Source organism: Primulina tabacum, chromosome 15 (genome assembly GCF_025594145.1).
Source record: "Primulina tabacum isolate GXHZ01 chromosome 15, ASM2559414v2, whole genome shotgun sequence".
Taxonomy (NCBI): Eukaryota; Viridiplantae; Streptophyta; class Magnoliopsida; order Lamiales; family Gesneriaceae; genus Primulina; species Primulina tabacum.
Genome location: NC_134564.1, coordinates 7,616,655 through 7,688,743, shown reverse-complemented (window position 1 = coordinate 7,688,743; position 72,089 = coordinate 7,616,655). Strand labels below are relative to the sequence as shown.

Below are 72,089 nucleotides of genomic sequence, written 5' to 3'. Positions count from 1 at the left end.
AGAAAAACTAAATCAATTTAGTACACCTCTAAAAGAATTTTATCTGACCATTTAAGGATCATTTCATGCTAAGTTGGTATCATTGTGTATTACACATGTATAGCAGTTTGTAGATTGTCAACTAATGAGTTGGTATACTAGGATTTTCAGTTTGACAATATTTAAGACCAAACTGAATCGCGATCTTGCAAACTACTTGTATCATCAAAGTCTTATAGTGTGAACCTTCATAAAGGAAGAAGCGGTGACGTAAGAGCTTCAGTTCTCCGAACATCCAGAAACATATATGTCATCTTTACACTCAACTTACCACTTCCTATTTATTCTATGATCTGTTCAAATCTGTCAATCTAGTTTCTTTCTGCACTTACATACTAGCAAACTGACATAGACACTCGAGAATAATCAATTTAGTTGTCAACCCATCTAAACTAATCGAAGAAACTTACATATTGTGTTTAAGTGTTTACTCAACCCCCTTTTAAACACTTAACCGATTCTACAAGTGGTATCAGAGCAAGTTTTATTCTCGATTCTAAAATTTCCAATTACAATGATTTCATTCAGTAAAATTCTCATGTTCTCTAAGAAAGACTTTGATGACTGGAAAATAAGAATGCTGGCTCATTTAGCTACTCAAGACGATGACATATGGTTTGTCATTACAGAAGAACTGATAAAGATACTAAAATCTAATACAACTATAGCCATCTCCGAAGTTGCTCCCCAAATGCTTGAAAAACCAAGGATAGAACCAAATGAGGGTAAAAAGAAGGCGAATCTTAACTATGTGGCAAAATATATACTTTATAAAACTCTTGACAAAAACACATTCAGAAAGAAACAACATGTGAAAAACTGTCAAGGAAATTTGGAAAAAGCTGATTCAGCTCTGTGAAGGAAATGAGAAAATTAAAGAAAAAAAGCTCTCCGTGGCCATAAAGAAATTTGACAATATTAAAATGAAGCCTGGAGAATCTATGTCTGATTTTGATGAAAGGGATAGCGGGATTATAATATAACTCGGTGTACTTGGAAAGTATACAACAATCGATAAATAATTCTCAAAGTAATGAGAGCACTGCCAAAAGAATGAGACGTCAAGACAGTAGCTATGCGTGAATCAATAGATCTGAACAATTTGGAGCTACAAGACCTATTTGCAGACTTAAAAGCCTATGAATTTGAACTGCAAATAATGTAAGATGGTTGGTCTACATCTCAATTGACTAAAGCTCTAACTGCCGTAAAAATGGAATCATCAGTTGCAAAATAAAAATCGGCTGAACAGTTAAGTAGTTATTCTATGTCGCTATTCGTAAAGAAGTTCGGGAAATTTCTAAGAAAGAATCAAGGAAATTTTCAAAATTCCAATCAAAGAACTTATCAAAAAAGAAAGTGTCAACTGATGACTCCAATGCATGTTTCAACTGTGGCGAAACTGGACACTTTATGGCAGATTGTCCTAAACCAAAGAAAGATGACAGAAGATCATCTGACAAGGGCAAGAGATGTTTTGACAAAAGAAAATCCAAATATGAAAAGAAATTTTTAAAAATACATGATCAAAAGGCGATGTTAGATGAAGAAAGCAAAACAAAATGGGCTGAATCGGATTCTGGATCATCTGAATCAAAAGACTCAAGCACCTTTAGTGATGATGAAAAAGTAAAGTGCTTAATGGCAAATGATGTTGAGCTAGAATCTATTAGTAAACATGTATTTAACTTCAGCTCAACTGACTTTTTACGAGAAGACCTCTTCGATACACTTTATAATATGATAAATGACTACCAAAAACTTTATTTGTCATTCGATGAAATTAAAGCCAAGCGAAATGAACTGCCAAACAACACGACTGAATCTGACTGGGAACAGTTTAGTGAAATATTGAGTCTAAAGGTAGAGATTACTAAACTGAATATGGAGAATGAAAAGTTACAGGATGAGAACCAGAAGGTTAAAACTGATAATTTGAAGCTAACTTGACTAGTTTCATCTTGGAATAAGTCTTCAGTTACTTTAGCTGAAATGCAAGAGTTGCATAAACATGTTGGAGACAAAATTGGTCTCGGTTTCAGCAACAATCAAAGCATTTTTAAAACCAGTACTCAACCAAAATTGAACGTATGCAAAGTGAAATATATTCAATTTGTGAGATCCAGTATGATATATGAACATCAAGAACCTATCCATCAAGTTGAAAAGCCTATTGAGGATATGAACAAAAATAGAAAATTTGGCATTGGTTACGTACCTAAGAGTTCCAGTGTAAGCTTAATTGGAAGCCCTTTCAAACCAGTTCAACCAAACATAACTTAATGGAAGATAAAACTAAAAATTATTTTAATTGAAAACCTGTTCAGAAACGATATAGGCTGACCAATGAAGTCAGAAAAGGTAAACAACATGTGGACTCCACTGAATGCTAAACACATAACACACATATTCACTCAACCTATTTGAAGCACTACCAGTGGAAGAATAGTTAAGTTGATCCAAGTTTGGTTTCAAAAAAGACTAATCCCATCTGAACCCAAATAGGTATGGGTACCAAATTTTATTTATTTATTTATGATCGCAGGGCACCAAATATAACTTAATTAGTACATGGTAACATTATCATATAAGATATGTTACTTATACAAAATCTAAAATATAATTTAATTAGTATAAGTCAGTTATGTGACCATGATTATTCAGTTGAGTTTATAAGCATAATTTTACTGTCTGAAATACTTATGGATATATTATAATCACAGGTGACATATGTGGTAATACATACAAAGTCAGTTGTATGATTATTCAGTTGAGTTTATAAGCATAATTTTACTGTCTGAAATACTTATGGATATATTATAATGACAAGTGACATATGTGGTAATACATACAAAGTCAGTGGAACAGTACTGAGCCGAATGAATTAGTATGATTTCTAGCATCCAACTCTTCAAGGAACTGGCTATAGCACAAAAGGTTAAATCATTTAAATTTCAAAGCCATTGAAAATCTGAGTAAAAATGATGTGGTCAAAGGTCTGCCCGCGTGTCAATTTGGAAAGCAATTTAGGTCATCTTTTAAAAATAAATAGTGTAACTCATTAACCCAAAGCTTAAAACTGTTGCATTTGGACTTATTCGGTCATATCCCAGTCATAAATTTAGGAGGAATGAAATATATTCTAGTTATTGTTGATCACTTCTCAAGATTCACCTGCAGTCATTTTTTAAAATCAAAAGACCAAACTGCTACTCAACTGAGAAAAACCTTCAAAAAAATTTTAAATGAAAAATCAAAAGGATTTGACAAAATCAGGTATGATAGAGGAACTAAATTTTTTAATCAAACTTTGTCTGCTTTTTTAGAAAATTATGGAATCAAGCATGAATTCTCAGCAGCTAGAACACCTCAGCAAAATAAAGTTGTTGAGAGAAGGAATAAGACCCTTAAAGATGCTGCTAGAACAATGCTTGTCGATTATGGAATTTCTCAAAGATTTTAGGCCAAAATAGTGAACACAACATGCCATACTCAAAATAGATCAACGATTAACAAGAAACAGAGCAAGACTCTATATGAGATATGGCATGCCAAGCAACCCATATTATCTTATCTAAAAATTTTTGGCTGCTAATGTTTCATTCATAACAACGGTAAAAATCATCTCACGTCTTTTGATGGTAAGTCAAATGAGAGTATATTCTTGGTTATTCATCAGTTCATAAATCCTACCATATATTTAACAAACGCACTTTAAATGTTGAAGAATCTGTGCATATTGTATTTGATGAAACAATGTCAACTGAACAGCCAACTGATACAACGAAGCAGACCAGTCGATTTGAAGAAATCAATCTGGAAGATGAAAGTGAGGAAGACACGCCTACTATCAAATGAACATTTCAATATCCAAAACTTGGGATATTTGGCGAACAAATTAGACTAACTGACTCTCCAGTGAACTAGCTTGTTGACCTACAAAGAGATGATGAGATCCAAACTGACGCAAATTAGACTGATGTCAACACAACTGAACACCACCCAATTGAGGTCAACACAAATGATTCAGTTCCACAAAACTCTACGAAGGAACCCTATTATAGGTTGAACAAGAATTATCCTCCCAATTCGGAAACAGGTAGTCCATTTGTCCCAATAAGAATCAATCAGTTTCTACATGCTGCATTTATTTCTAATATTGAACCAAAAAAAGATTGATGAGGCACTAACAGACAATATCTGGATTGATGCTATGCAAGAAGAGCACAGTCAGTTTACCATAAGTCTTTTCTAGAACTTAGTTTCAAGACCTTCTTATCAAACAGTTATAGGTACAAATGGGTATACTGGAACAAACTCAAGGAAGATGGAATTGTGGTAAGAAATGAAACAAGACTGGTGGCTCAGGAATTCATGCAGGAAAAAGGGATTGATTATGATGAAACATATGCACCAGTGGCCAGACTGGAATCCATTCGAATGTTTCTTGCATGTGTCTCTTAATATAATTTCAAAGTATATCAAATGGATATGAAGAGTGCATATTGAATGGACAATTGCAAGAAGAGGTCAACGTGGAACAACTACCATGTTTATCAATTGTTTATTTCAAAATCATGTTTATCATTTAAACAAAGTTATATATGGTTTAAAATAGGCTCCAAGAACTTGGTATAAAATTTTGTCTAGATTTTTAACAGAACATGATTTCGTTATAGGCACTGTAGATAGGACACTATTTAAATTTACAAAAAGATAGCACACCTTATTAGTCCAAATCTATGTGGATGATATCATCTTTAGATCAACTAACCCCAAACTATGTGAAATGTTTGCTACACTAATGCAGAACAAATTTGAGATGAGTATGATGAGTGAACTGACATTCTTTCTCGGACTGCAAGTGAAACAATTAGAAAATGATATTTACATCAGTCAAACTAAGTTCACATAGGAACTGCTTAAGAAATTTGGTATGGAAACATGCTCTACAGCATCAACTCCAATGAGTTCATCAATCAAACTGGACAAATATAAAGGGGGGATATCAGTTGAGGTAACCATGTATCGGAGTTTCATAGGTTTCTTATTGTACATAACTGCCAGTCGACCTGATATTGTCTTTGTCGTTTGTATGTGTGCTCGATTTCAGTCTGATCCTAAAAATTTTCATTATTCAGCTGCCAAACGTATTATTAAATATCTTAAAGGCACAAAAAAAGTGGGGATATGGTAGGCTAAAAATTCATCTTTCAATTTAGTGGAATATTCAGATGAAGATTATGCATGATGCAAGCTTTATAGAAAAAGTACTAGTGAATCATGTTAATTTCTAGGAGATAGACTGATCTCATTGTTTAACAAGAAGCAAAATTCCACTGCAACATCTACAACTGAAGGAGAATGCTTAGCAGCAGACAGTTGTTGTGCTCAACTGCTCGGAATTCAACAACAATTGCTGAGACTATTGAATCACAACACAAGAATATCCAATCTTATGTGATAATACAAGCAACATAGCGATCACCTATAATCCAATTTTACATTCTAAGACCAAACATATAGATGTCAGACATCATTTCATCAGATATCATGCATTGAAAAATGACACAAGGCTGAAATATTTATCGACTGAACAACAAGCAACATATATTTTCATCAAACCTCTCCCTGAGACTAAGTTTTCTTTCTTCATAAATGTCTTAGGACTCATTGATTTATCATAATGTCATAATTAGGGAGAATTTAGGTTTCTGAATGTCGACTGATAAGACAGATGTCAGCTGAATGTCAGTTTAGTTTACCAAATAAACTGAGGCAATGTGGTCTCGGAATAACTGATCTTACATTTTGTCGAATTAATTCTTAATTTAGTTTAGTTCCTTATAAATATTTGTTGACTTTTGACCAATTTATTTCAAAATTCACTTTTTCAACGTGTCAAAATAAATTTGAAAATTTGTTGAACATATACTCAGTTTACACCTGTTACAATCTTTACATTCGGTATTGTATTCTACAAATTGTTTTAAATCCTTCTGCAATTAATCACAATCTTTCTTCTCAAAATTCTCAGCAACTTTCAAAAGTATCTTCAAATGACAACAATCTCAATACCTGCTTACATCATGAATGCACTTACAATGGATTTCGACTTATCTACGCCATGGGAGATGCCTCTTTCACAAAAGTTTTCAAAGCACTCAAATTGTCAGGGCTAAAATCATTCCTCTGTCAGTCTCTGAACATCTATGTTTCTGAGCTTCTCAAAATCTTTGAAAAAAGAATCGTAACCTCTAAAGGGGAGCTTACGTTCATTGTTAGCGGCAATGAAATTATAATCGATGAGGGTTTCTTCGAGAAGTTCTTTCAATTTCCATAATATTGTTTAACCAATTTCTATTCAATTTTCTATTCAATTGAGGCTACTGACAATGAAGAGATTCCAACCCTCTTTTCTGTCTCTGGGAAAGCCATCAAGCCCTCTGCTCCCAAGAAGGAAATTAAGCTAGAATATCAGATTTTATGCGACATAGTGGCCAAGTCGCTGTTGGTCAAGACTGGATCCTTTGCTACAATTATTTTAGAGAAATTCAAGTTATGACTGTCATTATCAAAAGAATTAAAGTCAATTGATCTTCTGTTTTCTTCACCGTACTAAAGGCAACGGTTCAGTTCACCAAGAAATCTTTTGGGTTATCTATCAGTCTCACTCTTGAAGAAACTGGTGTGATCCTAAGTGAATCCCAGACACTTCACAAAACAAGACTACTGAATGCCTCTTCTCTATTCACTCTCAGGTCCAAGGATCACACTGCCAAACTGGTTGAAATGAAGAAAGAAGTGAAACCATCATCCAAACCAGATGTTTTCCCCAAGCCCAAGAGGAAATTGATCATACCTCAGAGTGAGATGGATCGGTTCGGGCACCTTTGAAGGTGCTTCAAACACAATATTTTCAATGATTTGCAATAGCTCGTGTTCTAAGAATGCACACATCGATGAATTAAATCGAGTTTGGTTACAAACCAAGCGGAAAATACTCGAAGTAATCCTTCGATAAGAAAACTGATCGGTTTTATATCTAATACAACTGAATAAATAAAAATTACATGGGATCAGTTCTGGCTTATACCATTTCAGTTATGGATAGAACTGTTGTAGAAGCCGTAAATCAGTAGACGTATAAGCCATGCATAATTCTAGATTTTTAAAATTTAGTTGACTTCATTGCATGATTATTTTAAATGCATTTGTTTGAAGTTAATTATTTATTATTTCAGTTCAGTAGTTTGATTTTTAGCATTTCAGTTATTTCATTGAGGCCGGACTGGAGTGGGAGTTTTGAGATAGAATTTAAGATTTGAGAAATATTTCCAGAAGTTAATTTAGCTAGCAAGTAAGTTCATTTAAGTTAAAAAGAATGTGTGAGGATTTAATTTAAGTTGCTTGAGGTGATTAAAAAATAAGCCCATTTAAGTTGCTTAAGGGGTTAGCTCACTAAATTAATTAAAGGATTAGTAAGGATTTTAAGGATTATTAGTTGACTAGATAATCAACATCTCCCCTACCTTTTTTTTTTTTAAAATTTCGGCCCCCCTTAGATTTTTGATCAACTCATTTGCCAACTCACCATTGACCAATTCTTTGCCATCTTTTAGCATGCTAATAATTCCAATTATCTATCAACCTCCATTTATAATTAATTAGCATGATCCTAGTCTAGATTAGGATGGAAATAATCGGCCACTACACCTAGCAAGCACCAACAAATCATTTGATATCAAACTAGAATTCAAAATTCAAATGAGAAGACTTAGTCTTGATATGATCCTATTATAGTGCACCCTTCTCCTCACCTTCATAACCATCATTTCTCCCCTCTCCTTTTCGAAATTTAGAGTGTATTCAGATTAGAAAATCGTGAGCCATAGCTAGGGAGAAAGGCAAGAAAAAAATCGAGAGCCAAGAAAGGTAGAGAAGCAAGCAACTCCGTCTCCTCCGCGCCGTCTCGTCTCTTCTTTTCGTTTCTATTTCAAACGATAACCAAGGCATGTCTAGATCCTTTCAAAACCTCAATCAAGTCCTATTATCATATTTTTAACGTTACATGATCATCATTTTATAGCATAACCGAAATATATCAAGAATTTTCAGAAAAATACAAAGTGCAGATTTCGGCCCCTTCATGATGCTCTTCACGGTTGTGCTTGTTTGTGTATATTCAGGTGGATGGTTCGACTCCAGGCTCCCAAGGCGACATCTATACACGTAATAGGATGCATTAGGATCAGATTTGTCCGTTCGTTCAAGCCCCTGGTTGCTGGAAATTCAGAAATGGACAGCAACCTCTCATTTGGTCCATTATGAGTTTCGAAATTCAGTTTTGATGGCAAGGAAGAAGGATCTGATCTTGGCTGCCCCAAGGGCCTATAGCCATGGTTAGATCACTCCCCTAGCATGTCTAAGACGTGACTAAGTCGCCATTTTGGTGGCTTGGTCCATGGCTCATCGGTTTTAATAAAAACATCACAACAGCCCCATGTCCCTTCGGCCCCTTCAAATTTCAGCATATGCATTTCGGTTTTGGGTTGCTTGGTATGGATCTTGGTTGGCCTATGGCCCATAGCCATGGTTCATACCATGGTGTTAGATGTCTAGATCGTGCCATGGTCAATCAAATGGCCATTGGAACGACGCAAGCCATCGATCAAAGCAAAACACTACACACGCATGCACGTTGGTTCTCGGTTGGAGTTTCGGTTGAGTTATGGTGTGACGCGGATTGTGGCTGGCCTAGGGCCCTTAGCCATGGTTAAAATCACTCCTTGGGATGTTTGTAAGAGTCTCTGGTCGGTGGTTCACGCCTCCAATGGCCGGTAGTCTCGAAAACAACACAAGTTACGCAATGGTACAGTTGCTGGGATTTTACAGCAAGTTGCTGTGTCGGTTTGGTGGCTCGTTCGAGTTCTCGGTTGGCTTTTAGCCTATGGCCTTGGACTGGACATTGACCCTTTGAGTTGGGAAGGTCGTGTTTTTGACCGTTTGTGATTCGAATCATTTTTGAGGTCGTACGAGAATTTACGGTGTGATGTGCCAAATTGACTCTCGAAAGAGCGTTTCGTGTTTTGGCCTCCATTCCACCTAGATTTCGACCCTATCATTTTAGGAGCATTATTTTATGATTTTTTAGCGTATTTTAATCATGACTATACGTCGGTTCAGTGTCGGTTCAGGTTGGCTCGGAGTCATGATTAAATACGAAGTCATTAGGCATCATAGTCGCATCTTTTGAACGTAAATTGCGTAGTTGGTCATGTTTAAGCTATTGCATATTTTTCATAGCACAGTTAGGTTGCAGCGAGCCTGGGAACGATCCAATCCAATCCAATTGGTAACATATACAGGAATTTCATTATGCCAGTTAATTATTTTACGTGCATTAAATAGAAAATGATTATTTTTGAGATTTATGCGATATGGCTTGTGGTTCATTCACTATGTGGGAGTATTATTTTATACGGTTGCCAGTGACCGCTCAATTCATTTTGGTACCACCCGATCGCCAGTGACCGGCCAGCTCAGTTCAGTTTCAGACTCCCCGGTAGCCAGTTACCGATCAGTTCAGCTTAGTGCAGTGGCCACAGGCGTAAAACATAATCTCAACAGAAAATTTTACCAGTATTTCAGTACAGGCTCCAAGGAGCAAACTATTTTTTACAGTGATTAGCAGTTCAGTTATGCACGTATTATAATTGCTCAGTACAGATTATTTTCAGTATGCCTCAGGACAGGATATGTTAACTCATGCATATTTTAATTCAGATTTTTACTCGTTACGATGCGATTTATGCATGCTGAGTCTTTAGGCTCACTAGACTTGATTGTTGTAGGTACTGATGAGGCCAAGGCCGAGGGCGGGGACCAGTGAGCCAGCTTGGGTCGGCAGTAGTGGCACCCGAGGACCTCAGTTTCAGCACTTGCCACTTTTTATGCTCAGACATTTTATCAGCTGTTGAATATTTTTAAATTGTTATTTTCGGCAAACTTTATTTTCTTCCGCTGCTATATTTTAAACATTGAACTTGAGTTATCAGTTGATTTTATGAAGGAGGCACTCCATTTATTTTTAAAAAGAAAATTTTTAATTTTCCGCAAATTTTCAAAGCAAGGAGTTTTAGGGCCTTTGCAACTGTACTGATATCAGCTGAACTTATCAAATCAGTTAAGAACAAAAACAAACAGTTAAACAGAAATAACACAAGATATGTTTATGGATATTCGGAGGCTTCAACTGCTCCTACGTCACCCCTTCTGCCACCTCGGGTAGGTTCCACTAGAAGACTTTGATTTATTCAAATATTTGTACAAACTCAGCTTAGGATTTACCCTACTGCCTAACTGAACTCTTAGTCTAGACTGAAGGTAGCACCTTCCAGCCAACATTTATTTAACGTCTATGTGTTAAAGACTACATACACAAGTTTTACGTCTTTGTGCAAGACTTACTCAACTGATTCTATAAGCTCTACTCTATGATATATGTGAGTGATTGTGTGTGTGTGTGTGAGAACTAAAATAACACGAAAGTGTTCTCACACACTGAGGGATTTTGGCTTCTAATTTAAGCTGATAAACACCTTTGAAGTGTTCCCTCAAATCTGGGCTGAATGCTTCTGATAAGCTGATAAAATTTTTCAGCGTGGCCTTTCTTTTTCTCTATGTGTATTGTTATCTGTTATATTTTTGTTGATGGTTTGGGTCTTGTATTTATAGAGGCAATGTGATCATGCATCAAGACTCATCAAATATGTCTGTTGCAGCTTTGAATCCGTTCCTCGAAATGTGTGTCTTGTACTGTCTGACTCTTTTTGAAACGTCTTGACCTTAAGTATGGCTGCGACGTTTATAATTTGTCCTTTGATTTGTACACTTGTACTGAGCTGGAATCCGCTTGGATAAGCTTGTCTTGATCTGCAACTAATTGGTTTTAACTGATGCTCTGAACTGATCATCTAAACTGATCTTCAGTTGGGCTTGTGAAATCAGTTGACTCGTCAGTTGAATTGATTTCACTCTTTCAGTTGAACTGATCAACTGGACTCTTCATCAGTTGAACTCTTCATCAGGTGGCCGGACTTCTGAAATTCTCCTGCCGAACCACCTATCAGCTGGACAATCAGTTGAACTATTTGTTGACATTTCAGTTCGACTGGTTCAGTTTGTGCGGTCAGTTTGCAATTTTGACAGCTCGTAACTAATTTCAGCTCTACGCACTTAGGTACATTTATCAGTAACAAAATAAAAAGTTTTTTTAACATCAAAATCAATATTGCGAACATGAAATATTCCAACAGATACTATAACAATCATGTGCCATTAGGATGAACCAACATAGGTATTGGCCCATACACATGCACCACTACTGGTCATGGGTTGTTAGGATGGTCCAGCATGAGCCCTAGCGCATGCCCATGTACTGTCACTAATAGAATATCTCACCCCTGGAAAGTGGTTTCTCGCCTACCCCAACACTTGAACCCAGGACCTCCAGGCTTAAGTACATAGATTCATAAAGTGTTGGTACCAGTTGGGTTAGTAGTGGTGTATGAGTATGGGCCGATGACCATTTTGGTTCAGCCTCAACTAATACCAACACTTTAAGAATCAAGGTACTTAAATCTGGAGGTCCTATGTTCAAGTTTTGGGGGAGGCGAAAGAAACCAGTTTCCAGGGGTGAGATATTCTATGAGTGATGGTACATGGCATGGGCTATGACTCATGCTGGACCATTCTAACGACCCATGACCAGTAATGGTGTATAGATATAGGCCGAGACTCATGTTGGTTCAGCCTAATGGCCCATGATTGTTACAGCTACAGACATCATACCTCCTCCAGTAATAAAAAAAAGTCAGAACCACAAAGACCAAACCGATTTCTTCAACCGGTAACCTGGTATCAGCAAATTTCGAAAATTATATGCCACTGAAGAGCTTGACTGACTCTCAGACCACTTCTGCTTACCCAAATGACAAAGGAGCCTCTAGTCCGCCCAAAGAAACTGAAACTGGTTGGATTGGTTGCTTCTCTTCAAACAGTTGCTCCACCCACCATTCTACCAGCAACTAGACCCAAAGGAGTGGTTATTCGAGATCCCATAGAATGTATAAGATCTGGGTTAGCTTCTTCTTACACATCCAAAAAATCTAAAGGGAAAGGGAAAGGGAAAAGATAAAAGGAAAGGGAAAATGGAAGAAGTTGAGCAGTTGCTGCCTCAATCTGATGTTCAAACTCAGATCGATCTCTTAATATATGAGGTAAATGTATATGATAAGAGCAAAACCGAATTCTACGATGAATGGTATCAGTTTTGGACAGTCACTCCTGCCAGGAAACTGAAGAATAAAGAAACACTAAAGAAATTCGTTGCTCTTGAGAAAATGGTGATGAAGGTTGTGAAAGGTTGTATCAATCTTTCATGCAATGGAAAGGCAAGACTACTTCTTCAACCTCTTGCGCATTAAGAAACTGACTATGATTTGTGAGGAACTGAAGAAGAATTACGATCCTACTTGCCCGACCGCTCACGATGATAAGGTCATCTTCACTCAGTTGGATGTAGATTTGATCTCTCTTCAAATGCAAGTCAAATTCTAGGAAATGAACCAAAATCTGTTCATTCATGTTGGCACAAAGAGCAGCAAATTTTCAAAGAAATCATCAGAATTGGCGACGGACCAACCACCAGCAGCACAAGGCTCCTCGGCCCCTTCATCCAGCTCCACTGACAAAGCTCGTATCTCAGCTGAAGTCTCAATTTAACTCTTTTTGGTTGCGCCAGTGTCAACTGACTCAGTAATGGAAGCCCCACTGATTAATGCTGACCAAATCATTCAGATCGTGACTGACATGATCACGCTCACTAAGTCAACTGATGAAGATAAAACAACATTCAAAGAAGCAGTTTTTAAAGAATCAGCTCCCTCTACTAGTGTCGTGATTTCCAAGACATTCTTTGTGGTTGAATCTCTGCTTCCTCATCTTGCTCCAATATCTTCAGTTGACAAAAGAATCATCCATTACAGTAGTTCTTTTCGCTTCTATAGAGCCAGACTGAACCTGCTCAACTGGTTGAATCATTGGACAATGTTGAACCAAGCAACCAGTTGATCTTATTCTCTGCACACAAAGAACACATTCATTATGAATCACCACATATGGAAATAGGAGAAGAATTTCAAATGGATGGACATCCTTACGAATCACACTCGTATATCCTCTCTTCTTTCTCAAGTCAAGATTGGACAAATACTGACTGATACTGACATTGCAAATCTGAAAGACAAAGTAGTCAAGGATCTTAAGAATTTATCCAAATGTGTCTATTCTCTGTTCACTCAGCTGGACTCTATGAGAAAGAACTGCGCATCCACTTCTCAACTATCTAGCTCTCATGATGCACTTCTCAACCTATCCTCCAAAATCGATTCAATTCACACCCAATTTTCCTCTAAAATCGACAATATATCAACCTAGATGGCTTCAATTGTGTATATTCTACGACGGTATGTAGCTACTCCTGGTGTTGACAAAAAAGGGGAAGAAGAAACAAAAAGGTCTGGTGAACGGTCTGGATCAGTATCTGAGAATAGGAACATAAATGTAGAACAAGAGTGAATTTTGTATATCAGTTTCGAATAATAAACTTTTAGCAGTTGCTTCTCAATTTCAGTTGTCTACATTGGAGTTTTGCATTGTTTTGTCAAACACCAAAAATTGAGAAATTGTTGGATCAAGAATTTGACATATTTTGGTGGTTAATAATTTATATTAAGATAAAACTGATTTAAAAAACTGATATCATTCTAAACTGAATAAATAAGTCTAAATGATTTCAGTTTATCAAACATCAGAATCAGTCAATGTCAGAACACTAAATTGATGTCCACATCAAGCAGTCTGAACAAACTGATTGCAACATTGTACGAGTCAAGACTGATCGTAACAGTGTATGAACTGTCAGAAAAACATTGACATGGATTAAAAACAACCAAACAGACACTTTTGATTGAATGGATCTATTTTTGAAAGTATAAATATAGGAAAAAATGAATTCAAGAAGGGTACGGTTTTTTTCACTATCAAGATTAAGTCTTCAAAATCCTTGATATACATGAGAAAAACTAAATCAATTTAGTACACCTCTAAAAGAATTTTATCTGACCATTTAAGGATCATTTCATGCTAAGTTGGTATCATTGTGTTTTACACATGTATAGCAGTTTGTAGATTGTCAACTAATGAGTTGGTATACTAGGATTTTCAGTTTGACAATATTTAAGACCAAACTGAATCGCGATCTTGCAAACTACTTGTATCATCAAAGTCTTATAGTGTGAACCTTCATAAAGGAAGAAGCGGTGACGTAAGAGCTTCAGTTCTCCGAACATCCAGAAACATATATGTCATCTTTACACTCAACTTACCACTTCCTATTTATTCTATGATCTGTTCAAATCTGTCAATCTAGTTTCTTTCTGTAGAACCCGTAAGTCAGTAGACGTATAAGCCATGCATAATTCTAGATTTTTAAATTTAATTGACTTCATTGCATGATTATTTTAAATGCATTTGTTTGAAGTTAATTATTTCATTATTTCAGTTCAGTAGATTGATTTTTAGCATTTCAGTATTTTCAGTGAGGCCGGACCGGAGTTGGAGTTTTGAGATAGAATTTAAGATTTGAGAAATATTTCCAGAAGTTAATTTAGCTAGCAAGTAAGTTCATTTAAGTTAAAAAGAAGTTTAAGGAATTATTTAAGTTAGTTGAGGATTTTAATTTAATTATTTGAGGTGATTAAGAAATGAACTCATTTAAGTTATTAAATTAATGGGTTAGCTCACTAAATTAATTAAAGGATTAGTAAGGCTTTCAAGGATTATTAGTTGACTAGATAACAATATTTCCCCTTCATTTTATTGCAATTTTCGGCCCCCATAGTTGCTAGACAATTTAATTGCCAACTCATCAACCTTTTGACCATTTCTTTGCATGTAAGTTGTAGGATAATTCTAGGATTTTTGGGAGCACAATTTAATTAATTAATGGACATATCCTAGACTAGAAAATAAGCAAAATTTCGGCCACCACCTCCTAGAAGCATCCACCAACTCATTTGATATCAATTCAAAATTCAAATTCAAAAGGGGAGTGGACTTGGTCTTGATATGATCCTATTTTTGTGCACCCTTCTCCTCACCTTCATAACCATCACTCCCCCCTCCACCTCCACCAAAAATAAGACCCCTTTTCAGTAGAAAAAAACGTGGATAGCAGCTAGGGAGAAAGGGAGAAAAATCGAGAGCCAAGAAAGGTAGAGAAGCAAGCCACTCCGTCTCCTCCGCGCCGTCTCGTCTCTTCTTTTCGTTTTCTTTCGAAACGAAACCAGGCATGTCTAGATTTCTTTCAAACCTCAATCAAGTCATATTATCATTTATTTTTCAGTACATGATCATGTTTTAGCAAGCAAAAACCGAGATACATGTCAAAATATTTTGGAACACACATGCAGAATTTCGGCCCTTCCCTTGACAAGCTTCACGTTTTTCTGAGTTTTGATGGTTTCAGGTATTGGATCGACTCCAGGCTCCCAAGGCGGCTTGTATACATGTAGTAGGATGCATTAGGACCATGTTGGTCCATTCAAACCAGCCCCATGCTTGCTGGAAATTCAGAATGACAGCAAGTTCCCCATAAGTGCAGAAATGTGATTCGAAATTTCAGTTTTGTGTCAAGGGTTGTGGATCTGATCTTGGCTGCCCCAAGGGCCTTTAGCCATGGTTGGATCACTTCCCTAGCATGTCTAAGACGTGACTAAGTTGCCCTTTTGGTGGCTTGGTCCATGGCTCATCGGTTTTTAAATAATCAACAAGAACAGCCCCTTTCCCCATTCGGCCCTTCCATTTTTCAGCATATGGTTCGTTTCTTTTGTGGCTTGGTGTGGATCTTGGTTGGCCTATGGCCCTTAGCCACGGTTCATATCATGCTCCTAGATGTCTAGATCGTGCCATGGTCAATCAAATGGCCACTGGAACGACGCAAGACATCGATCATAGCATAAACACTACACACGCATGCACGTTGCTCTCGGTTGGACCCTTCGGTTAAGATTTGGTGTGATGCGGATTGTGGCTGGCCTAGGGCCCTTAGCCATGGTTCAAATCATTCCTTGGGATGTTGGTAAGAGTCTCTGGTCGGTGGTTCACGCCCCAATGGCCGGTAGCCTCGAAAACGACACAAGGAAAAACAAGTGCGCAGCTGCTGTATTTTTGACAGCAAGTATGCTGCTGTTCAGAAGCGTCGTTTGAGTTCTTGGTTGGCTTTTAGCCCATGGCCTTGGACTGGACAGTGCCTCATTGAGTTGGGAAGGTCATGTTTTTGACCGTTTGTCATTTGGATCATTTTTGAGGTCGTACGAGAATTTACGGTGCAATGTGCCAAATTGACTCTCGAAAGAGCGTTTCGTGTTTTGGCCTCCATTCCACCTAGATTTCGACCCTATCATTTTAGGAACATTATTTTATGATTTTTCAGCGTATTTTAATCATGACTATATGTCGGTTCAGTGTCGGTTCAGGTTGGCTCGGAGTCATGATTAAATGCGAAGTCATTAGGCGTCATAGTCGCATCTTTTGAACGTAAATTGCATAGTTGGTCATGTTTAAGCTATTGCATATTTTTCATGGCACAGTTAGGTTGCAGCGAGCCTGGGAACGATCCAATCCAATCCAGTTGGTAAAATTACAGGAAATTTTCATTACGCCAGTTAATTATTTTACGTGCATTAAATAGAAAATGATTATTTTTGAGATTTATGCGATATGGCTTGTGGTTCATTCACTATGTGGGAGTGTTATTTTATACGGTCGCCAGTGACCGATCAGTTCAGTATGGTACCACCCGGTCGCCAGTGACCGGCCAGCTCAGTTCAGTTTCAGCCTCCCCGGTAGCCAGTTACCGATCAGTTCAGCTTAGTGCAGTGGCCACAGGCGTAAAACATGATCTCAACAGAAAATTTTACCAGATATTTCAGTACAGGCTCCAAGGAGCAAATATTTTTACAGTGACTTCCAGTTCAGTTATGCACGTATTATAATTGCTCAGTACAGATTATTTTCAGTATGCCTCAGGACAGGATATTTTATCACATGCATATTTTAAATTCAGATTTTTTCTCGTTACCTGCGATTTATGCATGCTGAGTCTTTAGGCTCACTAGACTTGATTGTTGTAGGTACTGATGAGGCCAGGGCCGAGGGCGGGGACCAGTGAGCCAGCTTGGGTCGGCAGTAGTGGCACCCGAGGACCTCAGAGCAGCAGTTGTTATTTTCTTCGCAAACAATTTTTATCAGTTGTTGGATATTTTTAAATTGTGATTTTTGGAAAACTTTGATTTTCTTCCGCTGCAATATTTTGAAATATTGAACTTAATTCACCAGTGATTTTATGAATGAGGCCATTTAAGTTCTTTTAAAAAGAAAATTTTTAATTTTCCGCAAATTTCCAAGAAAGGAGTTTTAGGGCCTTCACAGTTGGTATCAGAGCGGTGGTTCTGTATAGGGTTTCACTACTACTGACCGCGAGAAGCTCACGAAGCCACGCCTTTGGTCTGTAAGTTTTTTTTTCAGTTCAGCATTTTGTTCAGCATTTCAGTTATAGCATGAATTATTTTGTCAGCATGCTTCCAGATTTTCAGTATTTCAGAGTTCATTTAAAATAAATTATGGAATTATGCATGTTAGTTACGTATGGGTTATGTTGGAACAGTATGCCCCCTAGACGCATTTTAGAGCGCAACAGAGAGGTGGAGCCTCGCCGAGAGGACAGAGAGGAGCATAGACCGGAGGGAGACCTACCACCCCCTCCACCGCCACCACAGGACATGAGTGCCCAGATGTTAGCTGGGATGGCACAGTTCTTCGCACAGTTTGCGGGGGGCAATGCCGCAGCCGTAGCCGCAGCCGCAGCCAGGCCGACAGGGCCCGAGGCAGTGTATGAGCGATTCATGAAGATGCGCCCGAAGGAATTCTCTGGGGCATCTGACCCCATGGTTGCCGAGGGATGGATCAAATCCCTCGAGGTTATCTTCGATTTTATGGAGCTGGGGGACGCAGACCGAGTCCGATGTGCCACCTACTTGTTCACTGGAGACGCCCGCTTATGGTGGGAAGGAGCTTCGGTAGCCCTGACATTGGCTACACTTTCTTGGACCCGTTTTACGGAGGTTTTCTACTCCAAGTATTTTGCTGAGGAGGTTCGCACCAGGCTGACCACCGAGTTCATGAGCCTGAGACAGGGGGATATGTCGGTTACGGAGTTTATCCGTAAGTTCGAGAGGGGCTGTCACTTTGTGCCCCTGATAGCGAATGATGCCAGAGCCAAGCTGATGCACTTCCTGGTGGGTTTACGGCCGATCTTGCGCCGGGATGTTAGGGTATCTGACCCTGCTACTTATGAGGTTGCCGTCTCCAAGGCCTTAGCCGCAGAACAGGATCTGCGGGATATCGAGAGGGATCGCCAGGGCAAGCGCCCAGTCCAGGCACCGCACCGCCCTCCTCCTCTTCAGCATCAGCAGCAGAATAAGAGGCCTTTTCATGGACCGCCCCGGAACAGAGGCCAGCAGCAGCAGCAGCAGCAGCAGCGGGGACGCCCAGCCCCGAGGACTCAGGAGCACCCAGTCTGTCCCAGGTGCTCACGTCGCCATCCTGGAGCATGTATGGCTGGCTCAGGAAAGTGTTTTAAGTGTGGCAGTCCAGACCACATGTTGCTGCAGTGCCCTCAGAGGAATCTGCCTACCCAAGGCAGAGTCTTTGCTCTCCATGCCGCGGAAGCCAACCCGGAGACTATGTTGTTGACAGGTACCTTTAAACTTTAAGTTATTCTTCGAAGTTCCGCATGTTGGGAATCGGGATTTAGATTTTGAACTTAGAACTGTTATAGGATTGCATGCTCTACTCAGATTTATTTCGGGGAAATTAAGCTAGAGGAACCTAGACCTTTGCATGTCTATAAGTTTAGATCTTGTAGTGGGATTCAACTTAGAGCTCCGCTCTTTCAGGGAGAATTTTTATATCTGGTTCCGCTACCAAGGCCTTGATAGATTCAGGGGCCACTCACTCATTTATTTCGGAGGTCTTTGCAAACTTTCTCAAGATCCAGACCATTGGGCTAGATACAGCCTTTTCAGTAGTGTTGCCGTCAGGAGAGGAGATGGCAGCTACCAATGTTATCCGAGATATAGACCTTGAGCTGCACGGTAATCTTGTTTATGCTGATCTGATTGTGCTACCGATGCCGGAATTTGACATCATCCTAGGGATGGACTGGCTATTGAGGAACAGAGTGTTGATAGACTTCCAGCGGAGATCCGTTCTTGTCCGACCGCCTGGAATGGAGCAGTTCTTATTTGAGCCGGACAGGTACTTTTCCTTACCGCGCATTATTCCTTATGTTCAGGCTAGGAAGCTCATGCATAGAGGGTGTCGGGCATTTCTAGCAACCCTTTTATCTGTCCCCGAGGAACCCAGCCTGTCAGCCCCAGATGTTCCGATTGTTAGAGATTTCTTAGACGTTTTTCCCGAAGACGTCTCTGGTATGCCACCAGAGAGAGAGGTCGAGTTTTCCATTGAGCTTATGCCAGGTACGACTCCGATATCCAAAGCGCCATACCGACTAGCACCGACAGAGATGGCAGAGCTTAAGAAGCAGATCCAAGAACTTCTCGACAAGGAGTTCATTCGCCCGAGCTTTTCTCCTTGGGGCGCGCCAGTCTTATTCGTGAAAAAGAAGGATGGCTCGATGAGGCTTTGCATTGACTACCGGGAGTTGAACAGGGTTACAGTGAAGAATAAATACCCACTGCCGAGGATTGAGGATCTGTTTGACCAGTTGCAGGGAGCTTCGATTTTCTCCAAGATAGATCTGCGTTCCGGTTATCACCAGTTGAGGGTGAGAGATGCTGATGTCTCGAAGACAGCTTTCAGGACTCGTTATGGCCACTACGAGTTCCTTGTGATGCCGTTCGGTCTGACGAATGCGCCAGCGATCTTCATGGATCTCATGAATCGCGTATTTCAGCCGTACCTCGACCAGTTTGTGATAGTGTTCATAGATGACATTCTCGTCTACTCCAAGAGTCGGGAGGAGCACAGCAGGCATCTGACCACAGTGTTGCAGACATTGCAGAAACATAAACTATTCGCAAAGTTCAGTAAGTGCGAATTCTGGTTAGAGAAGGTGGCGTTCTTGGGCCACATTGTTTCTAGCAGTGGCATTGAGGTAGACCCCGCGAAAGTTGTAGCAGTCAGAGATTGGGTTGTGCCTCAGAATGCATCAGAGATCCGCAGTTTTCTTGGGCTAGCAGGATATTACAGGAAATTCATCCAGGGATTCTCCTCTATCGCCGTTCCACTCACAGCACTGACAAAGAAAAATGTGAAGTTTGTGTGGAGCGAGGAGTGTCAGAAGAGTTTCGATACTTTGAAGCAAGCTCTTATCTCAGCACCCGTTTTGGCTGTACCGTCAGGATCTGGTGAGTTTGTCCTTTATACCGATGCTTCGAAGCTTGGTTTAGGTGCAGTTTTGATGCAGCATGGGAGAGTGATAGCGTATGCTTCTCGACAGCTGAAAATTCATGAGAAGAATTACCCTACCCATGATCTGGAGTTAGCGGCCGTAGTTTTTGCTTTGAAGATTTGGAGGCACTATCTGTATGGGGAGAAGTGTCAGATCTTTACCGACCATAAGAGCCTCAAGTATTTCTTTACGCAGAAGGAGCTGAACATGCGTCAGAGACGTTGGTTGGAGCTTGTGAAAGACTACGATTGTGACATTAGCTACCACCCGGGTAAAGCTAATGTAGTTGCGGATGCTTTGAGCAGGAAAGTCGCAGTGATGGCTCATTTGACGATTCAGAAACCTCTTCAGATCGAGATGCAGAGGTTTGATCTTGAGACTTACCCTCGAGGTAGAGTTCCTCGTTTATCTACCTTGACTATCCAGTCCTCTCTTATTGACCGTATTCGCAGCGGTCAGGCAGCAGATGAGCAGTTGGCACAGTGGAAGAAGAGAGATGAAGCTAAGGGCAGTGTTTTGTATTCAGTCAGCGACGGTATTGTGAGATACCGAGATAGGATATGGGTTCCCAGCAGTGATTCTATCCGAGCAGACATCTTATCAGAGGCCCATACGTCCCCGTACTCCATTCACCCTGGGAGTACGAAGATGTACAAAGATCTGCAGCTACTGTATTGGTGGCCAGGGATGAAGAAGGACATCAGGCGTTTTGTATCCGAGTGCCTGACTTGCCAGTTAGTGAAGGCCGAGCATCAGAGACCAGCAGGTTTGCTCAAGCCTCTCCCTATTCCCGAGTGGAAGTGGGAGAATGTTACCATGGACTTTGTGACCGGATTGCCGAGGTCAGCCAGAAGATCGAATGCTATCTGGGTGATTGTAGATCGTCTTACCAAATCAGCGCACTTCTTGCCTATTAAGACGACTTTCACCATGGTTCAGTATGCAGAGCTGTATATCCGAGAGATAGTCCGACTCCATGGTATTCCAGTTTCTATCGTATCCGACAGAGATCCCAGATTCACTTCCTCGTTTTGGAAGAGTTTGCATTCGACTATGGGTACGAAGTTGCTGTTTAGCACAGCTTTCCATCCGCAGACAGATGGACAGTCGGAGCGAGTTATTCAGATCTTAGAGGATCTTCTCCGTGCTTGCGTCATTGATTTCTCTGGGAGTTGGGAGTCGAACTTACCATTGGTAGAGTTCACCTATAACAACAGTTTCCAGTCGTCCATAGGTATGGCTCCGTATGAAGCGCTGTATGGTCGCAAGTGTAGATCTCCTGTTCATTGGGATGAAGTAGGAGAGAGAGCAGAGTTGGGTCCAGAGATTGTTCAGCAGGCAGCAGATGTAGTAGTCAAGATCCGTGATAGGATGAGGACTGCTCAGAGCCGACAGAAGAGTTATGCCGATCAGCGGAGGAGAGAGTTAGAGTTTGCAGTGGGCGATCATGTCTTCGTGAAAGTGGCACCTATGAAGGGTGTCATGAGATTTGGCAAGAAAGGGAAGCTCAGTCCGAGATTCATTGGACCGTTTGAGATCCTCGACAGAGTTGGGACGCTAGCGTATCGTGTGGCTCTTCCGCCAAATCTGGCCGGAGTACACAATGTCTTTCACGTCTCCATGCTGAGGAAGTATATGGCAAATCCTTCGCATGTGCTGAATTTCGAGCCGTTGCAGCTTACTCCGAACTTATCTTATGAGGAGAGACCCGTGCAGATCTTAGACAGACAGGAGAAGAAACTTCGGAACAAGTTGGTTAAGCGAGTCAAAGTCAAATGGCTCAACCATTCAGAGGAGGAAGCTACGTGGGAGTCTGAGCCGGAGATGAGAAGTCGATACCCTGAGTTATTCGGTGAGTTCTAATTTCGAGGACGAAATTTATTTAAGGGGGGAAGGATTGTAGAACCCGTAAGTCAGTAGACGTATAAGCCATGCATAATTCTAGATTTTTAAATTTAATTGACTTCATTGCATGATTATTTTAAATGCATTTGTTTGAAGTTAATTATTTCATTATTTCAGTTCAGTAGATTGATTTTTAGCATTTCAGTATTTTCAGTGAGGCCGGACCGGAGTTGGAGTTTTGAGATAGAATTTAAGATTTGAGAAATATTTCCAGAAGTTAATTTAGCTAGCAAGTAAGTTCATTTAAGTTAAAAAGAAGTTTAAGGAATTATTTAAGTTAGTTGAGGATTTTAATTTAATTATTTGAGGTGATTAAGAAATGAACTCATTTAAGTTATTAAATTAATGGGTTAGCTCACTAAATTAATTAAAGGATTAGTAAGGCTTTCAAGGATTATTAGTTGACTAGATAACAATATTTCCCCTTCATTTTATTGCAATTTTCGGCCCCCATAGTTGCTAGACAATTTAATTGCCAACTCATCAACCTTTTGACCATTTCTTTGCATGTAAGTTGTAGGATAATTCTAGGATTTTTGGGAGCACAATTTAATTAATTAATGGACATATCCTAGACTAGAAAATAAGCAAAATTTCGGCCACCACCTCCTAGAAGCATCCACCAACTCATTTGATATCAATTCAAAATTCAAATTCAAAAGGGGAGTGGACTTGGTCTTGATATGATCCTATTTTTGTGCACCCTTCTCCTCACCTTCATAACCATCACTCCCCCCTCCACCTCCACCAAAAATAAGACCCCTTTTCAGTAGAAAAAAACGTGGATAGCAGCTAGGGAGAAAGGGAGAAAAATCGAGAGCCAAGAAAGGTAGAGAAGCAAGCCACTCCGTCTCCTCCGCGCCGTCTCGTCTCTTCTTTTCGTTTTCTTTCGAAACGAAACCAGGCATGTCTAGATTTCTTTCAAACCTCAATCAAGTCATATTATCATTTATTTTTCAGTACATGATCATGTTTTAGCAAGCAAAAACCGAGATACATGTCAAAATATTTTGGAACACACATGCAGAATTTCGGCCCTTCCCTTGACAAGCTTCACGTTTTTCTGAGTTTTGATGGTTTCAGGTATTGGATCGACTCCAGGCTCCCAAGGCGGCTTGTATACATGTAGTAGGATGCATTAGGACCATGTTGGTCCATTCAAACCAGCCCCATGCTTGCTGGAAATTCAGAATGACAGCAAGTTCCCCATAAGTGCAGAAATGTGATTCGAAATTTCAGTTTTGTGTCAAGGGTTGTGGATCTGATCTTGGCTGCCCCAAGGGCCTTTAGCCATGGTTGGATCACTTCCCTAGCATGTCTAAGACGTGACTAAGTTGCCCTTTTGGTGGCTTGGTCCATGGCTCATCGGTTTTTAAATAATCAACAAGAACAGCCCCTTTCCCCATTCGGCCCTTCCATTTTTCAGCATATGGTTCGTTTCTTTTGTGGCTTGGTGTGGATCTTGGTTGGCCTATGGCCCTTAGCCACGGTTCATATCATGCTCCTAGATGTCTAGATCGTGCCATGGTCAATCAAATGGCCACTGGAACGACGCAAGACATCGATCATAGCATAAACACTACACACGCATGCACGTTGCTCTCGGTTGGACCCTTCGGTTAAGATTTGGTGTGATGCGGATTGTGGCTGGCCTAGGGCCCTTAGCCATGGTTCAAATCATTCCTTGGGATGTTGGTAAGAGTCTCTGGTCGGTGGTTCACGCCCCAATGGCCGGTAGCCTCGAAAACGACACAAGGAAAAACAAGTGCGCAGCTGCTGTATTTTTGACAGCAAGTATGCTGCTGTTCAGAAGCGTCGTTTGAGTTCTTGGTTGGCTTTTAGCCCATGGCCTTGGACTGGACAGTGCCTCATTGAGTTGGGAAGGTCATGTTTTTGACCGTTTGTCATTTGGATCATTTTTGAGGTCGTACGAGAATTTACGGTGCAATGTGCCAAATTGACTCTCGAAAGAGCGTTTCGTGTTTTGGCCTCCATTCCACCTAGATTTCGACCCTATCATTTTAGGAACATTATTTTATGATTTTTCAGCGTATTTTAATCATGACTATATGTCGGTTCAGTGTCGGTTCAGGTTGGCTCGGAGTCATGATTAAATGCGAAGTCATTAGGCGTCATAGTCGCATCTTTTGAACGTAAATTGCATAGTTGGTCATGTTTAAGCTATTGCATATTTTTCATGGCACAGTTAGGTTGCAGCGAGCCTGGGAACGATCCAATCCAATCCAGTTGGTAAAATTACAGGAAATTTTCATTACGCCAGTTAATTATTTTACGTGCATTAAATAGAAAATGATTATTTTTGAGATTTATGCGATATGGCTTGTGGTTCATTCACTATGTGGGAGTGTTATTTTATACGGTCGCCAGTGACCGATCAGTTCAGTATGGTACCACCCGGTCGCCAGTGACCGGCCAGCTCAGTTCAGTTTCAGCCTCCCCGGTAGCCAGTTACCGATCAGTTCAGCTTAGTGCAGTGGCCACAGGCGTAAAACATGATCTCAACAGAAAATTTTACCAGATATTTCAGTACAGGCTCCAAGGAGCAAATATTTTTACAGTGACTTCCAGTTCAGTTATGCACGTATTATAATTGCTCAGTACAGATTATTTTCAGTATGCCTCAGGACAGGATATTTTATCACATGCATATTTTAAATTCAGATTTTTTCTCGTTACCTGCGATTTATGCATGCTGAGTCTTTAGGCTCACTAGACTTGATTGTTGTAGGTACTGATGAGGCCAGGGCCGAGGGCGGGGACCAGTGAGCCAGCTTGGGTCGGCAGTAGTGGCACCCGAGGACCTCAGAGCAGCAGTTGTTATTTTCTTCGCAAACAATTTTTATCAGTTGTTGGATATTTTTAAATTGTGATTTTTGGAAAACTTTGATTTTCTTCCGCTGCAATATTTTGAAATATTGAACTTAATTCACCAGTGATTTTATGAATGAGGCCATTTAAGTTCTTTTAAAAAGAAAATTTTTAATTTTCCGCAAATTTCCAAGCAAGTAGTTCGAGGGCCTTCACACTTTCTGCACCTATATATTAGCAAACTGACATAGACACTCGAGAATAATCAATTTAGTTGTCAACCCTTCTAAACTAATCGAAGAAACTTACATATTATGTTTAAGTTTTTATTCAATCCTCTTCTAAACACTTAATTAATCATACAGACATAAATGAGCCGAGCCGAGCCGAGCCGAGAGCCGAACAATATCAAGCTCAAGTTCGGCTCGTTTAAGGTATATATATGCTCGAGCTCGATTTAAACTTTTATCATTAGGCTTAATATCGGCTCGTTTTAAAATTATTAAGCTCACAAATAGCTCGTTTATCATGTTTAACGAGTCTAGCTCGAACTCGGATCGTTAAGCAGACTCGTTTTCAAACTTGTCGAACTCATTTTCAAACTCGTCAAACATTATTAACCAAAAGCTTAACTAAGATACGATAATTTAAAACGATGTGTTTATCAATTTATAGACTTTTAATCACTTTCCTTACACTCAAATTCCAATGTAGGGCGATGTAAGTTATTATTATACACTCAAGGCTCAACAAGCCAGTCGAGATCGAGCTCGTGAACAGGCTCGCGAGCTATCGAGCCGAATATCATTAAGCTCGAGTCGGTTCAATAAAATTGTAGTGCTTGAAATTGAGCTCGACTCGCTAAACTTAACGAACGATTTCGAATGACTTTTTATCGAGCTGGACTTCGAATAGCTCACATAATTTTTTTACAACCCTGTAAAATTCACCAAATCGTCCCAGAAGAAAAAACATTAGTAGCTTTTCGCTATATTTCTAAGCTGAGGATTTTTCAGAACAGCCCCTGTTTTCTTACCCCAAGTATTATTATGCTCCATATGAAATCTCAATTCATAAACTAGGGTCTCTCTCATGACTCTTCCCCAATCTCATTCCATCGATTATTTAGACCTAATTTGATTCTGTTCATAGCTCCATTTGATTTCAATCTACTGGGAATTCAGTGTAAATACAAGTTTTGAACTGCATAATGCCTCAATCCGGCAACGTTGTAAGTCCGGCGCTCTTGTATATCCATGTTCATCAAATGCGCTTGAATTATAAATTCATGCAATGTTTTGAGCTGACGGGTTGGTACTTTACTCGTAGGCTGCTGGTGTTGACAACACTTTTAGAAAAAAATTCGATAGAGAGGAGTATCTACAACGAGCTCGCGAGCGTGAAGATAAGGTTTCGCTGTTACTTGACACAAGCTTAATTGATTTTACGCTTTTTTAATATGCTTCTTGTTTTATCCTCCACTTAATTATGGTGATGTGCTTATTCATGTTCTTCCGTGCAGGAGGCTCAGGGCAATGCAAAGTCAAAATGTAAGAGTTTGGTTTTGGTAGTTATTTGGATGTTTTTTATGCTTAGTTGTGTGAATAAAAAAACTGGGTTAGTCTGTTGTGCTAAAGCTCGGCATTTGGATTTTTCAGCACGGGGTCCCATAGTCCAGCGGAAACCTTTGAAGCACAGAGATTATGAAGTGGACCTCGAATCACGCCTCGGAAAGACCCAGGTTAGCGTTTGCTTCTGTACTTTGAAATTCTCGCTCTTCCTCGTCACAATCAATTTGCATTTGTTCTCTGATGCATAACTAATAAGTGGCGTGTCAATGTTGAAACTTTTGGATGGGAGATTGGTAGATGTTGGTTCCTGGAATCAGTGACACTACTGTTCATCATATCTCCGGTAGCAAAACATCGATGGAGTGTTCTTTTGGGTGCCTAAAATTCCTGTTTCTTAATGTTTGCCTGTCACAGTATTGGCACGCCTGGAGCAAATTTTTGTGTTTGGATAAATACATCATATAGAACCCTACTAACAGATCCATAGTGATGCTGTACGATCGATTCCGACAAATAAACAAACAACTGTTTCCTTTCATAAAATGATAACACTGTCATTTCATGTTACTTTTGTTCTTCATTGTAATCTCATGTCTCCTTGGAGTTCATACGTTTGAAATGACGTAAAAGAATGGGCAATGTCAGGATTCAAGTGCGTTTGACTGTAACAGGCGTAGAAAGCTCAGATTTTTCTCAACTCTTTCATAATTCTACTGATATTATAATGTTATTATTCTTCTTTCTGCATTTATGATTAATGTTGTCTTAATGGAGAATAATAGAATACCCATGCCATGGTAAAAATTTGAAAGTTTAGTTTGATGGAGTTTGATTTTAATTTTCCCTATATATGAAGTCCGCTCTCTCCTTTTTTTTTTGTGGTTTTCCATTGTTCTCGTTGGCAAATAGCGCAGTATTTTAGCATGCACAATTAGATATATATTTTGATGCACGGTGTTCTTTATTGTTTTTGCAGGTTGTGACGCCCATTGCACCTCTAAGTCAGCAGGTAGCTATTGATAATTATCTTATCGCACTTGTGTTGGTAGTATTATCTTCAGTGGTAAAAGTCATTCAGATTATCCCTAATTCATGTGAAAGTGGTGCAACTTAAACTGAATAGTGAATAAGTATTTCTTTCTACTGAGAAAGGACTCTAGCTCTTTAGATTGTGTTGGGACACGACTTGAATTTTACTGAATGGATTCCCATGGGATTAGGATCCTATATAAATTTTTAACAACTTAATGTTTTTGAGAAAAATATTGAGAGAAAAACTTGTATCTCTTTATTGAAAAAATACATGAATTTATAGTTACAAAGGATATATCAAATCCCAACTATTAAGGAGAAACAAATATTAGAAAATATTATCCTACCAAATTTACAAGATTATCATATCCTATCACATCAATACAAACTTATTGATATCAATTTAAATTCTCATCAGATTTATCGTAATCTACACTCCCCCTCAAGCTTTGCTATAGATGTTGATGAGACCAAGCTTGTCAACGAGAAGTTCATGAGTCTGTTCTGAAAGTCCTTTTGTAAGTAGATCAGCTAGCTGATGAGAAGTGAGAACATATTCAACACTTAGAATTCCTTCCTCGAGTTTTTCTTTAATGAAATGCCGATCAACTTCAACATGTTTAGTTTTATCATGGTGAACAAGATTGTGAGCAATGCTGATAGTTGATTTATTGTCACAAAATAACCTCATAGGACCTTCAAACTGTATCTTTAGTTCTTTCATTATTCTTTTAATCCAAATGAGTTCACATACTCCATGGGCCATAGCTCTATACTTAGCTTCAGCACTATTTCTTGCAACAACTGACTGTTTCTTGCTGCGTCATGTCACTAGATTTCCCCAGATAAGTGTACAATAACCCGAAGTTGACTTTCTATCAGTGATGGATCCAGCCCAATCAGAATCAATGAATGCAGTAACCCTTCTATCATTAGTTTTCTCAAGAAATAATCCTCTTCCTAAAGTTTGTTTAAGATATCTCAAAATTCTGTATACTGCATTATGATGACCTTGGCAAGGTGAATGCATGTATTGGCTTACTAAGCTTACTGCAAAGGCAATATCAGGGCGAGTATGTGAAAGATAAATGAGTTTTCCAACAAGACGTTGATAACTCTCTTTATTCACTGGTCCACCCTCAAACATTTTTCCTTTGTTCCCTGGATCAATAGGTGTATGACGTGGTTTACACCCCAACATACCTGTTTCCTTCAGGAGATCTAAAATGTATTTTCTTTGAGAGACAGAGATTCTTTTCTTGCTCCTAGCGATTTCCATACCTAAAAAATACTTCACTGTTCCAAGATCTTTGACTTCAAATTGTTTTGCCATCATCAACTTAATCATCTCCATTTCATCATTGTTATCTCCAGTGAGAATGATGTCATCAACATACACTATGAGAATGGTGATTTTTCCTTTCTCAGAATGTTTAAAGAAGAGTGTATGATCTGTTTGTCCTTGAACATATCCTAATTTTTTGATTACTTGAGAGAATTTTTCAAACTAGGCACGAGGTGACTGCTTCAACCCATAAAGAGATTTGTTAAGTTTGCAAACAGTCTGACTCCCCAACCTTTCTTCAAATCCCGGAGGTTGACTCATGTAAACTTCCTCTTCAAGATCCCCGTTCAGAAATGCGTTTTTGATATCTAATTGGTGCAATGGCCAATCAAAATTTGCTGCCAAGGATAACAGAATTCGAATAGTATTGATTTTGGCAATAGGAGCAAACGTTTCAGTATAATCAATGCCATATGTTTGAGTGAAGCCTCTAGCCACAAGTCGGGCCTTGTATCTTTCAATCGAGCCATCTGCCCTATATTTAACAGTAAATACCCATTTGCATCCCGCCGTAGTTTTTCCTTGTGGTAATTCGACCAGATTCCAAGTATTATTCATTTTCAAGGCCTTCATTTCCTCAAGGACGGCATTTCTCCATTCAGGCATAACAAGTGCCTCTTGAACAGACCCGGGAATTATTGTACTAGACAATCTTGAGGTAAAGGCACGGAATGATGAAGATAAATTTGAGTAAGATACAAAATTTGAGATAGGATGTTGGGTACAAGATCTCTTACCTTTTCTGACTGCTATAGGTAGATCAAAGTCAAGGGTAGTATTTGACTGAGGATCCACTACCGGTTCATCCTCTTGACTGTTGTTAGGATTCACAATGTCTTTAGTTGCCTGAGGTTTGTTCCGTCTTGAGTAGACTTTTAACTCCTGTGACAGTGTTGATTCTTACTCTGTTTCCTGTATTGGGATATGTGCCTGAGAATCTGTGTGAGAATTTTGAGAATAGTTTGTGTTTGGTGTTCGAGGAATCTCATGGAGTGGATCACATATGGGAAGAGATGGAGTATCCCACCAAGATTCTGTATCTAGGTTCGCCCTTGAAGCGAAGGTGGAGGAAAGTAAGGAGTGTTTTCAAGGAAGGTGACATCACGAGAGACGTAGGTCTTCTTTGTGTGTGGGCAGTAGCATTTATAACCTTTTTTAGTGGAAGAATAACCAATGAACACAGTCTTCATGGATCGAGGATCAAGTTTACTTCTGTTGTGATTGTGGACATGAACGAAGGCCGTACAACCAAAGGTTTTTAAGGGAAGATTATTTGAAGTAGACACATGTGGATATTTTTTAAGAAGAAGGGATAAAGGTGTTTCAAAGTGCGGCTTGGTAAGCGATTGATGAGATAAGCAGCAGTGAGAATGGCATCCCCCCAAAGATACTTAGGAATATTCATGGTGAACATTAGGGCACGTGCGACTTCCAACAAATGACGATTCTTTCTTTCGGATACGCCATTTTGTTGAGGAGTATCAACACAAGAGCTTTGATGAAGAATCCCGTTATCCAACAGATAATCACCTAGAATGGTATTGAAATATTCTTTACCATGGTCGGTTCTAAGAGTTTGAATATGGGTATGAAATTGAGTTTGAATCATTCTGTGGAAATCTTTGAAAATTTTGCTTGTGTCAGATTTATTATTGATAAGATACACCCACGTGAGTCGAGTATGGTCATCAATGAATGTGAGGAACCATTTTTTGCCATTTGACGTAGCACTTGGTGAAGGACCCCAAAGATCACTATGAATAAGAGAAAATGGAGCGGTTGGTGTATATGTTTTTGGAGGAAAGAAATTACGAGTGTGCTTAGCTAAATGACAAATATCACACTGAAGCAAATCAAGACTTTTATTATTGAATAAAGATTGAAACAATTTTTTGAGATATGAGAAACAAGGATGGTCGAGTCTATGATGCCATAACATTATTGTCCTAATACTAGAATCAGAGATAGAAGCAACGTTAGACACTCGAGTTGGAAGAAATTCTTGAGGAATCTCTAGGTAGTAAAGTCCATTGTGAATCCTAGCACTGCCAATCGTCTTCCCCGATAGTAGGTCCTGAAATTGACATGACAAAGGAACAAATTTAGCAATACAATTATTGTCAAGTGTGAATTTACTCACTGAGATCAGATTGCAAGTTAGGGCAGGAACATGGAAAACTGACTTTAGGATGACATCCTTAGATAAACGTATGCTACCAAAACCAGCAACTGGAGTCATTGAACCATTAGCAATTTTCACAGAAGTATGGGCAGAACAGGGTTTATAAGTGCAAAATAAATTAAAATCGCTAGTCATATGGTCAGAGGCCCGGAATCAACAATCCAAGAACCAATGGAATAAGATCGGAGGGCCGAGAAAAGATTACCAGATTGAGTCATAGAACAAAACCAACAGTTTTGTTTTGCGGTGGATTAAGTGAGACCTGGCGGATGAATCGACAATATTCTTCAATCTGTGCAATCTGCTCATTGGGGAAAGGAGCAGAATTTTCTGAGTTTCCAGGTTGTTCTTTAACAGATAGGGCTTGATAACCATGCTGTTCATTCTTTTTCTTGGGCTGCCAATTGGCTGGTTTGCCATAAATCGTCCAATACTTGTCTTTGGTATGGCCTGGACGTTAACAATGATCACACCAAGGCCGTTTGTGGAAATGTTGGCCAGGAAATGCAGCTTTTTGTGTGGCTAATGCAGACACATCAGGAGCAGGTGGTGGGGTTGGTGAATCATCAGAAAACATGACTTTTCTTCGCATCTCTTCACGTCGAACTTCCGCAAAGGCATCGTCGAGAGATGGAAATGGGTCTCTAGCAACTACCCGGCCACGAACATCATCAAGATTGCGATTAAGCCCAGTTAGAAAATCAAAGACCCGTTCTTTCTCAAGATTACTCTTGATCTTGATGCTGCAGTCTGCACAAGACGAGGAATCATCACGAAACAGGTCCAGTTCTTGCCAAATATCTTGGAGGTCTGAAAAATATTTCGTTACAGATTTTTCCCCTTGCTTCATATCCTTCAATTTTGATAGGAGCTCATAGATTTGGGATGCATTTCCAAGGTCGGAGTACATCCGGCGAGCAGCATCCCACACTTCCTTGGCTGTGTGAAACCATAGATAGCACCGATTGATTTCAGGCTCCATCGAGTTGATTAGCCAAGCAAGAACGATGGAATTTTCAGCCAACCAATTCTTATGTGTTGGGTCAGATTGCGTTGGTGGCTTTAATTCCCCAGTGAGGTAACCAAGTTTCCCACGCCCACAAATAACGATTTTTACCGATTGAGCCCACTGAAGGTAATTACGCCCATTTAATTTGTGGGTAGTGATCTGGATTGAAGAAATGTCACTACCGGAAAAAGTAGTGACATGCCCAAGAGTTTTTTCTGGCATGGTTTCTTCAGAAGAGACGGATGAAGTTGAAGACATATTAGTGTAGGATGTATTGAAACATTAGTGCTCTGATACCATGAGAAAAATATTGAGAGAAAAACTTGTATCTCTTTATTGAAAAATACATGAATTTATAGTTACAAAGGATATATCAAATCCCAACTATTAAGGAGAAACAAATATTAGAAAATATTACCCTACCAAATTTACAAGATTATCATATCCTATTACATCAATACAAACTTATTGATATCAATTTAAATTCTCATCAGATTTATCGTAATCTACAGTTTTAAATCACGTGATTCATGAATGATTCATCTTCAGAGAATAAAAAGCATTTCCCATGACAATTTGTTTGGGGTGCTGAACATTTTTTCATGTTCAATTTTTTGGGGGTGCTAGCAAGTAGCATCTTTTCATATTCAATTTTTATTGTTGAATGGGTTAATTCTTTTGCAGGCTAAATAGTTATTTCTTTTAGTATTCATTTATCTGTATCGGCTACACAAGGCATAACGAAGTTGGGGTAAAATCTCCAATAAAATTGATTATTGGGAATTTTTTTATTTATGTTCTTTTAAATGTTTATGTCAAGGAAATCTTACTTTTTGCAATCTACTTTGTATTTGTTAATTTGCTTGTCCCACCTTGTTGATTCAATCTTCCGAAAAGTGTGAAGAAATTATGGTGTACACAAAGTTTCTGTGTAATTCAGTTTTTATTCTTTTTACCATATAAATTAATCAATTTTATTTCAGGCGGGATACTTTTGCTCAGTTTGTGAGTGTGTAGTAAAAGATTCTGCAAACTACTTGGATCATATAAATGGAAAGAAGCGTATGTCTTCTTATAATTTACAATAAGATTTGTTTGTTTATTCTTTATCTGATGTGATTTACAATTACTGGCATGTTTTTGTATTCTTTTTCGTAGATCAACGAGCATTGGGTATGTCTATGCGTGCTGAAAGGGCGACTTTAGAGCAGGTAGGCCTTGAATGGTTTTTTATCTCTTGATGATTTTTGAGGTTATTCATTACTGATTAAGTTGTTCTGCATGTTGCTTTTAGCCTACATGGTGTCAGATTGAGCCAATTTATGAGTGATGATCAAGACCATGTAACTTGTACCCCATTGTTCATATACCAACTTACTATACTTTCATTGACAAAATGGTGTAGATACTGCATTATGATGTTCTGTGCATTCTGAGACAAATAACACTTGTTTTTGTTTGTTGGTTGGTTCATATTGGCATTTGTAGAACAGTCAAGGCATGAAGACTATGGTTTGAATAGGGAGGGTCTTAGGTTGTTTCTCGACTCTTTTTGTTTCTAGAGGGGAGGATCAAACCCCTTCCGTGGAACTATTTATGTTACCTATGTTACCTCATCCCTCGACCTCACCTTTGAGCTGTTTTATTCATGATTATTTATGTATAAAGAACTGTAATAGTGCTACAAATAGTTCATGCATTAATTTTTGGGGTTATAAGAATGATTTATTGTGGTCGAGGATTTAAATAATTGTCTTTTTGTTTTTGCTTTTATCTATGATATTTTTATCCTCATTTTTGTGGCATGATTGTATTTTGATCATCAATCGACATGCATCATGAGGGACTAAAAGGTGTGCACTAATTTGTTGAAACAAAGGACCTTTTCTAGCACTGATGGTTAATACAAGTGTTCATGTTTGGATCCCTGCATTCTGCAGAATTCAACACACAAGTATCTTGAAAATCTTTTTTTCCCTTGCTTCATAAATGAGCTAGTTACCAGCATATAGTGTCTATTCCATGCCCGAGAATGGAAATTTTGAACAAATCACATAATAATTGCCTATCTCTGACCACAGAACTATATTTGTTGTGCAACTGTATATGGTTTTAACTTTTAATATTCCTTGGTGAACAGGTCCAGCAGCGGTTTGAAGTTCTCAAAAAGCGGAAAGATACTGAAGGGTTTTCAGAACAAGGTAAGACTTAGAATGAGATGGTTAAATTAGTCTAATATGTCCCAGATTTAGAATCTGTATTTCCATTTGGATAATTAAAATTTTTGCGCACTTGGAGCAATATTGGTTGAGGTGATCGGATAATAACATGATAGATGAATTCGGTGATAATTTTCGAGTATTAAACACTGCTGTTCTTAATATGATTTTTGGTTTGTGGGGTAGATTACTGTTAATCCAGGTAATCTTTGTACTCTGACTGATATAACCTTCCAACAATGTATATTTGACCGTTAGACTAAAAACCTATGCGGTTATGCTGACGGATATTTAGGTAAAATATGTCAATATATCCGTGCTATGGCTGAAATTAGGCTATAAACCTATGCGGCTATGCTGTACTCTTAAGGTTTGGTATCTTCTTGTTGGTGACGAATATTTAGGTAAATATGTCAATATATCCGTGCTATGGCTGAAATTTTGGTGAAAGGTCGGGCACCCATTATCTAATATTTCATCACAAGAATTATGGGTTCCTGCTGGGTATAAAAGCATGATGACGATCATAACCAAATATGAGGATCTGTAGGCCATTATCATCTTGTCTCACAGTTGACGGTTGATCATGCTTGTGTTCGCTGTGTTAAGTTTGAGATACGATCATAACCAAATATGAGGATCTGTAGGCCATTATCATCTTTGTCTCACAATTGACAGTTGATCATGCTTGTGTTCGCTGTGTTAAGTTTGAGATTTGGACCTAACTAAATCCCAAAAGCTAGCTCAAAGAAATGATTATCCAAATTCATATATGTTAATCTCAGGGATTTTATTGAATCGATGTGAGACAGCACTGGAACGTGAAGTTTACAAGTGTTAACTATGTTCAGTCCAACATGTAACGGTGGAACCTGGGCTCTGATATCATGTTAAGATCGAGACTTAAACCACTAACTAACCCAAAAACTAGCTCAAGGGATGAGAATTTTCAAGTTCATATATATAACTTTCGGAGATTTTATCCAATCAATGTTGAACAACTACACGTTGTGCCTAACTTTTAATCTATATTGTTAGCCTTTGATGATGAGCGACTTACTTATAGTACACCCTGGCTATTTTCATTTAAGATTTTGATGAGAGAATCCTGAAACAACAGCAAGAAGAGGAGGAAAGGAAGCGCCTAAAAAAAGAGAAAAAAAAAGAGAAAAAGGTCGGTGCTTAGTCTATCTTTTGTTACTTCTGGTATGATTTCTCAAATAGTCTACCGTATACGATCACTAATTGTTTACCAAAATCCCTTATTCAGAAAGAGAAAACAGCAGAGGAGGAACACGAGATAGACCCTGATATCGCAGCTATGATGGGATTTGGGGGCTTCGGGTCGTCGAAAAAGTGATTTAGGAGGTGTTTGTTGTAGTATGAGGATTACTGTCGTAATTGATCTCTCTTTGCGGGCTTTCTAGCGTGGATGTGCAGAGTTTCTTCTGCATCTTCTTTGAGCAAAATAGCTGTAATGGGCATTCGTTGCCTTTTAATGGTGCGTTATTGTAGTCTTATTCTTCTTATATTTCTTCCATCTCATTTTGTTTTTACATTTTCACTCTCAGGGAGATTTGAATCAATGGCGCGTGTGTTGCAAGCTATTTTTTATTTTATTTTAGTTTTCTAATCTCAAAATACTCTTACTTGAAATTCAGATTTTGATATTCCCATTGGTCTGTTGCCTCTGTTCTGTTGGGTGGATTGTTTTCAAGTGATCTCATTTAAGTATGTATCTTGAATTAATTTGTGATATGTAAAAAACGGTCAGAAATTGCTTGCGAATTGCGATGGTAACGATGGTGTATTTAATATTTTTGTAAAAAAGTTGCGTCGGAAATGATTATATTTTGCGGGACCGGGACGGTACTTTTGTCCGAAAATCAACCTGAAAAAATTATTAAAAATTAACTCTATAAAATTTTATAATGAAGAGTATAAAATATAATATCATCTAATAAATCTATTTAAATAAAATCTGTATACAAAATAATCCACCTGGTCAACGATCTATTATATTCATCCAAAATCATTAAAATTATTTACTGTCACGATTATAACAGTAATAATATAAATTCCGTGGAAAATTATCACTTTTTTTAACAATTGTGTATTAATTATTTAAACATGTGTACGCTTTTTTATTATGATATTATTTTTGTCGTAAAAATTGTAATTTCAAGCAAATTAATCGAGGATAATTTTGGAATATCATCAGTAGATTTTGAGCAGATGAGTTTTTCTTAGAGAAACTTTTAAATTAAAATAGATTCAATTGATTCTTTCAATTTCTTCAAAATTTAACTCATCAATATTAGCAGCCAATAATATTTGTGAAACTAGGCAACGACGTCTTCATCCCTTTTGTGCACCTTGCAAATCGAAAATCGACGCATACTTTCCATCCAAAAGAAATTAAAGCTATATCATTTGAAGAAATAGAGTTCCTACGGTAACAAAAATGTGAACAAGTTTTCGTGATAAACTTGAGCGGATAATAAATATCAGTAAATGAGAAGCCATCGCAAGTATCATGCATAACACTCCATCCAGCACTTCCTCTGAAAAAATGTGCAGCTTTTAAATCGAGCCCAATCACGTTCTCCGGACTGTTAAAATTATACAGGAATCTTAGACTGGAACTGGCTCAACCACCTGACCGGGAGCACCTATTTTAACCTGAAGTAGAAATAATATGCAAGAAAGTTGGTTACTTTTGCAGATAGGATCATGTATGACTGCAAAGCAAAAATGCATAATTGTTACCGTGGTTATTATTTTTAAGCATAAAGATTGTTTTAATTGTTCAATTCATGATCCAAGGAGGGGTTCTGGATAGATCTTACAGGCCCTTTTTAGATTTTTGAACAACAGACTGATACATATAAAAGCATCATATATGTGGTTACAGGCGACATCTAGATTAAGTCAATATGATGAGCCAGCCACCTTTTGTGGCATAAAACTCATGAGCGCGCCAAGATGACAACTGAATTCACAACTGTTAGTGGTGCTTCTTATAATTTAGAACCATAAGATTACCTTTGCTGATTTGAAGAGCTCATCTAGAACTTCGGATAAGGTTGGATGTGCGTGCACAGCAAATTTTATGTCCTGCACAGAGCAAGAATTGCGACAAAAATAATTATTTGAAAGTGAAATTGAAGATACACTCATTCCTGCTATTTTTACAGATGAAAGAAAAGTCCTGCTTTAATTTATTTCATGTCACTGTTGTTCCAAGAACAACAATATCATAAAGCCAGGTTCTCTGGTGTGTCATCTTTTATTTTGATTGTTGACTTCATCGCTAAAATCAAGGTATTCAAGAAATGCCAATTTAAAACCAACAAATTTCTCTGTGTACAAGTTTTGCTTATTTTTATCGTTTTCTACAGAACCAAAAGATGGATACCGTGATTTGAAGATGAAAAAAGTCATAAACAAGTATATTATTTTCACACATCATTCAAGGTGTATTTTTGCTAGACCAGGAAAAAACTCAAAATATTTGTTCCCAACCAGAGTTTTGGAGCCGATGGTACCTGTATACGAGTTCCCAGGGCTATTGCATTGGATGCTTCATGTATGAGATCCGCTGCATGCAATCCAAAAATATGAACACCAAGGATCTCACCATTGTCAGGTCTATATATCAACTGCACAAGATATTCAGTAGGTGTTAAAATTGAAAATCTCAAAAGTACAGTGAGAGATCTAGAGTTTATTGCCAGGGCAGAAATATAGATGGGGGACAAATTGTAGAGGCTTGACAAAGCGTTTGCAAAAATTTCTCTCTTCCTGTAGTTTTTATTAGGGTGAGGTTAAAATATATCTTTCTACAGTCAACCATTAAAGAGTATTCTGATAAAAATATGAATAGCACGAGGCCCCTTCCTCAGTGATTAGAATCACCATTCAATTACTAAAGAAATAATAGCTAAAGGCACTTTAATGGTTGATTGTAGAATGATATATTTTAACCTCACAATCGAATGGATAATTTAAGCTAAATTAATTTGCATCACCTTGGCCAGTCCTTCGCCTTCATTTTCAGCAAGGGCTTTTGTGTTTGCTTTGAAACTTGTTTTGGCAACGCTTACTTCAAATCCTTCCTTCTCGGCTTTTTCTCTTGCTTGAGGCTACAAAAATTGAAGTTACTTGAGAAGCAGAACTAAATCGTAACAAGACCTGAAGCACCAGAAGCAAACTTTATTTCCTTTTCCAGTTATATTATATTACTACACAAGAGTATCTTTTTATCTGCCGAAGGATATGATACAATCTCATATCCAATATCCATTTGGTTGCTAATTCACCAATATCATAAGCAATAATGGTGATAAGCCTCTTAGTTCTTAGATACTGTAACTGGAATCATTCAACAAATCTATCGAGTCAATGAACAATAAAAATCATCAATATCTACATCTTAACCTTATCATGCAATCCTAGTTAATGGGGAATTTTTCCTACCAAGATTTCAATTGGAAAATCAGTTGTTATTCCACTGCTAAATTCAGAATAGCAAGAAATCCAGTGATGTAATATTGCAAATGGAACTACTAACTGAAATAGTTGGGAAGCTTATAGACAGGTTTGATATGATGTAAGATATGAGGGAACTGGGAAGAGTAAATGGAAAATGCTAGCGAAATCAAACGAAGGAAAGGAGTAGAGAGTAAAAAATAAGAGCAAACTCGAGGTGGGAGAAGATACCTCTGTTAATCCAACCATACTAATTTCAGGATGGGTAAAACACGCCGCGGGAATGCTTAAATGATTCAGCACATGGTCATTCCCAGAAAGTTGCTCAACAACTGAAAGAAAAATGATGCAGGTCAACTAATAATGCAACAAGATAAAATAAGCAGCTATTGATTGTGAATGGGAATATCGAATAGTTGAGATTAGATGAAGTTCATTACCGGAGATTCCTTGTGCACTTGCTGCATGGGCAAGCATCATTTTACCATTGGCATCACCAATGCAAAACAAATGAGGAACCTATTAATCAAAACTTTGAGTCAGCCTATTCAGAAATCTTGTAACTGGCATCTGTGTGTAGGACCTACCAATTTTCCATCTGCATTGATCACTCTCATACGCTCATCAACAGGGACAAATCCACGTTGCGTTTGGACATTAATCTGCACAAAAATAATATTTTTATGAATCCTTTTGATTTGTATCCTTCGATTGTACGAGGAGCTATAAATTATAATTCTGCCAGTTGACTAACATTTTCCAATCCAAGTCCTTGCGTAAATGGAGCCCTTCCAGTTGCAATAAGAGCGGCATCTACCTGCAGGGAATCATTCAATCGATTATATACAAAATCCACACCAAGAGTAACAAAAGTTTAACTAGAGTGGCACTGCAGCAACACTAATCTAGTTGTCTGCGACCAACCAATTAATCCACTGGTAGATAATCTGCTTTCCAAGAATTAAGCTTTGGCTTGAGTCATGGCAGGTGAGATGCTATGAAAGAGAGAAGTCATCACTCCCTTTGAAAAAACAGCTACAAAATACATGTTATGCGCGAACATGCATTACTTGGTGTAATTTTAGTTGTTACATATGATTCACTCATCAGTTCAACCATTTTCTCCGAACTACTTAAAATTAGTTTTGTACTGAAACTATAAGCTGTACAAAGCTGTGTGGAAGAGAGCGGGAGAAGTGCGATGCAGGTTTCCACTCTAAATCTTCACCTAAGAAAGATTTCGGAGACTTACCTCCAAAGTATCCTTAGGCTCCTTTGTCTTTGCATCAATGAGCTCTATTTGTACGGGTTTTCCATTCTTCGCTGGTGTAATCTGCTCGTGGAAAGGGGGTAAGTATTAAATATTATATCTTAGTTGGTTTATCATTTGCATGTAATAGAAGATTGTGAGATATAACACCTTGCTAGCAAATACACCAATATGTGAATCGATCTTGCGAGGATTGATAAGAACTCGCTGAGCTAATTTTCCAATCTCAGGATCAAATCCAGGCATGAGTTGATCTAAAGCTTCAATGAATGTAACCTGGGGATCCATGCTCAGCAGTTGAGATCTTATATAACACGATCACAATGGTTTTAAAAGTAACTAAATTATCATATACATGGCTGAACATTGATTAGCAACGAAGGCAGAAAATTTTCTCATAACAAGTACATCATTTAGGAGGGTGATTTAGAAGTCCGGTAAACGAGTGTCCAGAGGGGGACCACAGAAAATACAACTCCAAGAAGTACCTTTTCACAGTCTATCTACAGAAAAGGAAGCATTCCGACCAACATCTTATCCAAAATAAGCCTTCTAATAAAAATAAGTAACTATAAAAACACTATAGAAAGAATTAATGATAGACCTCACTTCCGAGTGCAGTATACACATCACTGAATTCAAGGCCAATGTAACCACTGCCAACAATTGCTATCCATTCTGGGACAAATTCCAGTTTAAGAGCATGATCGCTGGTAATCACCGTCTTACCTGCAGGCAGGGGAAATTAAGCAGATAATGGATGGATATGATCACGCTGAAAGCTGAAATTAATTATTGAGCCAATAGAAATGCACTAAATCTTGGGAAAGCAGTGGGACTTATATCTAAAAGATGGTCATATTTAAATGCTCCAGCCGTAACTTGACCTACAATTTTCTTAACACCCCTCATCAGTCTACCTAGATAATTTCTATTTTTCAGCTTTCGGTAAGCCTAGAAAAATAGTAAAGGCACACTTGAAGTTGCTAACTGTATATCAATTACATGCGATTAACTGGTTGGATCAAGGGTCTACAACTCAGTTCGGATCAGTCTATAAGATTTATAGCAAGTTGAAGCTCTCAAACATTCGTGTGTACTAAAACATCCTTGAAAGAGTGCACAGTGAAGACCAAGAGAAAAATAAACCTTTTCGGAGCAGGGATTCATCTATTCTATTCATGCATGCAAAATCATTAAATATAAGAAACATTCATATAAAACCTTCGTATCAGCACATTTAATGATTAAACATACCAGGTGTAAGGTCTAAACAAGCAAGGCTAGCACGCAAGAAGAATCAAGTACCACATAGTAGAGTTAGAATTTCTTACATCTCTCAAAAAGAAAGTGCAAATTTAGTTGTACATGAATATATGAGAAGCCACTACTGCCACAACACTCTCACAGCAATGACCCAAATCTTTATTTGAGATTAAAGAGTTGTTAATTCAGCATTATTAAAGAATTGATTAATTGAAAATCAGCATGTTGGGATCCACCAAATTTAGAATGAACCATCCAATCTACTTCAGATTATCTTATCTCGAGAAATTCAACTTGACGAAAGAGATTATGACACGTGTCAGATAAGATTGAGATCAGATCTTCTGAACTAGTGCGAATACAGTCTATAAATAGAAGTTGATTTCATTTGTTTCTTACACCACTTTTCCTCAACTTCTCTCTCTCGAGTTCTAGTCATATACCTTAGGTTTTTAGCCCGTTTCTAGGACAATTTAGTGTCGAGAAGCTTCGGAGCTAGTGTTGACTCGAAGAGGTTTGTTAAGAAGTATAAACTACCGTAAATGTCATTACATCTTTTAATGTCAGTGTCTACACCTAAGGCCAAGAGGTTTTAGCTAAGCGACTAGTCGTAGACTGATTGTTAGAGTTTAAAGGAAAATACATAATTTGATGATATTGGCCATGAAAGATTTTGATTGTATTTTGGAAATCGACCTATTGTCTAAGTATATAGCGACCCTAGATTGTTATCGATGTCCTCGTTCAGTTTCGACCAGAAGGAGACAATAATTGGTTCTTCAACAGTGAGGGAGCTCGACCTCCAATACCAGTAATGTATGCTGTAAAGGCACATTGGGCTTTAGCGAAAGAAGAGAAGGATACCTCATCTATGTTGTAGACGTATCAAAGGATACAATCGATAACATTCCAGTTGTCGATGAATTTCCTAACGTTTTCCCCGATGAAATTTCTGGATTTCCTCCAGAGAAGACAGTGGAATTTGAGATAGAATTGGTACTAGAAATTATAGATTGGCACCATTGGAAATGAAAGAGTTGAAACAACAGTTACAAGATCTTCTTGACAAGGGATACATTAGATCCAATGTCTTCTTAAGGAGCACAAGTGTTGTTCGCTAAGAAGAATGATGGGTCTATGCGGCTTAGCATAGATTATCGGCAATTGAACCGAGTTACAATCAAGAATAATATTCGTTATCATGGATAGATGACTAGTTTGATCAACTACAAGGGACTTCAGTGTACTCGAAGATCAATTTACGATCTGGATATCATCAGCTTCGAGTTCATCAGCGTGATATCCCTAAGACTACATTTCGAACAAGGTACGAGCATTGTGAGTTTTTAGTGATGTCGTTTGGTTAGATGAATGCTCCAGCAGTGTCAATGGATTTGATGAAACCAGTATTCTAGGAGTATATTGACAAGTTCGTCATTGTCTTTATTGACGACATATTAGTATGCTCCATAACCTTAAAGGGCATGCACAACATTTAAGCATTCGGTTGGGAACATTGAGGGATCACCAACTACATGCTAAGTAGAGCAAATGCGAGTTTTGACTCGACTGAGTTGTCTTCTTGGGACATGCCATATCTAAAGATGGGATATCAGTAGATCCTAGCAAGATCGAAGCAGTGTTGAGTTGGTCACACCGGCATCAACTCTAGAGATAAGGAAGTTTTCAAGGTTTGACAGATTATTACCGGAGATTCATCTCGGGATTTTCTCATATTGCCAAGTTATTGACATAACTGACGTGTAAGAATGTGCAGTTCGAGTCATGATTGTGACAATAGTTTCAACGAACTGGGCCAACGTTTGACAACTACACCAGTTTTAACTTTGCCATCTGGATCAGGAAAGTACATTGTGTACACTGATGCATCACTTCAAGGACTTGGGTGTGTTTTAACCCAGAACGGTCATGTGATTGCACATGCATCCAAACAGTTGAAGAAGCACAAAGAGAATTATCCAGTTCATGATCTAGAATGGACAGCGATTGTGTTTGCTTTAAAGATTTGATGACATTATCTACAGAGAGAGATTGAGCTTTTTACGGATCACAAGAGTTTGAAGTATATCTTTACTGTAACGTCCCGAAAATTTGAAAGTCCACGTGAACCACATGCATGCAAGTTATTAAATTTCTTTGGTATTTTATTAAATTTTTTTTAAAGCATTAAATGCATGTTTATTTTATTAATTATGTGTTTAATTATTTTTATGCATTTTATGCATAATTCATGCATGGTAGTAATTATTTCATGAAATTTTAAAATGTCATGCATTAGAGTTTCTAGATGCATTTCACGCTCGAATGAGGACCGGAGACCGGAGAATTTTCAGGAAAATTATTTTAAATATATGATTTATTTTATAAATTAAGTTGAGGTGTTTTTAAGTGTATTTTTCAAAAATGGGATTTTATTGGGTATTTTTACCCGCAAGATTTTATTTTTATCGGTACGCAAATTCTATCGAATCGGGGGACATTTTGAGGTTTCGGCTAATGTTTTCAAAATCTTTTCAACACGAAATATTTTTCGATAGTGCGTTTGGATTTAATGGGCCTACTTTTAAACTTTTGGGCTTAAACACCTTTTTAACCTTTTAATTACATGAATTAAGGGCCCATTAACTAAATTATTATCTATATATTTAACACTAATTATTCCCTAAGCTCACCACTTAACCTAATAACCCTCCACTCAGCCGCCCACCGCCTCCAATTGGCCAACCTCTTCGTGAGTGCAGCAGCAAAGATTTCGGTGCTTCTTTTTCCTCCAAGCTCAATTTCCTTCCACGTTCCGTGTTCCTCCGAGCGTTTCTGCACCAAGCATCATAAGGCACGCTGTGTACTTTCTTTGCTGCATCATTCACGTATATATATATATATATATATCTGATGTGTTTGTATGATGCATGAATTTATTCGATCTGTCCATGAACAGGAAGGATTCCTTCGGTTTTTACCCATGTCATGCATTTCTTTTAAATGTTACTCACGTTCTTCTCTGATTTTGTGCAAGGGGCTACGGCTCAGGGTTGTTAAAAGATTGTTAAGATGTCGGGGTGTGGTTCTGAAAGCAACACTTGTCGTTGTTGCTGTGAGTGGTAGAGGCGAGGGGATGAAATCGTGGTGGGGCTCGGGTTTTGCTTATATGGAGGGTAAGGGGGATCTGTTGGTGCCAGGGTGAGTCCAGGCATTAGATCTACTTCTGATGGGTCCGAACCCTGTCCTGAGAGGGCCCTAGCACTGCTGGACTGAACCTTGAGCAGCACAAATGAACCGAGTGCAAGGAAGTGCGGTTTAGGCGTTTGTGGGTCTCTAGCGATCGGGTTGTTAGTGGGGGCTGCATGGGGTTAGGGCCGTGAGTTCTTTGTGTCCAGGGGATGCCTAGGGTAGTCTATATGTGAGTGGTTAAAGGCTGGTTACGTGGGAGAAGGCTAGAGGCGTGAGTTTGGAAAGGGAAGAGCATGAGGTTGTATAATATGATAGGGCCGAACTTGGGGAGCTTTCCTGGTATGACAAAAGGTTAGAAAAAAAAAATTGATTGAGTTTCGAGTCGATTCGGGTTAAAACCGGGACTCCGGTCCAAGTTTAAAACGAATTGGTTAATCGTATTATGAGCTTGAGTTTACGTCTAGGAATGCTTTTAAAAATGTTTTGGGATGTTTTAAGGAATTTGGTATGCTTTGGGTCAATTTTAGAGGTCCAGGAGTGAAATGATAATTTTTGGGTTTCCAGAGGCAAAATGGTCATTTTGCACCCAGGGTGAGATTTTGGTCCTGGCAGCGCCCTGAGCACAAATTATAATATTTTAAATGATTATGCATCATGTTTACGATTTTTATGCTATTATGATAATTATGATGCATGCTTGGTTTAAAGGAAAAATTATGTATATGCATGATTTTATTAAGTGATGAATATGATGACACATTTTGAAGGAAGTGATTTAGTTGTGACTGACACGATGACACGATGATATGATTGGAGATATCGTGAGGGAAAAGGCCTCAGAGGGAGCCCGTTTACGGGAGAAGGCCCCAGAGGGAGCCCGACGATCGTATTTCCATTGACATGATATGATGATATGATAGGCTCGGGCTCAGTTGACGGGTGAGAGTGTCGCTGATGTCCCCCGCCGCCGGGTACCGCGGTTACACGTAGATGGATCCATCGACTGACATGATGACATGATGATACGAAAGTCACAGCTAATGAACGGAATTCAAATTAAGATTTTAACACGTATATGCTGATACGATGATACATGCTATTACCATGTTTTGACAGGTCACAGTTACGCATATGATATGATAACATGATGAGACATGTTTTGACACGTTACGATTTTACACGACACGCTTATGTTCATGTTTTTAAGCTCATGAAACGTATTTTGATTATGCTATTTTTCACTGTTGTGTGCTACGTATATGTACTTGTTATTACTGGTACAGGTGTGTTGAGTCTTTAGACTCACCAGGCGTGTGTGATGCAGGTGAGCATTTTGATCAGGGGACCTGAGGTGCCGAAGACTGAGTAGGCAGGCGGGTGTGCGGTGATACGACCCGACGACCATTATTTTCCGCATATTGATTCATGTTTTTTTGTGAGGAGTTACACATTTTTACATGTTGATGACATTACGATTTTTATACGTTCACGTTTATGTTGATTTTGGATGACGTTAGTAATTTTTAAACTGCGTTTCTTGTTGGTAAATAAATACGATTACTTTAAATGTTATTTTGTAATTGCGAGCTTTAAAAAAAAAATATTTCAGCATTTTTAAACCGAGTAGACGTTTCGGGGGGGTGATCGCCGGTGCCATCAGTTGCACGGACAATGAGCGGCTCCTAGCAGGCTTTTAGGTGGAGGGAACATGAATGAACCGATCCCATATCGGAATGAGAGGGATTCCGAGACTGTTCAATGTAATGGACTGTACAGTTGAAGAGGGCTTAAAAGATTTGATTTGTACTACTCATATCACGAAGGTGCATCTTCTTTTCGGTATCTCATCACATAAGAACTCTAAAGTTAAGCATGCTTGACTTGGGGTAATTTTGGGATGGGTGACCTCCTGGGAAGTTTTCTAGGGTGCGTGTGAGTGAGGCCATAAGCACGCTGGAAAGACTCGTCTTGGTACAGTGAGGACAGTCGTCAAATCTGGAGCGTTACATTTACTCAAGCAGAGTTAAATATGCGATGTTTCAAATAGTATCCAGGATCAACAAATCTCACAGTTGACGCTCTTAGTCGCAAGGTGAGATTATCTACAATTCAGAGAAGTCTCATCTCAAGTGTAATCCAGTATTGTTGTTATCTGGGATTTCACTTCCGTCATAAGAAAGGAATAAAAAAACATTCGAGTAACGAGCATTTTATCTGAACTGACGTTGTATACCAGAATCAGATAAACTCAGTTTTCTGACTCGAAGGTGCAAAAGTTAACAAGGTTAGCTAACGGAGAAAACACATCTGACTTTGCATTTCAAACAGAAGGAACCTTGTGTCAGTCAAGGAGAATCGTAGTTTCAGAGGATTTTGATTTTAGAGGCGAGATTTTATCTCAAACCCATAAGAGTAAGTTGAGTATCCACTCTGGAAGCAAGAAAATGTATAAGAATTTGAATATCAGGTTTTGGTGGAAATATTAGGGTGTATGAATAAAAGTGTTTATCAGTTTGTAACTAGGTATTTAGTTTGTCAGCTAGTGAAAGCTGAACATCGACGACCAGGAGGATTACTTCGATTCCTTGAATGGAAGTGAGAGCATGCGATGATGGATTTTGTCGCCTACTTGCCGTTGTCTTCCAAGAATTGGGATGTCAATTTGGGTAGTTGTGGATCGACTGAATAAGTCAGCAAATTTCATTCCGTCGGGAATATAGTTTCGATCGCATGAAAAAACCATACGTCCACGAAATTCTTGAATACCATTGTTTGCCTACAAGTAGAGTCAATGACAGAGACCCACGCTTTACTTCAAGGTTCTAGGAAAGTTTTCAGAAAACATTGGGAACGACATTGAGTCTGAGTACTGCCTATTGTCCAGAGACTGATGGTCAGTCTGAGAGGACTATTCAGAAATTCGAGGACATGTTACATGCTTGTGCTATGGATTTTGGACCACCATGGCATGATCATCTGTAGCTTGTGGAGTTCGCGTATAATAATAGCTACCATACAACACCGGTATGGCTCCGTTCGAAGCATTGTATTGTAGACGTTGTCGTGCTCCATTGTTTTGGAACGAAGTAGGAGAACGACGACAAGTGCAAAGACTTGAATTAGTGCAGCAAGCGATTGACCAAGTGGGATTGATCAAGAAAAGAATAAAAACGGCACAATATCGTCAAGCGAGTTACGCGAATACCAAGCGTAGACCCGTACAGTTTCCGCTATGGGAAAAAATATTCCTTAAAGTTTCATCATTACTCAAGGTGATGAGATTTGGACTTAAGGGAGAATTAGCCCCAAGATTCAGCAAATCTTTCAAAATCTTGAAATGTGTTGGAAATTTGGTATATCAATTGGCTTTACCACTGCATCTTTCCATCATTCACAATTTCTTTCAGATATTGTTGCTACGAAGAGATGTAAAAGATGAATCGCATGTTCTTGACCCGACAGATGTTCAACTTGAAGAAGACTCGACTTACGTCAACATCTGTCAAGAAGCCGCTCTTAATTCTAGGTAAAAAAGAGAAGAAACTCAGAAATAAGACCATCCCACTTATTCTAGTGCAATGGCAATGCTGAGGTACCGCATAGGAGACTTGCGAATTAGAGAGACATCTGTGCTCAGAGTATCTGTATTTGTTTTGAACAGTATCGTTATAATCATGAGTTGTATTTTATTCAGTTGTATGAAGGTCTGATTTCGAGGACGAAATCTTTGTAAGGAGTAGATGATTTAATGATCTGAATCTTTATTTCAATGAAGTACTAAATAAGACATGATTAGAGAATTGTTAATTAAGCATTATTTAGACTTGGTTAATTGAGGATCAGGATGTTGGGATCCATCGAATTTAGAATGGATCATTCAATCTACTTCAAATTATCTTATCCCGAGAAATCCATCTAGACGAATGAGATTATGACGCGTGGCAGATAAGATTGAGTTTGAATCTTCTGAACTAGTCCGGATGCAGCCTATAAATAAAGGCTGATTTCATATGTTTCATACACTGTTTTCCCTCAACTTCTCCATCTTGAGTGCTAGCCATATACCTTAGGTTTTAGCCCGTTTCTAGGACAGTTTAGTGTCGAGAAGCTACGGAGCTGGTGTCGACTCGAGGAGGGGTCGGTGAACTGAGACACACAGATCGAGACATCATCACGGACTGACGACGGACGCAGGTATAATCTTAAACCCTTAAATAGTGATTTAAGGATCATTAGGAAGAACTTTGAAACATGTCTAGTGATTCTGGATCTGCATTAGAGTGATTTCAATATGCGGATTAACGACGGATGCATGTATAATCCTAAAGTCTTTAAATAGTGATTTAATGATAATTAGGAAAAACTTTGAAGAATGTTTAGTGATTCTGGATTTGACATGATAGACTGATAGTGATTTCAGCATGTTGGTACTGTTTAGGTTAGTACATTTTCTATCAGATTGTTTTAGTGAAGTATGTGATGTACCAACTGAGATATTCAAGCGTAATATACACACTTATATGATGCATATTTATCTGTTGCAGGATACTTGTTTTACTGCTTCGACATATTATGCATGACATCTTCTATATTGTGGACGGTTATGTATCGAGAGCTACAGTGTCCGCGGGACCCGTGGGCTCTAAAGACCCTAGACATTGCAGGTCCACGTCTTGATGATGAGTGTGGGAGCCAAAACTTGCCTATGGCAGATTCGAGACTAGACACTCGAGTGTCTCTAAACTAAGCATGAGATTCTAGACTTGATCCTTGATACCCAAGCATATTGCATTTCGCATGCATCATATTGGTTTGTATACCCGTACATTCTCGTATTGGACGATTGTTGCTCACGTCCTTGTTTATCTTGGACACCTCATTCCACAAGGCAGGTCTTAGGTTGGACAATTCGGAGGGCAGTAGCTAGAGAAGTTGGGTTTTCAGTGGTGATCCATTGGAAGTTTTATTTGGTTTCTCGTATTCTCGTGCATGATTATTAATTCAATATAGTTGTATTAACGTTTAAGACTGAAATTATTGTCCTATTTTGGTTTAAGTTGTAAGATGATTAAGTTATTTGGTTTCCGCTATTTAATTGTGTTATCAAGTTTAATTATTCATGTTTATTAGTCTGTTTAGTAGTGGCTCGGGTAAAGGCGCTACACTCACTTCCACCTAACCATAACCCCAAGGACACACGAGATAAAAATATACATGAATAGCAATACAATGGGAAATCCTATGTAAAAAAGTAGTAAGTTTAGCACCTAATGCACCCACCATCAACTTCAATTCCTTTGGGTACGAAAGGAATAGAACCGGTAGCAATTATTATGTCTTTCGCAGTTATGACAGTGTCACCAGAATCTCTTTTTCCATATTTCAACTTTTGCGGACCCTGAGAATGTAAAAAATTATCAATATCAAAATGGGGAAAAGCCTAAACCATCACAACAAAGTTTGATAAGAAGGCGAATAATTTAAATATTCTTTCGATCCTCAGGAGTGCAAATCCAGACTATAGAAAATATTGGCATACCAAAATTGTACCAAAACCAGTCAATATATCGACGCCAAGTGCTTTCATTGAATTAGTCAGATTGCTACGAATTTTGGAGGCCAAGTTATTTGCATGATCGGCAACTGCTTGTCTATCATATCCTGCAGCTGCAACCTGTCATTGTGGCAGGTGATGATTGGTAAAATGGGAAAAGTGACCCAGAAAAAAATGAAATGAAAACTGTAAAAATGTTACAGAATAGCATACTAGTATTTAACTTCACATGATGCATAACCACACAAAATCAAGAATATCTAACTGATCGGTTGTAATTACTTATCAAGAAAGTACAAAACTTATGTTAAATGTTAAATTAGGTAGAGAGGATCAAGACTTATCATTCATTGACACTCCAACAGATATTGTTTACTGTAGCATAAATTGGAATAGATAGTGTAAATATTTATCAATTAGTTGTGATTTGATAGGATTGTCAACTATTTTAAACTTGGTAGGATAATATTTATCTTTTTATTTTAGGGGATTAGATACACTGTTTGTACTCTATATGAAGTTGTAAGCCTAATCAAGAAAGAATACCCAGAAATTATTTTCCTCAATTTTTACTTTCTGCATTTACATACAACATCCACATTACATTTACATTGTCCTGCATACAAGTTTGCGCACTAAGCCAGAAAGGGTGAACAGTTGTTCCCTTTCATCATTTTTTTACGGAAACTGCAGGCAATTCAGCCATAACAAATTCAGATTTACGAAAAGGTACCCTTCAGCCATAATAACTAACTCAAATCTCGTGACAGTATATATTGTTAAAATGGGTTTATCAAAATGGTTCAAAATGTACACACTACTGATCATGAAGAACAAAAAGTACCTGTAAACCAAAAGATTTCATGTGGTGCTCGTTTTGAAGCTCTCTCATGCGACCACTTACAGCAAGAAGTGCTTTAGAAGGAACGCATCCCCTATTAACACATGTTCCGCCGACCACATCCCCTTCTACAATGGCAGTTTTCAAGCCCTGCAGTACATAATAATTCACACGTTTGGTAACTAATCTGCAAGATGAATATGCCAAACGATTTAGAATGAATGGAATTGTTTTTTTTTTTTTTTTTACAAATTTAAAACTCAACATCGAAACATCAGATGGAAATCTGCAATTCGCAACCAAATTAGCTCAAACAATCAAATTAGCAGCAGGAAATAAAAGTAAAATTCGAACAGGATCAAACTGAACCATTACCTTCTCAACAGCATGAAGTGCTGCGCCGTGGCCACCAACTCCGGCTCCGATAATCACTAAATCATAGTCAAAATGGCTATTCGACGGCGCGCCATTGTCTTTCGACGCCGCAACAACCTTAATCAAATTCGAATTCACATATAATCGATCTAAACGAGAGGAAGACGTAAGCAAGGATGATTTCGAATGAAAAGCCTCGACGCGAAGTCCACAAAATCGAAGCGATCCAGGCGTCAGCAAAGGCGCATTATGGGAGCTGGTGAGGCCGGATCGAGCCACAGAAGACGGCGAAGAAAGTGAGAGAGAAACCGCCGATTGCATGATTGAGCGTATGGGTGTGAGATCTCAGAAATGGAGAAGGTTTACAGTGATATATAGGCGGCAATAAAGCAGAGAGAACTGAAAGCTTCGAAATTTCCGTCGGGCGTTGGCGGACTCGACGATGCACAAGCAAGGTGTGGCGTGTGTTCCAACTAATAATATCTATTCATAAAACTTCTCTAAATGGAAATTTCGTTAATTGCCCGTATAAATTAATCCAATAATTATAATTTATTATTTTAAAATTTGTTTTTTTATTTAGCAGACATAAATTTAATTACAAAAAAAAATTGTTTTGTTTCACTAATAAGTAATTGTATCTTGTTCCTTGAATAGATATTAAAAAAATATTTATTATATATATATATATATATTATAAAAATAAACGTTTGGAACCAGCATAACCTTAGCTAGAACCAACAATCTAGTATTGCAACTAACAAAATAACATAAGATTACTTCATGTAGCCTTGCTAAATTCAGTTGAGACTTTAAAGAGCGTTTGAATTTAAAACTCAAGACGCATCTATGAAAGATTCATCTTCAGATTTATCAAGTGACCCAAGTCGGGACCAAGTTATATTTGTATTTTTAGAAAATTATTATTTTATGATATTGACAATTATTATCTTAGTAATGTGTTGAATTGATTAATTTAGAAAACTGGCCCAAGTTAGGACCGAGTAAAAATATGTGTTAAAGAGATTATTAATTTAACGAGTTGTAATATATAAAGATTTTAATACAATAACGTTAATTAAATAATAATTTGATACGTTGACAACTCTCCATATCCTTGTTGCAACCATCCGTCGTAGCAAATGAATAAAAAAAATCTCTATCTATTATTATATTATTAAGGAATGCCATTATATAGGCTGATCAAATATGAAAAAACACCCAAATTAATCCGCACCACATCGTCGCATTCGATTTATTAACATAACTGTTGTTGAAAAAAAGTTCAAACTGTATCGTGTATAATGGTGCAATTACAATTTCAATGAAAGGCCACACCACATAGTTAAAATAGTTAGTTTTTCATTATTTTATAATATAGTTTTATATTAACCATTCTATATTTAATTTAAAACAAACAATAAATGCAAATGAGTTTTTATCCCGCGTCAAAAAACAATAATACGACATAATGGAAGAAATGCTCTTGATCAATGTTTAGAGTAATGTTTTTCGTAACAGATCAACTTTAAAATAATGGTTCAATTAGTCGGACTGATTCAACCAGACTGGAACACTTTTATATTATATAAAATAATAATATAATATAATAAATAATATATTTTAAATTCTAAAAATCTTAAATTTTTTAAAATACTAATAAAAATATAAATTTACCAAAATTTAAAATCTAAACAACAACATACATATAATCAAAATATTAAATGTAAGTGCATATATATATTTTAAACAAAAAATTACAAATAAAATAAGCTCTAATACTACAAAAATAATATTTTTAACATAGTTTAAAATCCAAATATACATAACCAAAAATAAAAGTTAAGATTTTAAATATAAAAAACAATAAAATTCTAAAAATACCTTATAAAAAATAATGAATCGGTTGGACCGACTTGTCCGATTTTACCGATTCTTGATCGGTTTGAAAACATTTATTTATTAAGATATAAATAGTAAAAATAATCGGTAACTTTTATAAACCTTTCAATAAATCTACCCACTCCATGAAATCTTGTCAACGCCTCTTTCGTATCAAATCTAAAAAACAATTTATCTCAAAGTACAAAAATTATTTGATTTATGACTTTCTTACTTTTACAAAGAAAAAATATGTTACATCATAAATTGCTTTAAATTATATAAAACATTAATAGCAATTGATTTTTTTTAAAAAATTCGTTAATTCTATTTTTACATAGCTAAATTAAATTCAAGTTGTTTATCATGTCTGAGTTTTTGACACCAATTAGTTTTTACAAAAATAATCAATCCATTTAGATAAATAATGTTTACACATAACTATAATATTTAATCTATTTTAAAATTTTAAAAAATCACATTTTATCTCTAGTAATTAAATATGTAATTTAATTTCATAACTGTTATTCAATTAATAATTAAAACTATAACAAAATTGTATGAATGAATTCGATTTATTAATTATCATGATTCATATACATGATATTTATTATTTTACACACTTGTAATAGTTAGCTAGTTCATATTTATTCTTAAAAAAAACAATTTACTCTTATTTTTACATATAAATAATTTTTTATACGTGAAAATGAACAAATACCATTTTGATACCGTTTACCATCAAGCATCAAACGCAGCTCCCCCTCTTTCTCATAAACCTTTCCTAGTTCTGAGGCAAAAAATTACTAGAATTCCGAACATGAAATCCTCATGATCAAGCCCAGGATACTTCAGAAAAGATGTCATTTTTGTTGCTAAAAAGATTATATCACTCCGATTCAGTTCGAAAATCCTTCCATAAAACCCATTTACTCTCCCGTATTCTCTCATCTTTCTCTCAACCCCAAATTTGCTGTTCCCTTGATCCAATTCATAGACAGTCAGATTCAGCTTCTGGGAATGCTATTTGGGGGAAATTCGATAATGGGTTTCCTTCAATTTATAATTTAAGCTGGAAATTTCAATATGGTACTACTTTCACCCGTCTTGCGTGTTCACAAGCTGCTGTTGAGTCATCCACTTCTGATGGGCTAACTGTGGAAGGCATCATTGCGAATAATTGGACCATTTATGCTGAATATGAGAGTGATTGGAAGAGCCATGCTTCTGCCATTGCTCGGTCTATCCACCTTATCAAGAAACGACTACGAGTAAGTGCGTATTCTAACAGTTCCCCGTGTTTTTGGGTTTTCATTTGTTTAAAAATTCATTTGGCCCCTTTTTTTTTGTGTTTTTGGTTTACTCAAAATACATTTGCTTTAGAGTACTAACCGACGATTTCGGTTGGGAATAAATCTAGCCAGTGGACTATGTCAGGTTAGAGTAAATGGATGATAAGTCCAAGTATCGATCCCACAGTAGACTAATATTTAATTATTAGAATTTATACCACTTAACTTAAGCTAGACAACATAAATATAAAGATGATATGTGGATTATTAGTCTAAACTATTAAATAAAATAATTGTAATTAAAAACGAGAGATTCAAATATCAAGGGGTGATTCAAATTCAAATAAATAGCTAAGACACACAATGGTACCAAACTCTACTATGTTGACACGTGTTAAAATTCAATTAATTATTTAATCCTTGACAATCACGTTGAAGTCCCCAATTTTATTTATTAAACGATTTCTCGAGTTAATAAACATATTTAAATCTAACAGTCCAATTATTTATAATTGAATTTAATTAGATCTACATGCATTAAATCTTCGTGGAATTTCAGTTTTCACCTAAAACCGTACACTGAAACCGAATGCTATTTCTAGTCAGTTTAACCATGTGTTGATGACGTCTTTGTTGCTATATTTAACCAATCATCTTCCGATTCGTGATTAGTCAACAAACATGTAAATAGTTGATCAGGCTATTAACAAGAAATATTAACCAACGTCAATCAATAATTAAAATCAAGAAAAATAATATATTGAAAATAAACCAAATATCAAACAAAGTATTGTTTGGCCCTATCGTGGTCTTAGCTTAAATAAAATTAATCCATGAATTCAAAACAAAAGTGAGAACACATATTTAAGTTCATAGAAGAAAACAAAATTAAGAATGACTGAAAGGAATTCTCAGTGATTTGTGGCGTGTATTGAAGAATTCCTCATGCTTTTATCTCTGTCTTCCATGTAGTCCTCTGTTCATTTCTTCCACGTCTCTGCCCTCCTCTTTATGCTCTCTTCCTCCCCTCTCCTTTCTTTTTTCTCCTCTACCTCTTCTCTTCTTTGGTTCTCTGCCTCCCTCTCTCCTTTCTCTTCCTCTCACTTCTTCTGCGCTGGTTTTTCTCTTTTGTGTGCCTCCCTCTCCATGTTCCGCTTCTGCCTCTTTTTATTCTTCTAAATGGGCCTTCTCCTTCCTTTCTTTTCTTTTTAAGCCCATATCCAACTTAAAGAAAATGTAGATAAGATATTTATCAAGATTTACATAGATTTTTCCAAAATTTCAATATCATCAATTTTTCTTATATTTTTTACATAGATTTACATAGATTTTTACATAAATATTCTTATATTTTATTTTTTCTTTCTTTTGAAATCTTGTTTCCTTTGAAATCTAATAAATTTATCTTATCTCCCAATTTAAACACTTTTCACTTTTATTCAAATCTACAATTATTAATTCAAATAAACACATAATTAGGGATAAAAATATTAGATAAGGATAAATATTATAAAATTAAATCCCTAAAATCTTTGTAAGATTTGGACTTGTCAAGTACCCTTGATGGTACATGCACATTAATATCATTGTGGCGTCAGTTTGTTGCTTTAGCGGAATGATTTTTCCCAAGTTACATTAAAGTATTAGTCTTCTTTCATGGCTCGATGCCATGTTACTTCATGGATCGTGCTTTAAGACATTGAGTCACTATCTTCACTAGCCAATGTGTTTTCATACCTGGTGTTTTGAAATGAGTGTTAAACAAGTTCTTTGTTTGAATTTGGTCATGTCGTAATCACAAAATATTTAAATGTAATTTTTGTTAAGTGAAATATAAAATTCACTTAGTGAGTTTTGCTATTGCAGAATTATTTGGTTTTGAGATATTACTCCATATTTATGTACAGACTTTATATATATTCATTTAGGGTGGCAGAAAATGAGAAAAAATAGTTGAAATATAATTTGAGCTAATTTATATATCAATATTCTTGTGCCGAATCAAGCTGTGGATTTCAGTTTATGTCTTTCTTGAGAATGCTTATTTTCTCTGTCAGTGGAAAAGATTATCACAGAGGGTGGAAGCATTATCAGGACAGCTGAAAAAGCCAGATCTATGGGAAGATCCTGTACATGCAGGAAAGATAAGTCGTGAGCATGGCTCACTTATGGGCAAATTAAAAGAGGTCAATTCATTTGAGCAAGAACTTTTTGAGTACATCGACATGATAAAACTTGCACGTGAAGATAATGACTCGGAATTGGAATCGGTGGGGCCCCAATTTTTAACTTTCTAGGCACGTATCCTTTTCTTAAATGCTTTGGCCTTTGCATCACTTCTACTTTCGGTCAGGAATAATGCAATTTCAGGATTTTGGACTATGGACTATGAAGTTACTAGGATCTATATCTTTTCTAAACTTCTTTATGTTGGAAGATGTGAACTAAATTTTCTTGTTATTGAAATTTTATCCCCAGTATTTAGTTTCAGTCCTTGATAGGATTCCTGAAATAACTTGTTATTCTACGTAAAGTGAAATTGTGAATGTGGCGAAGAAATCTCTAGATTAGTCTTCTTGAGCTATTGCAGTCAATGGATTGGCCAAAAATAAAAATTGTAATGCTTACGTCCAATCAATCCCTACATCTTATTTCCTAGAACTTAGATATCCAATCTCCTTAAATTTATAACTTCAGCTAGAGTTTACATCGGAACTCCAGTCTTGTTTTTATTTTTTCATTTATCTCAATTTTTTTTATCCCGTATGTCATTACATGAATTTCTACCAAATGGACATATCAATCGAAGTACCCAAATTCCTAAGTACTTCCCCTTATTATGCTTTTTCACCGGTATATGAAACAAAAATATGTGAAGCTATGCAAATTAGTTGTATACATGAATACGTTTACCCTCAGTTACAATTTCTTAGGAGAAATGTTTCTATTTGTATAGTGTGATAGCAATACGAGTCAAGTTTTATAATTTTTTCCTTCTGGCATTCTCTTACAAATATTTGGAGCATCCAATCTTTTGGGAGAGCTTGAACCTTGGTATAAAAATGTAAAATATCATTTCCAACTGATACATTGTGGTTAGAATGAGATAACGTACTAATAACGCATACTTTTGTTATTGACAATAGTACAGAAGTCTTTGTTTGGTTCTTCTTGCAGCTTGTACGTTCTTGTGTGATCTCATAAACTTCACCCCCTCTCTGTAATCATCATTTTGGGCATTTAATCTTAGCATCAGACAGAGAGACATCCCCTCCAGTTGCAATTTCTATTCACTCTCTGTTCAAGTGATGATCGAATTGTTGAAAACATGGTTTAGTCTGAACAAGATTTGTGTAATCTATTTGTGTAGTCTAGCGAGCCTAGGAATCCACTTTAGATTGTATCATCTGTTTCATTTTACTATTATATGAAAGGATGCCTTATCCTTCTTTGTACATTTTGTATTTAATAATAAATTTGTATCTTGTAAAGTAAAAATAAGTTAGGTGATTTAGCTATTTATATAACTTACATGCATTACTAATCTTGAATATTTTCCCTAATTGTAGGAATCTTTGAATGATCTAATTACATTGAGAAGAACCATCAAAGAAAAAGAGCTTGAAGCTCTCTTAGCTGGGGAGCATGATTCTTGCTCTTGTTTCATCGAGGTGAAGTAATGCAATCCAATCCAGTGTATCGATAATGTCTTATGTCATCCTTTGTTTGAAATTTCTTCTTGTTTAATCTTCGAACATACTATCTGAACTTGTTTTTCTTCTTCAGTTTCCAAAATATTGTTCAATGTTATCTATCAAATTTGTTCACCCCACTTTCTGTACAGGTTCAAGCTGGAGCTGGTGGTACTGAGAGCATGGACTGGGCTTCAATGGTCATGCAGATGTATAAAAAGTGGGCGGAACGCCGGGGTTTTGGGGTAACTGTTGTGGATGAAATGCCTGGCGAGATTGCAGGGATAAAGGTTAGTTTTTAGCCAACGCTTTTAGTTTATTTTATGTTTACACATTTATGGTCAATCTTTGATTTATGGTTTTCACAATTTTTTTCATTTCTGAAAATTAATAATGTGTTTCTTGATTCTTCCTTGTTTTTTCTTCCACAAAGGTAAAACGTATGCTTCAGTTGAATTCTATATGTTTTTGTATTTACCTGTGATTTATTTCATAATATTCTCTTTATTTTGCATTAATCAGCGCGCCACTATTAAAGTCGATGGGGAGTATGCATTTGGATATGCCAAAGCTGAAATTGGGGCTCACCGTTTAGTACGCATTTCTCCATTTGACAGCAATAAGCGAAGGCATACATCATTTGCTTCGTTAGCCGTAATTCCCATTCTTGGCAACGGATCTTCCCGTGTTCAAATCAATGAATCTGACCTACGGATTGAACGGTTTCGATCTGGGGGAGCTGGGGGTCAGCATGCTAACACTACTGATAGTGCTGTCCGGATAACTCACATTCCCACTGGAGTCACCGCCTCTTGTCAAAACGAAAGGTACAGTACAACGAGTTATGTATTTCATTCTGACCAGTCTTGAACGTAGACAAAAGTTTCTACAAATGGCCACATTTCTTCTAAGTTACGGATTTTCACAACCGAACAGGTCGCAGCATCAAAACAAGGCATCCGCCATGGCTGTGCTTCAGTCCCGTCTGGACCAGCTTGAGATGGAACGCCAAGCTAAGATAAACGCAGAGCACACACAGTCTCTCACCGATATAAATTTCGGCAGTCAAATACGTTCTTATGTACTCCATGTATGCATTTTCACCCTGAAGTACTCGTTATTACAATTTGAATTACATCACCCCGAATGCTTGAACTAATCAAACACTTACTTTTGGCAGCCTTATCGAATGGTGAAGGATCACAGAACCAATTTCGAGGTTTCGGATCCTGACTCAGTCCTCGAAGGCGACCTCGATGGCTTTATCTTGAGCTTTCTTTCTGCTTCCTTGGACAAAAATGAAGATGAACACCTTTGAAATTTATTGTTTGCCTGCCCCTTCCCGAAACTTGCAAGCAGTGAGTCTCATTTGGAGCATTCGTAATGAGTCGCAGTTTGGCAGTAACGCTTTATCTTCCTACAGCAATGTTTTTGCTATCTCAATATCAATTATAACTATTGATTTATATTAAATATTTATTTATAATTCTTTAGCTTTAAATAAGCTAATAATTTAAAAATAATAATACTGTAGAAAAATGTAAAACAAATCAATCAAAAATATCATATTTTTAGTATTTATTGTTGTTATTATTATTTTGTTTGGAAGTTTATTACATATAAATTGTCACATGTTGTGGAATGAGGGTTTTCTTTTATAATTAACCCAAAAACCACATGGGTTTGACATTTTAAAAAAAATTGTAAATATACAGGAAAACTCTTGCAGCATCCGCCAAAGGGGTTGGAGGACCTTTGTTTTATTTAGTTTAATTTTTTAAAATGGTGAACAAATCCAATTGGACCCGTTCACCATTTTTTCTTTTTTTAAATTTTTTTTATTATTTTAAATAAAAGTTATTTATCTTTTAAAAAAGTAATCGCTCACTGTATTTGTTTATTTATTTAAATATTCGGTGGTTCAGAGTTTTAAAAAATGAAGAATAATTGTGTGTATGGATAAGAGGTTTTTTTAACAATTTCTGCCATAAATAAACTAAATAATTTATTAATTTTAAAATCATAATATTTAGATAACCAAACAACCGATAGATTGTACGAATTGAATATGTCAAATCATACTTATTTGTTAAAATCACAACCACTAGGCGCTTATTTGAGAAATAGTTGACAATAAAGTTTGATATATTTTGATCTTAATCAAATTTAAAATATTAACTAAATGACACTAAATAGCTGTTTTGACTTGAAATTGGAAAAAAAAAACGAAATTGTAGAAATTAAATGTGATGTAACCAAAAAAAGTATGGATCTTGAGTTTGATGTGATGAGCCAAATACTTCTTACTGATTTGTTGTGAGCTTAGCAGAAGTACTGTGCAGGTTAGGGCTGAGCATAATTGTGATCTCGATCTGAACACACAAACAAAAGTTGGAGGGTGCCAGAAGTGTTTTTAGTGAGACAAGTTCCTGGAATACTGGATTCGTGGTGTGATTCGTTCTGATATGTTCTTATCCTTATCATATTATAAATTTTAAATATATCGTTGGAGTTTTTCCTTTGCAAGAGTTTTGGCCTAGTATTTTGCATTGGCAGGACCGTGCAGTCATCGCCATAGTCACTTGATTGAGCTCGGCTCGGACGATCATACTTTGATCTCGGTTGTTCGGGCCTTTCTATCTCGTGGGATCTATTTTCTGATTAAAAAACAATTATGTAACACCCAAAAATCCGATTACGTAAATCACATGCATGAAAATTATTAAATTACTAAATTATTTTAATTAAATGATTTTGGATGCATGAATATATATTTTGATTGTCTAAATGATTAATTGTGTAATTTTGCCCGATTGCATAATTTAAAGATTTTCATGCGAATATCGGTGGTTGGCCGGGGCCGGAGGACCTGAGACGATTAATGTGTTAAAGATTTAAAAGCTAAATTTTTATTTTTAGTTAAGAAAATATTTATTTTAAATAATTTAAGAATTTTAGCATTTTTAAAGTTAAATTTAAATTAATTAGTGAGAGCAATGAATTTTTATGTTTGAAAATAGGTATTTTATACCTTTTAATTTGAGGCCTAACCATTTTATTAATCTTAATGAGCCTAATTAATTAATTAAAAAATTAGGGTTAATTTTTTAGTTAAATATTTAGAAATTCTTTTTGTTTTTTTTTTTAAAATAATTAAACCCTAAACCCTAATGCGCGCACACACACACCGAAACACACACACACACAAATTTACGTGAAAGAAAAACAGCAGGCGAACCCTTCTTTGCTTGCAAGGGAAGTTTTGAATTTTTTTCCTCTTTCGTTGTACGATTTTCTTCCTCGTTATTCCTTCCAACAACGATCATCTGACTCCCTTGTATCCCAAGGTGGGTTTTCGATGGGTTTTTGTTGAGGAAAAAAGATAGAAATTGTCCTCTACTCGTCACTGATGTTCCACCTCTTCGATATTCGTATTTCGAGCATTTTAAACGCAAATGCACGTTCTAAACCTTTTTTTGCATCATTCAAACCATATTATGCATACTTATGATATTTTAAATGAAAAACATGATGATCAAGTTTTATTAACGTTTTGAAGGATTTATTTTAAAGTTTTGAAGTTTTTAATGCATGTTTGAGTCACGTTATGATTCTTATGGACTCGCTACCATTAAGGGGAAAGGAGATGATGTTTAGAAGTCCTAAAGTGAGTCCCATGTAGGAAAAAAAGGGTTGGAATGAGATGGGAAAGCGCCGAGCCTTGGTTAGGGTGTATAGCTTGTGTTGGGTTCGATTTTGGCACTCGCGAGGGGAGGCTGCCTATGGGCTGTCCAGCTGTGATCAAGGCCTTGTGTTGGGTCGAGTCATGGTACTAGAGAGTCCTAGCATGGCTGGAAACAATGATAGAATGATAGGGAAGCGTGATGGCTCGGTTTGTGGTCTAGGGTGCGCGGTTTGGGGAAAAGAAGGGAGAAAGTGTTGGAAACTGAATTTCAGAAGTTTGACAAACTGAGCGTTTAATATATTGAACTAACTGATCAAGAAGGTTGATAGAAACTGATCTAAAATACGCAAACTATCGGTTGCCCTTAACTAAAGGTTAGTATGCAGATTTTCAAAGGCAACTGGACTAGCAAACTGAACTACGCAGACAACTGATTGATCAGTTGGAATTGATAAGTTACTACAAACAGTTGTGAGCTTATCAGCCACATCTTATCAGCTGTACACGTCATCAGTTAAGGAAAAGGACGTTCAACCAACAACTATACAAAAGGTGACTGCAACAAGTAGTGGGATTGCAAAAGTTGCAGTGTACGATTGTCAGAAGAATGTTGACGTGGCAAAAAACAGATAGAAAGTTTCAAATCTCATTCAATATTACCGTCGGAGGCAAGATCTATAAATAGCAGAAAAGAGCAGCTGAGAAACTCTCCAACTCTGAATCAACCCGATTGATATAATATTATATCAACTGAGCTATTACTCTGTTGAAATCTTTGCTCACACTTATTGTATACATTCATAGCATTCAAGGCTATACTTCGAGCTTACAAGAACAAACTGTTATTGTGATTATACTTGATCTTGTAGTGATCAGTTGTGCTAAGTTATTTCAGTCCAATTGAGTATTGTTAACTAGTTTGTAACTAAGAGTTTCAGTTTGGCATTGTTAAGTCCAAAACTGAAGTGGGTCTGTACAACTCTTTGTATCGATCAAAGTCTTTTAGTGAATATCCTATCTTTGTGATAGAAGGGGTGACGTAGGAGTGTTTGAAATATCCGAACATCCATAAAATCTTGTGTCTTCTTATTTCAGTTTTTCTATCTATCAGTCAGTTTATTTATGCACTTCTATTGTTAACTGATTGATATCGACTTACAAGATTCTCGAGTATCAGTTTATCACTAAACTGACTCATCAAAGAAGAAAAGGTGGTGAAAATTGTTAGTGTTTATTCAACCCCCCTTCTAAACACTCTTTCACCTTTACCCGATCCTATCAAGTGGTATCAGAGCAGTTGAATCTTGTTCCTGAATATTCCTATATACAAACTGATTACCATGTCTTCATTCAACAAAATTCCAATGTTCTCCAGAGAAGATTTTGACTATCGAAAAATCAGAATGCGGGCTCATCTAGCTGCACAAGACGATGACATGTGATACGTTATTACAGACGGACCCATGAAAATATTGAAGGCAAACACTGCTGTTGTCATAATTGATGGGACACCACACCGCATTGAAAAACCCCAAGATGAATGGATAGCTGAAGACAAAGAAAAGCCAACTTGGACAACGTGGCTAATGACATTTTGTAAAAACGCTGGACCAAGTCACTTTCAGCAAAATAAAAATGTGCAAAACTGCTAAGGAAATGTGAAAGAAACTGATTTAGCTCTGCGAAGGCAATGAGCAAACCAAGGAGAATAAACTATCTGTTGCTGTTCAAAGATTTGACAATATCAAGATGAAGATTAGAGAATCCATGCACGAATATGTTGAAAGAATCAAGAGCATAGTAAACGAACTGAATGCACTCAGAAAGGTGTATTCAAATAAAGAGGTTGCACTAAAAGTAGTTAGAGGTCTTCCCAAGGAATGGGATGTTAAGACCATGGCAATACGAGAATCAAAGGACCTGAACAAGGTCGAACTTCATGATTTATTTGCTGATTTAAAAGCCTACAAGTTGGAGTTGCAAACCAGAGAAGGGAAACCTTCTACACCAGCTGCTACAACTGCCTTAACTGCTGTCAAACTGGAACTAACTGGTTCAGTTGACAAATCTGCTGATCAGTTAAGTAATGACGCTATGTCATTATTTGTCAAAAAATTTGGAAGATTTATGAGAAGAAATCAAGGAAACTTTCAAAGACAATATCAGAGAAGTAACTCCAATGAAGAACCTAATGCTTGCTACAACTGTGGCAAAGCTGGTCACTTTATTGCTGACTGTCCTAAGCCAAAGAAGGACAGTCGAGGCTCAACTGAAAATGGAAAGAAATCTTACGAGCACAAGAGAAGAACTAAGGACGATAAGAAATCTTACAGAGAGAAACATGAATTGCTTCTAGCAGAAGAAAGCAAGTCCAAATGGGCAGAATCTGACAGTGATGATTCAAAACCTGAGAGCTTGAGATGCTCCAGTGATGATAATGAGGAGGTCAAGTGTCTGATGGCTGATGACACAGAACTGGAGTCAACCAGTCAACAGGTATTCGACTTCAGTTCAACTAACTTCACACGAGATGAATTTATTTCTACACTTCATGACATGGTCAACGAGTATCACAAGCTTGCCTTTTTTTTTTGAAAAGGCCAGAGCAAAGCAAACTGATCCCAAAGAAGATAAAACTGAAACTGATAAATCAGTTGATCTGTTGAGTCTTAAACGGGAGATTGCTGAGCTGAATGCTGAAAGAAGCAAGAATCAAACTATGATTCAGCAATTAATGCTGGAGAATTAAAAGCAAACTGAGCTTATTAAAGCATAGAATAAATCATCTGTTGCACTAGTTGAAATACAAGATAAGCAAAAATCAGTTACTGATAAAACTGGTTTAGGGTTCAACAACCAAGTTGAAACTTACACCAGTGATACTCAGCCAAAACTGAACATGGACAAAGGGAAATATATTCACTTTGTAAAATCAGTTGTGGTACAAGAACAATCTAAGCCAAGTAAACCAGTTGTACAGCCTATTGAACATAAGAACAAGGCTAGAAGGTATGGTATTTGTTATAGCCCAAAAATTTCAACTGACCCATAAAGTCAGTCATTAAAAAAGTTCAGCAATAAATATCTGAACTATTCTAATGGTTACTCCAATTACTATAACAGAAAGCCAGTTCATAAAAGATATCGGCCGAACAACCAGTTGAACAAGGCTAAGACTCATATTGCTTCATCTGCACACTACACATCAAACACACACAAGCCGAGAAAAACTATTTGGAACACAGCAATTGAAAATTCAGTTAGACTAGTCCAAGTCTGGTTTCCTAAAGGATTAATCAGTCTAGGAACCAAATAGATGTGGGTACCAATATTATATATTGTGTGTGATTGCAGGTGACATGTACAAACAAAGAATCAACCTGGTATCTGGACAGTGGTTGCTCGCGTCATATGACAGGTGATGTAAATTTTCTATCCCAACTGATCAAATACACTGGTCAAAACATCAGTTTTGGAGACAACTCCAAAAGTAAAACTCCGGGTAATGGTAAGCTTATCCATGATAATTTCACTTTCAAAGATGTTTTACTAGTTGAGAATTTGAAATATAACTTGATTAGCATCAGTTAGTTATGTGACAATAAATTCTCAGTTCAGTTAGACAGACACACTTGCTCAGTTAGAGACTCAACTGATGAGGTCATCCTAACTGGAAATCGTCGTGGGAACACCTACAAAGTCAGTTGGACTGATCAACCTTATGGACCAGTTTATTTTATAGCTTCAAAATCTTCTAAAAACTAGTTGTGGCATAAGAGGTTGAACCACCTAAAATTTAAATCTATTGCTTATCTGAGTAACCATGATCTTGTAACTGGTTTGCCCAAAATAGATTTTTCAAAAGATAAAATTTGTTCAGCATGTCAGTTTGGTAAGCAAATAAGATCTTCATTTAAAAACAAGGGTTGCAAATCATCTTCCCGATGCTTAGAACTGTTACATATGGATCTTTTTGGTCCTATACCAGTCATGAGCTTAGGGGGAATGAAATACACCTTAGTAGTCGTGGATGATTTTTCAAGATTTACTTGGGTTATCTTTCTTAAATCCAAAGACCAAACTATTGCATAACTGATTAAGCTTTTCAAAAGACTATTAAATGAAAAATCAGTAGGGATTGATCGAATAAGGTCTGATTGAGAGACTGAATTCATCAATCAAAATCTTTCACAATTTTTAGAAAATACTGGGATCAAGCATGAGCTCTCAGCAGCAAGACTCCTCAGCAAAATGGTGTAGCTGAGAGAAGAAATCGGACCCTTAAAGAAGCTGCTAGAACAATGCTTGTTGATTCTGGTATTTCTCAGAGGTTTTGGGAAGAAGCAGTAAACACTGGATGTTACACTCAGAACAGATCAATTATTAATAAGAATCATTGGAAAACAACGTGTGAGATCTGGCATGGACGCAAAAGCGTGGTTTCTTATTTCAAAATATTTGGCTGCAGATGTTTTATTCTTGATAATGACAAAAATCATTTAAAAGATTTTGATCTAAATCTGCAGAGGGAATATTTTTTGGATATTCATCAGTTAGTAAAACTTACAGAGTTTTTAACAAATGCACTTTGAATATAGAAGAGTCTATTCATGTTGTATTTGATAAATCAGTGCTAACTGATAAGCCAACTGATCCAGTTGAGATAGTTGATCGCTTTACATATATTTGTTTGGAGGATGATATTGAAGAAGAGAATCACATTAATCGAAATATCCTTCAAACACCAGAACCAGAAGTGCTGGATCAATAAGTTGAACAAGAAATTGTTACTGATAATCAGTTGGTGGAGTTAAATGATAATACTCAGTTACCAACTGATACAGCCGCAACTGAAACTGAAGAAAATAGTCAGTTGCCAACTGAAGTAGTTGCTGAGATGGATGCAACAAATGCTGAGTACAGATAGATGAAAATCACATCCACCAGAATTGGTAATAGGTAATCCATCCGATCCGGTGAACTCGGAATCAAATGTTTAATTTATTTATTCATTCAGCTTTCATTTCCCAACTGGAATATAAGAAAACTGATGAAGCTCTTGCTGATCCTAACTGGATAAATGCCATGCAAGAAGAGCTAAATCATTTTACCCATAACAATGTCTAGAACTCAGTTCCAAGACCAGTTTCTAAAACCATTATAGGTACAAAGTGGATATACAGAAACAAACTAAACGAAGATGGTTCAGTTGTGTGCAACAAAGCGAGGATTGTAGCACAAGTATATAGGCAAGAAGAAAGAATATATTACGATGAAACTTATGCACCAATTTCAAGACTGGAAGCAACCAGAATGTTCCTTGCTTATGCCTCATTCAAGAACTTTAAAGTCTACCAGATGGACGTGAAGAGTGCATTTCTGAATGGTCAGTTGCAGGAAGAAGTATATATTGAACAACCATCAAGATTTATTAATCACTCTCTTCCTGATCATGTTTATCATTTGAACAAAGCCTTATATGGTCTTGAACAAGCTCCAAGAGCTTGGTATGAAACTCTTTCAAAATTCCTAATTGATCATGATTTTACTGTTGGATCAGTTGATAAGACTCTGTTCAAATTTTCAAAAAATGATCACATTTTACTTGTGCAAATATATGTTTATGATATTATTTTTGGGTCAACTAACCCAAAATTATGTGAGAAATTTGCCAAGTTAATGCAGGAAAAATTCGAGATGAGTATGATGGGTGAACTGAAATTTTTTCTCGGTCTGCAAGTGAAGCAACTGGAAACTGGTACTTTTATCAGTCATACCAAATATACGAAGGAATTGCCTAAGAAATTTGGCATGGAAACATGTTCAGCTGCAAGTACTCCCATGAGTTCATCAATCAAACTAGACAATGATCAAGGGGAAATATCAGTTGAAACGACACTTTATAGAGGTTTAATAGGTTCATTATTGTAGCTAACTGCTAGTCGTCCTGATATTATATTTGCTGTTTGTATCTGTGCTAGGTTTCAGGCAGATCCTAAGCAATCAAATTTTTCAGCTGCCAAACACATTTAAAAATATCTTAAAGGAACACAAAATTTGGGCTTATGGTATGCTAAGGACTCTTCTTTCAATTTAGTTGGATATTCAGATGCAGATTATGCAGGATGTAAGCTTGACCGTAAAAGCACCAGTGGATCATGTCAGTTTCTAGGAGACAGAATGATTTCATGGTTCAGCAAGAAGAAAACATCCATAGCAACTTCCACAACTGAAGCAGAATATCTTGCTGCTGGAAGCTGCTGTGTCCAACTGCTCTGTATTCAGCAACAACTGAAAGACTATGTAGTCATTGCAAAAGACTCTCCGATATTTTGTGATAATACAAGAACGATTTCAATTACATACAATCCCGTTCTTCACTCTAGGACCAAGCATATCAATGTCAGACATCACTTCATCAGAGTTCATGCTCTGAAGAAAGCAATAAGGCGTGAATACATACTAACTGAACAACAACCAGCTGACATCTTCACCAAACATCTACCAGAGACTAAGTTTTCTCATTTTCTCAATATTTTTGTTTTAATTGATCTGTCTTAATTATATCAATTTTAATCATGATAAGTCAGTTGTTGTTAATTTCTATTCAGTTAGTCAAATATCAGTTATTAACTATTCAGTTAGTCATTATCAGTTAGTTAATTGTTTGTGAATTGATATCAGTTCATGTAGATAAGGAAAGAACAGTGAATCAAAACAACAATTTTATTGATAAAATCTCATCCAGATTACACGATTCAGTCCCCTTTCAGTGGCATCTTGCTAAAGGGACAACCAATTAGATAATTCATGACAAATAACTCTTCTGAAGCCTTCTGAAGAAGAAATCTTTTCCAGCACCTTCCACTCCTTCATAAGCATCAGCTGAATAAGACCTTCATCAGTGGCAAGATCTGAAGTATGGATGACTTCAAGTCGCCTCTTATACTTTCTTGCAGTTGCCCTTTGTTTATCAGTAGCAACTAATCCATCACGTTGAATGGTCTGGAGCTCGTGTATCTTGGTCCAAGTTGACATGACCTTTAAAAAGACGAGTTCTTCGATAGCTTTCTTCAAACTCTCCAAATGGCGAAGTGTTAATGTAGAAAGAGGGACGTTGGAATTGCTTAAACAATCCATCGGTGTTTAACTGTTATTATCTAATGACTTTCTCTTATTTATAGACAGACTGATATTGAAGAAATAGAAGAAAACAAAGAGACACCAGTCAACTGCAAGCCCTTGATTTATTCAGACTGAGTTTCTCTTACCCTTTATTTTATTTATATGCATTTATTGAGGGGGAATATCGTATATAAAAGGTTAACTGAGAAGACAATAGTCAGTTGGTCTTCAACTGAAATGACTCAACTTTCAACTGATCACTCAGTTGCAGACCTAACTGATCTTCTCCAATAAGTTAACTAATTAATCGATAAATATTCCATAATAAGTGATGTGACTGATAATTACGCATTTAATGGACGTCTTTCAATGAATAGTATTTTAAAACGTGGCCCTACATAGTCCATTTAAATTCTACACAAATTTTCATCACACGTACACACGATTTTATTCAAATTATCTTGAACTGACACGCGTCCAAAGATTTGAACAGTCACATACATATGTACTTGTCCCCGACTCATTTCAGTTTTTCTTTACGCACATTTCAGTTTACAGAGCAAATCAATACACAAAACTCTCTCTCGCAGATAACTCATCTTTCAGCAATGGCAAATCAAATTTCGGCATACATGCTAAACGCAATGGCAATTGATTTTGATTCAGTCCTGTCTGTCCAGGACGAGAATATCAAGAACGTGTTTCTTAAACTAAAGGCTGCTGGACTGAAGAAATTTCTGGGACTATCTTTATACAAAAGAGATTCAGGATCTCTATGCAAATGTATTTATCTCAGCCGACGGCAACATCACTACCACTGTCAACAATTAGTTGCTGATAATCGACGAAGACTCATTCAGCAACATCTTTCAGCTGCCTGCTGATGGACTGGCAAATATCTCTGAGGTGAAATCTTCTGATGTCAAGGAGATGCAAAATTTCCTATCTGCTGATGGATGGAAAATCAAGGTTTCCGATCCCAAGAAAGAGCTGAAGCCAGAAATCTAGTTACTGGCTGATATCATGGCCAAAAGGCTATTTGCCAAAGCATGATCTTTTGCTGCTCTCACTCTAGAAAAAATTCAAGTCATGACTGCTATCATGGCTGAAAAAGGACTACAATGGAAAGGTATCATCTTCAACCTTCTCAAAAACATGTTTCAGTCCTCGAAACAATCAGAGGGATTTGCAGTGCCGCTCAGCTATCTGCTGAAAATCAAGGGTTTAGTGGGTGACTCCTCTGAGAGGTCATCCATATTCAAACCCAAATCAGTTGAGAAAGCCAAAAAGAAGATTCCGAAGAAGACAATCAAACACAAACTGATTGTCAGTAAACTAATTTGGAGAAGACTCCCCCTCCTAAAATCGCCAAGAAGCCCAGAACTCTGAAGACAAAACTAGCAATTGCTCTGAGCACCATCCCAACTGAAAGGTTGATATAATCTGGAGCTGAACAGCCGATCAAGGCTAACCTTTGAGAGCAATACCAGTTGAATCTTTAACTGAAGTTCAGTTACCTCCTCCTGCTGATCAACTCAAGAAATCTATCACCGAATCTAATGATAAGAAGAAACTTGTTGGAGTTAAAGCTCCACTAATCACTATCTCTGGCCCAATTTCTTTGTCACTTGTCAGACCCAAAGGGGTAGTGATTATATAAAAGATTGATGCAACTGAATCAGGACTGAGGACTTCCTCATGTCCTGACTGACTCAAAGGGAAAGGACAAGATGACCGAAGAGTCCAGACCTACAAACACAATTCAAACTCATATTGACCTAATCTGGAAAGAGGTCAATGAGTTTTCTGAGAATAAGCTAAAGACCTATGATGAATGGGTCAGGTTTAGGACTGAAGTGTTTGCCAAGCAACTCCAGAAGAAATCAGTTTTGAAGTAATTTATTGCCTTGGAAACTATAGTCCTGAAAATGGTCAAAGAGGCCTCAGTTGTTCAAGCATTGCAGAGGAAGAAGTACTTCTTTGATCTAGTACGTGCAAAGAAGTTAGGAAAAATGATTGTTCAGGTATGCTAAAATTATGATCCCACTAGTCCAACTGCATTTAATGACGAAGCAATTCATGATCAACTGGACTCGGATCTAATATCACGGCAGATGGAGATTAAGCATTGGGAACTGGATCAAGAACCAACTATTCCAGCAGATTCCCACAATCTTTCATCAGACGAACAAGCTGAACAATCAGTTCAACCGTTCTGAGCAAGTAACTTCAACTGCAGAACTTCAACTATATACTGATGTTGAATTATCATTGGCTAACATCGACGAAGTGATTAAATCTATTGCCACTGATATTCAGCCGATCACTAAAAAAGCAGTTGAAAAACAAATAGCAACTGAAGAACCAGCCTCACAGGCTATTTCTCAACCAACTGAAGAGCCAGTTCAGTCGACTGTCATGACTGAACAGGAATTTGTCTCAATAACTGAAGAGGTGCCAGCTGAAAGGCCAACCACAGGTTCAGTTGTTCAACCAACTGAAGACCCAACTGCTGATTCAGCTGAGCAACCAACTGAAGAACCAACTGCTGATTCAGCTGATCAAGCTACTGCAGAGCCTTCAGTTTCTACTGCTGTTCCGAATCTCTCTTCTTCTCCACAGCTTCAGTAGGAAGCTATACCAGCGATGTTTCAGAAATGGTTAGTCTTGAAACTGCAACAAATGACAAGGCCTT

At 37.4% G+C, this 72,089-nt stretch overlaps 3 protein-coding genes across 5 annotated transcripts; 2 read left to right on the top strand and 1 right to left on the bottom strand.

Annotated features, from left to right (window-relative positions):
- The first annotated feature begins 26,365 nt into the window (after positions 1-26,365).
- Positions 26,366-36,407, top strand: LOC142528051 (uncharacterized). 3 transcript variants are annotated; one of them, XR_012815592.1, is made up of 11 exons: positions 26,366-26,603; positions 26,702-26,782; positions 26,895-26,922; positions 27,031-27,113; positions 27,920-27,952; positions 33,495-33,573; positions 33,670-33,722; positions 34,652-34,712; positions 35,822-35,904; positions 36,001-36,204; positions 36,302-36,407. XR_012815592.1 is itself a non-coding variant. In XM_075633097.1 (10 exons), exons 1-10 carry the CDS (start codon positions 26,583-26,585, stop codon positions 36,088-36,090), a joined length of 612 nt encoding a protein of 203 aa, XP_075489212.1. In that variant the 5' UTR covers positions 26,366-26,582; the 3' UTR covers positions 36,091-36,263. The 3 variants fall into 3 exon arrangements, 1 of the variants encoding a protein (XP_075489212.1); XR_012815591.1 differs by having other exon boundaries at positions 36,001-36,231; XM_075633097.1 differs by lacking the exon at positions 36,302-36,407 and having other exon boundaries at positions 36,001-36,263.
- A 704-nt stretch (positions 36,408-37,111) lies between these two features.
- Positions 37,112-52,202, bottom strand: LOC142528050 (dihydrolipoyl dehydrogenase 2, chloroplastic-like). The gene is made up of 15 exons (XM_075633096.1): positions 51,720-52,202; positions 51,348-51,494; positions 50,489-50,623; positions 50,230-50,347; positions 41,096-41,220; positions 40,642-40,767; positions 40,474-40,554; positions 39,976-40,038; positions 39,809-39,883; positions 39,662-39,740; positions 39,453-39,553; positions 38,762-38,875; positions 38,279-38,392; positions 37,776-37,847; positions 37,112-37,412 (listed from the first exon to the last, which is right to left on the bottom strand). The coding sequence occupies exons 1-15, from the start codon at positions 52,038-52,040 to the stop codon at positions 37,365-37,367; spliced, it is 1,719 nt and encodes a 572-aa protein (XP_075489211.1). The 5' UTR covers positions 52,041-52,202; the 3' UTR covers positions 37,112-37,364.
- A 2,127-nt stretch (positions 52,203-54,329) lies between these two features.
- LOC142527650 (peptide chain release factor PrfB2, chloroplastic) lies at positions 54,330-59,956 on the top strand. Its single transcript, XM_075632511.1, has 7 exons — positions 54,330-54,871; positions 56,950-57,162; positions 58,462-58,563; positions 58,737-58,874; positions 59,107-59,411; positions 59,521-59,674; positions 59,765-59,956. The coding sequence occupies exons 1-7, from the start codon at positions 54,461-54,463 to the stop codon at positions 59,900-59,902; spliced, it is 1,461 nt and encodes a 486-aa protein (XP_075488626.1). The 5' UTR covers positions 54,330-54,460; the 3' UTR covers positions 59,903-59,956.
- Positions 59,957-72,089: the final 12,133 nt, after the last annotated feature.

Bases quoted from the DNA above. Each gene is read 5' to 3' on its own strand.
- LOC142528051 (XM_075633097.1), top strand. From the start codon at position 26,583: ATGCCTCAATCCGGCAACGTT. The intron at 26,604-26,701 runs GTAAGTCCGGCG...CTTTACTCGTAG, and splicing joins TGCCTCAATCCGGCAACGTT to GCTGCTGGTGTTGACAACAC. The intron at 33,574-33,669 runs GTATGTCTTCTT...TCTTTTTCGTAG, and splicing joins TCATATAAATGGAAAGAAGC to ATCAACGAGCATTGGGTATG.
- LOC142528050 (XM_075633096.1), bottom strand. From the start codon at position 52,040: ATGCAATCGGCGGTTTCTCTCTCACTTTCTTCGCCGTCTTCTGTGGCT. The intron at 50,624-51,347 runs GTACTTTTTGTT...CCACAATGACAG, and splicing joins TGAAATCTTTTGGTTTACAG to GTTGCAGCTGCAGGATATGA. The intron at 39,554-39,661 runs GTAATGAACTTC...TTTTTCTTTCAG, and splicing joins AAGTGCACAAGGAATCTCCG to TTGTTGAGCAACTTTCTGGG.
- LOC142527650 (XM_075632511.1), top strand. From the start codon at position 54,461: ATGTCATTTTTGTTGCTAAAAAGATTATATCACTCCGATTCAGTTCGA. The intron at 58,564-58,736 runs GTGAAGTAATGC...CTTTCTGTACAG, and splicing joins CTTGCTCTTGTTTCATCGAG to GTTCAAGCTGGAGCTGGTGG. The intron at 58,875-59,106 runs GTTAGTTTTTAG...TGCATTAATCAG, and splicing joins GCGAGATTGCAGGGATAAAG to CGCGCCACTATTAAAGTCGA.